Source organism: Hoplias malabaricus, chromosome 1, assembly GCF_029633855.1.
Source record: "Hoplias malabaricus isolate fHopMal1 chromosome 1, fHopMal1.hap1, whole genome shotgun sequence".
Lineage (NCBI taxonomy): Eukaryota > Metazoa > Chordata > Actinopteri > Characiformes > Erythrinidae > Hoplias > Hoplias malabaricus.
Window position 1 is genome coordinate 43,948,709 of NC_089800.1, and position 71,877 is coordinate 44,020,585.

Here is a 71,877-nt window from a genome sequence, read left to right on the forward strand (position 1 = left end):
GGATTTTCTCTTTCTCCTTAAACGCTGCACTAGTTGCATTCTGTCGCCGCTAGGTGGCGAAATACGAACACAACCTTCACACCGTGGAAAAACTACATGTTTAGCTTCATTCCGCGGATATTATCTCTTTATTTTCAAAGTGTCTCAAATCTGAAAGACTCACTAAAGACACAATATAACAGACTATTGATATCCTGAAGATGAAGATATTTTACTTTGGAATTTTTTTGTAATGGCCCTTTGAGACAAGTCTGATGAGACAGATTTGCTTCCATTATTTACTAATCTTATTTACAAGGGATAAGAAAAGAACCTAATGAAGGAAAAAATGTAAATTGAACTGTGAATGGAAAAGTACTAAAATGTGGTATTTTGTCTAAAAATCTGTTTAATCACCAGCAGCCCGCCCAGAAAATGCTGTGCAAAACACTAGTGGACCTCCAACTTTGCTCTCAGTGGGCAAATCAAATAACTGACATTTTCTTAAGTAAGCAGTGAATTTGAACAGAGCTAAAGAATGGTTATGTGTGTCAATGTTCGTGATTGAAGACATTTAAAAAACATATGACAAAAACAAATCCCTGAGCATAAGAGGTTTATAAACAGAAAAACAGAAAACAAAATTCAAAATGCAGGATGAACTCTGATCTTTATAAGAAAGTGATAATATAAATCATCTTGCAGTGACTACTGTAGGAACATTAATAGCATGTGAACAGCTGTTCAATAGCACTCAAAAACATTTTGCAAATAAACATAGTTCTATGTGTTTAAATGTTCCACTGCAGGCCTGGGATTTTCTTCACAAAAAACAAGCCCTGTGTGGTTTGTGTCAGAAGATTACGTACAGTTGTAGATCATGTACAGAGGTTGGCATGCTGAAGCATATTCTATCAGTTTGTAAAGTTAGTTTGTCTCAGGCTCGATACATGGAGACATAATAAGATCCTTAGGGTAATAGCATGTTTATTGGACAGCAAAACCCTAGTGGTTAATTCATTGCAGGGCAGCTGTGAAGGCGTTATCAGAAACAGTTGAAAGGTCTAGTCAGTGGTTGTGGATAAGGAGAGCACAGACTAGTTGAGGAAATACACTGTAGAGGTGCTGTTGGGGTTGTTGGTTTTGTAGCACATAAAGATCACATAGAACTGGTGGCACTGAGCATGCATTAACGGTGCCGGTGGGGCTAGATAAGTTCTTTTATATTTTATCAAACAGAAGTAAAATACTGGATAAAGAAACAAAACTTTAACCAGGCATTTATACACAAATATTTACATTTCTGTGTAAAAATCTGATCAATCAACAGTGTTCACAGGCTTGGTTAATGAACACATTGAGCAACTCGTTCTCTGTTTTTGTGGCTTGAATAATCTAGTTATTTTGTGTAAAGTTTTACAGAAAAGCTGTAGAATTGGGACATGGGTTTGTCTGTCATTTGTGGTTTGTGATTTTCTCACATTTATCTGTTTGTTTTCTAGTTCTTTCTGGTGTTTTCTAATGTTAGTTTATGTCTTGGTTTAATGTCTATTCTATCTTCTTTATTGTTCTTTGGATTATTAGTATATTTCCATGTTTCTATCAGTGTAAATCTATGTTGTACAATAAGATTTTGTAGCCACTTTCTAGTTATTTGTTTGTTATTAGAATTTTGTCTCCTTGTATCTCTGAATACTATCATTATTGTTATTGTGTTATTATCATCCTTTGTTTTTGGGTAATCTTTTTTTTTTTCTAGTGCTGATTGTCTTTTCTTGGAGTTATTACTTTTAGCTTTTTTATGTAGTGTCTAGGTTTGGTCCTGGTGTTTCTTGTCTTTTATCTACTTGTGTTTAAATAAATGTAGCCTGTGTTTACTTTTGCCTTCCTAGTTTCTCCCGGTGTTTTTCTTAACATTTGTAATGTTAATGAAGGGAATAGGAAATGCATTCATTTAATCATATAGACTGGAATATTATGTTTTTTCACTTAAAAATTCATCTCGGTCAGGGTGGCACAGTGGTGCAGCAGTCACTGCTCTGGGTGACTGTCTGTGAGGAGTTTGGTGTGTTCTCCCCATGTCCGCGTGGGTTTCCTCCAGGTGCTACAGGTTCCTCTCACTGTCCAAAATCACACTTTGCAGGTGGATTGGCGATTCAAAAGCGTCCATAGGTGTGAGTATCTGAGTGAATGTGTGAGTGTCTGTCGGCCTGTGAAGGACTGGTGCCCCCTCCTGGGTGTGTTCCTGCCTTGTGTCCAGTGATTCCAGGTAGGCTCCGGACCCACCGCGACACTAAACAGGATAAACGGTTACAGATAAACTGGATAAATGGTTCATTCATTCATCAATCTAAGTGCAAGTTGTGCACAAAATGTATAAAAGTTTGAACTGTATATTTAACAAGCAAAACTACCACTAATAAACCCTAAAATTAGATTTTAGCAGAGTAGAATTGCATATGGTCCATACCAGCAGCCGTTATTATTTGTTATTAAAATGCCCCCATCTTAGAAGTTATGGCCTCATGGAAAAATCAGTTGACCACTAATAAATACGACATCATGATCAGTGGTGCCAGATGCATCTCATTCTCAAGCAAACTATAAAATAAAATCCCACTGATGTGCAACCTCACTATTTTATTTTTAAGAAACCATACAAATTTCGCAGGTTTCATACAGGTAAATACGATATTTCCGACACGATTTGAAGGCAGCATTATCGCTACTAGCCCCTCCCTATCTGAGGCCCTTAATCGGAGGCACTAGGACCTGCGACTCGCGCGCCCTGGTGATGTCTGAGCTCCTCGTGCTCGCGCAGCGCCCTGCTCAAAACACACACCGCGCGCTCTGACGGGTCCAGTGTGGGACCGAGACCCTCTCCTCAGCGGGACATGGCTGCGAACCGCGTCGGGAGACGCTACAACAGCAAAGTGCACTCCCCGAACAGAGAGACGGGACTCAGCGCTCAGAAGAGACAGGCCCGAGTCACCGTCAAATACAACAGGAGGGAGCTCCAGAGGCGCCTGGACGTGGAGAAGTGGATAGACGCCGGGCTCGACCAGCTCTATGTGGGAAGGGTGAGTAATGCACCGGGGCACAGCACGAGCGCCAGGATGTTTATTAAAAATATGGTTGTTCATATAGAAATAACACCCTACCGATACATGTAACATTTTTAAGTTCGAGTATTAATATTGTTTATTGGCTATTGTGACCCATGAGCGTCAGAAGGTTAAATTAATTTTATTGAATGGAGTTAAATGTATAATGAATCACCCTATGGTGAGTGTAAGAGGTTTCTGATGATTTAAGGTTAAGGTGTCTGCACGAAATCGATGTTAGCGTAATGTCCCCACAATGCGTGATCCACGTGAAACTGCGTGTGCCCAGTGTTAAGCAGGTGCATCACACAATAAACACATACAGAAAGTTCCCTGAAGATTTTGAGGTGTTTATTTAACACGGAATTTATTCGTTTCACTTGCTTTATTAGGAGGTTTAATGAAAAGACTGGTGTGATTGTATTTATCAACTGTATAAATATAACCCCGTTTACCCAGGAAGGGCGTGTGTTCTCTCCTTACTGATAGTGGCAAATCAGGCTACCGTGTCCATAGGACAGATCTGAATACACTGGAAAATGTTGTATTTAATTAGTCCTGCAACCCCAAGCAAAGGGTGTATCTTTTTATTTGCTCTTTTTCTTTCTTACTTTGAAGGGGGGCAGTTATCAGGTAATAGACACTGGTTTATTTCCGTTAGAAATGATACTGATGCAATCTGAATTAAGACATTATTGCACCAGGAGTATCATTTGAAACTGAAATAAACAAAAGTGTCTAATACCTGATAGCCGCCCACTTATATATATATATATATATATACACACACACACACATATTGCCTTGACATTGATGAGGACTAATGTGCTTTACAAATTTAGGCTGGCATGACTAGGCAACGATAGAATATTTCAATTCATAATATTCAAGGACTCTCCATCCTTTATGGTCTGTAGTTTTGATTCCAGTGGCTTTTGTACACATTGCATAATATCTGTAATGAACATGTGAAATTAAAAAAATATTTGTTTGTAAGATCTGAGTCTGATATTTTAATTATTATTATTATTGGTATTATATTTTTATTTATTTATGTAACTGGTGGGGTGGTGTCTGATTGAGGTGATCATATTAGACTAGTCATAAGTCATAAGTGCTTTTTAGATTCATTAAAAACAAACGCTTAAGGCTAAATATTACCAGACAAGTCATTACTAGAATGTAAAAATATTTTTTTAAATATTTATCAGTTCAGGGGGTTCAGTGCGGGAGAATTTTTAGTATTTTTCAAAGGAACGAGTGGCCTGTTCCCAAGAAGAATAGGGGGGGGACAAGGGCTGTAACTGGAATATTTACTTCCTTACATGGACAGAAATCTGAGCAATATTAATGCCAGCAGGCACCTAGAAAACAGTAAATATACATAGTGTCTAGTGAAGCAGGACACTGTGCAAGTGTCTGTGTGGCCTTTCATGGACACAAATGGTAGTGTGTACATATTAAATCCTAGGGATTCACCAATCCCCCTTTTTTCTTTGTGCATATTGAATCTGTTCCAGACTGATATAGAGTGGGTAATAACACAAAACTCCTAAATACCACTTCATTTCTCCAGATTTATTAATTGATTTTCCAAACTGTCTTCATTAATTGAATAGTCAAACTCATCCCTAATATGTATATGTACATAACATGCTTATACCTGTGTGTAATGTATTCATATGTAGTGTGAATATGCATTGGTTTCTGTGGTGTCACAAGAACAATTCATTCAATTGGGCTGAGTTTCCATATATGGACTGTGTGGACTGGAAAGAGTGCTATGTTTTTGAACATTCCTTACTACAATGTTTACTTAATACATTTTGTTTTATTTAAAGAAAATGACATGCTTTTAATGACCACAAGGTTCATATCTGGAGTTTGGATCAAATGCAGGAAAGTGGGATAACAGCGGTTGTTTAGTCAAGGGTTCATGCCTTCATAATAATAATTATAATAATTTTTTAAGTATACTGGAAAAAAGGTACCAAATTTGTGCAGTGTAGAAAGGGATGATTAGAGAAATTCTGTGATGGCTGCTACTGTGCCACAGGGTCCGATCACCCACTAAGCTGTAAATATGCCCACCAGAATGTTTCATCATCCAACCATGTGGATCACAGGTAGCTGGACATGGCACTGTTTCATGTGCGTGTCTCACTAATGCAGCACCTGAATGTGTCTCTCTGGTTCGTTCAGTTTTCTTAGTTATTTCTGAGAAACATTATTCCATATTATGACATATGTAAATCATATCAGTATTATACATTTTTATTCTTGCCCCATATCATCTGCACATTAAAAATAAAAAATAAAAAACTCCTGTGAAAGCATATGTGCACTCCCTGCAAGCAAAGCGTTTATTACAGTCTGATGAAAGAGTCCTGATTGGGAGGACTGGTCACAAGTTGAAAGATAAAATCTAATCACTGGAGAACAATACCAGCCATAGAACCACACCTGCTCTAAAGGCAGAGCCTATGGCTGCGAATACATGTTAATATATGGCTACAGAAACACAAAGCCAATTCATACACATCATGCTGTCTTCAACATATCTAGTGATCAGAAGCTTTGCAGTGAGCTCAAATTTCCTTGTGTAGTAAATCTTTTCTTTGTTCTCAAAACAAGGGGTCCATATTTTATACCTTTTGTATTTTAAAGTTTTTACAAATTTCTTCCACTTTAAAACATGTATTGAGCTGGCTTATTTTTTTACAGTGCCTTTAAATCTGACATCACATTGAGGAGCTCTGTTTTCACTGCTTGCCCTGTATCATGCCTTGTTCTAAAAGGCATCCAGACTGAAGCATCTTTATAAGTTAAACTTGAATTACCTGTGCTTAAAGGGAAATGTGTGCTGATTATTTTTCTTTCACACATCTCATTAACAAGGAACAATCCAAGGTCTTTGAGGGAACGCTTGGAGAAAGTTTGGGGCATCACTCCAACAAACTATGTCACACCTTTAATCTTCAGACTAATCTGCAGTATCTGATGCTGAAGAAAGAACAGATCGCAGTAAGGATGTAATCAGATCCTTCCCACATCCCCCTTCATTTCCTGGCAAAGCAAAAGGCCTGACCACAGTGAAGCAGGATGGCCAGGTCTCACTGTTAACGATCCTGGGATTGATTGATGCAATCTCTGCCTCCTGGGGTGTTCTTCATGACTAACGGCAATGGGGGCTGGGGATTTAAAGACCCCATATGTCAGTGGAACACACAAAGAAAAGCCCACATGCATCAACAACCCCCTTTCACCCTGCAACATCACTTCCCCTCAGCCTAAACAACCAGCTACACATGCCCCGTTAAGCAGAACCATTAGGCTTCTGCTGTTCTATCAGACTCATCAGAGGCCCAGATTAACAGCACCAATTGCTCTGCTGCAGGTTTTTTTGGAGTGCAACCCTGGGTTAACTTTAATCCAGCATCTGCCAGCAAGCACAGTACACTTAGGATGATGAATCTGCTTTATAGTCCTCCTCTGGCCATTGATCAAAAACTCAAGTAATATATGTCTATGAGAATTGCATTGTTAAGATATTTGCAAGAAAATATGCCATAATGCCTTAACAGTGGCTTAGATTAAACTACATTTTGCCTTCATTAAGTAGTATAGACCCCATGTCTATCATTTGAGACAGTATTTGGAACGTTACAGTTTTAAAATGGAAAGGCTCAGCCATGGTGCTGGCTGCTTATTTCATTTTTAACATATAAAAACGTCTGTTGGACAGCTTAATGTTTATAAAAATATTATTTTCACTGGAGGGGGTCTTTAGAGCAATAATCCAGCATATTATACTGTCATCTATACTGACTTTCTGCCATAGTTTTTATTGCAACTTCCTTATTTTAATGCCCTTTTCTTTATTTAATTAATAAACACATCACTGACTTAGGGCTGAACAATAATTCAATATTAATATATATTTTGCGATATATAAAATGTTTTAATAACAGTGACATTTTTAAAACAAATTTTCAATATACATTATTTACAGAATCAGAGTCACTGACGTTTATTACAGTTCAGCACACAATTTTAAAAATGGTGATGTCATGTTTCTTGTTTGTTTTTGGACATTTTTTGTACTGTTCATATCGATATCGGAATTATATCTTATCAAACAAAATTAAGAAATATATTGCGATATACATTTTGGCCATATTGTCCAACCCTGCACTGACCCAACAGACATTTATAAAGAAGTGAACAGTTTGATGAAGCCCCTTCCCACTGGCTTATATCCTTCACCGTGAGCTGTGTTTTTTTTCTCTTTTCTAGGTACATATTATTGTCCCTGTAGCCAAGCGCATGCGGCAACTATTATGTAACTAATATGTATTTGATTAATTAGTGTTGGCTGAACCATTGTGGGCAAAACAGCAATTCAATCTTCACAAATTATGCAAAGGTTTTACTGCAGACCATAATCTGTTGACATATACTTGATTGAGGATTACAGCTTTCAACCACAGACCAATCACATGTATTCGGCAGTGAGCTGCAATTGTCATTCCTATAGATGTGTGTGTGTGTGTGTGTGTGTGTGTGTGTGTGTGTGTGTGTGTGTGTGTGTGTGTGTGTGAGCCTGTAGAAATGTTTTGTGGTTTTTGCTGTTTAGATTATTGAGAAGCCAGTGAGCTGGTCAGCTGAATATAGGTTTAGTCTGAATATTGGACTAATTTTTTCTATACCATGCTGGCAGGAAGCATATTGCAGCATCTATTGTCCTGGTGAGTAATGACATCTGTCTGTCTGGCTGTCTGACTGACCAAATGTCTCTGACTGCCTCCCAAAGTCCCCTGAGATTAGACATTGAAAATGGCTGCTTAAAAGCACACTGGCCCTCCTGTAGAGCCCTTCTAATAAAGTGCTGTGTATGCACAATCAGGGCAAGCAAGGAAATGCAGGCAAGTGGAAAGAGCAAGTGATGTAGCAGTAAATGGACAGGAAGTGTGTGTGTGTGTGTGTGTGTGTGTGAGAGAGAGAGAGAGAGAGAGAGAGAAGGACGGGGCATAATTGCTAAATGCTCATTGCTAAAACTTTCACGCATTATGTTTCATCAAAGAGAGTTTATAACAAGCTATAACACTGAGAGACAGGATATTTTTCAGGAGATAACATCTGACTGGACTCAGTCGACTAATCATTGAAGCAGAAGACTCAGAGACACAGACGAACGTTTTTTATAATATAATTAAGGTTTACACTAAGGACCCTATTTCTCAAGATTTTTTTTTTTTTTAAACAAAATGTCCCTAGTAGCCCCCTCTGATTGTGACAACTCAATCCTATGGGATGATTTTTCCTTTTCATATAAAATGGTTGAGTCACAGTTCACAGGAATCTGAAAACAGACGATGCTCCTAAGGACTTGACATTTCTCTCTGATTGGACAGAGCTTGTGTGAACGTCTTTGAAGTGCTTAAGCAATTCTGTATCCTAGATTATGGGCAGCGGGAAGTCTGCTAAGATACTGTACAGTCAGAATGGACATTTATTCAGTCAGGAACATTAGATGTGTTTGTGTAAATACGTTATGGATGCACTATTTGGCTAAAAATGTTTGTAGATGACCATAGACCATCATAGACCATTTTTCTGGAATCAAGTGTATTAATTCAAGTGATACTACAGTAATACTATGAGTATAGTAGTATTTGTTAATAAACCTGTGCATTGTTTATGGAGTATGATGTTTATTTTGTGTAGGTTTGTGTCGATGCTCAACAGGCTGCTCAACAGTCCGTGGCCACCTGTGTCTGACTGTTCCCTTTACTATGTGCCATATGAGGAAGATCTGGGCTGAAAGTAGGCCAGTCACACACACATTCTGTGCATATGAAGCCATGATGTTATAGCATGTACAGAAGGAGTCCTGGCTTGTTGGAAAAAAACAAGGATTCCCAGGAAAATATGTTGAATTGTTGACAGCATATCTCTCTCTAAAATACATTGTGTGCCTCCACAGCAGTAATAACTTCTCACATATGCTATGGTCACCGATGCACCCCCAATTCCATTAGAGATGTTGGCTTTTGCACCTATTGCTGTTAACTGGATAGTATCTCTTTTATTGTTATTTAGTTATTTATTTTATTGTATTATTTTTTAAAATATTCCCAAGCCCATGTGGCAATATTTATCACTGTAGCAGGGCTCATGATCATACTCAATCAATATTGGTGTCTGGCCTTACACTACATGTTTTTATGCAGCAGAATATATAATATTTGTGTAAAGAAACTATTACTGTACTATTATTGTTTCAAAAGCAGAGTGTTCCATTTGTGTAAACATCTGCCCTCTAAGGAAGATAACTAGACAAAATCTGAGCAAATTAAACAACAACAGCAACAACAAAAAATGCACATAAATCCTAAGCCACTGGCCTGGAATTAATGAGTAATAAATTGCAGCCCTGTAGGGTCCCCTGATGCTAAACTGGATGGAGTGATTCACTCAATGCTCGTGTGTACAACACAAAATGAGAGTGTGCACTCTGCACTCCTTTCACCAGCAACCAAGGGCAGCCAGGCATGCTGCATGTTCTAATATACAGGGTTTAATATCCTTGAAAGTTAATACTTGCACAGATTCAGCCTTTTGTCTTCAGTTACCATTCCTATATCAGCATTCGCTGACCTCAATCAAAAAAGAAGTCACAAGCCATACACTCAGACTCATTGTTCAAAACAGCCTCATACTGATTGTATTGATTGATGTATGTACTGCATTACAACTTGTATATATCAGATGCCAGAGGAGTTATGACTTGTGCATATCATGTTTAAGTATGTAGAACTGTATTTCTGTGTGCTATGTTTTCCAGTTGTGTAGTCCACAGTGCTGCTGTATTGCTGCACTATACGCACTATTCACCAAAGTTCAGTGAGCTGATCCAGTTGAGAACACCAAAGGAATATAATGAATTTGTGATTTAATTTTAAGATATAACACTCTTATAAGCATTTCTGAAAAGACATGACATATTTATAGCACTTTGAAAGGGTGTAATTTATAGATGTTGATATAATGGTTGATTTTGCATTTGTAGCTGTAGAAGAAATGTTATATTTCTCTCCAATGCCAGGAGCATATAGCTCCAGTTTATATATTTTTGACACCTTGTATCAGCATTGGCATCAGGAGATATGTACAAGAAAAATGTATGCTATTGGCATGGGCTCACATTACCCATATTGATGCCAGCACATTCATATGCACAATTTAGTATATTGAGAATGCTGGATATTTACATTGCTGTCTAAAATAATTGCATCGAAATAGAGATTTAATTTCTGTTGAACCAATATTCATATCATGAACACAAACCACTAGAGTCCTCCAAACCTAAAAAGTCAGTGCTCAGATTAATTAAGATCCAGGTTCAAATTCTCTAATGTGAATTGTGTCTTGATCTTGTGTGAGTGCTCTGTAAGAGGATGTGCTCATCATGCACATGTGAGCACCTATTCGCTATGGAGTGTTTCACTAGCATTTGAGTTGAAAGAAAGGTCACAGACTGCCCAGTAGGGAATACTGCTTGGATCTTGCTCTGACTGACCTTTCCACAGTGACATTAGTTTCAGAATTTTTAAAATAGTCCCTCTGCATATAGTTCCCCTTGGCTTCCTATACCTTTGTCATATAGCCTTAGAGGCAGCCTACTTAAGACTACTTCTATATGATTGTTTCATTTTCCGTTCTTACTGTTGATAACAGTTTAAAAAAAAGCCAGAATATTATAACAACGTTCAGAGGTTAGTTAAACTAAAACTGCATTAAAAAAAAATCAATACTTGTGCACCTGTAGCTGAATGTAACCCCATCATCTGCATGTAGTTTTCCTTAAAGAGTAAAAGCTCATGCTGCACAAAAGGGGACAAACTCCAGATTAACCCTTTTCATTTCAGGATGAATTTTGGATGAACAGTTGTTCAAAAACATATAGTTCATGTAGTAACTATAAACCTGTTTTACAAACCGGATTCCAAAAAAGTTGGGACACTAAACAAATTGTGAATAAAAACTGAATGCAATGATGTGGATTTGCCAACATCTAACATTTTATTCAGAATAAAACACAAATCACAGATCAAAAGTGAAACTGAGAGAATGTATCATTTTAAGGGAAAAATATGTTGTTTCAAAATTTCATGGCATCAACAAATTCCAAAAAAGTTGGGACAAGGCCATTTTTTACCACTGTGTGGCATCCCCCTTCTTCTTACAACACTCAACAGACGTCTGGGGACAGAGGAGACCAGTTTCTCAAGTTTAGAAATAGGAATGCTCTCCCATTCGTGTCTAATACAGGCCTCTAACTGTTCAATCGTCTTGGGCCTTCTTTGTCGCACTTTCCTCTTTAGGATGCGCCAAATGTTCTCTATAGGTGAAAGATCTGGACTGCAGGCTGGCCATTTCAGTACCCGGATCCTTCTCCTACATAGCCATGATGTTGTGATTGCTGCAGAATGTGGTCTGGCAATATCTTGTTGAAAAATGCAGGGTCTTCCCTGAAAGAGATGACGTCTAGATGGGAGCATATGTTGTTCTAGAACCTGAACATAGTTTAGCATTAATGGTGCCTTTTCAGACATGCAAGCTGTCCATGCCACAAGCACTCATACAACCCCATACCATCAGTGATGCAGGCTTCTGAACGGAGCGCTGATAACAACTTGGGTTATCCTTGTCCTCTCTGGTCCGGATGACATGGCGTCCCAGTGTTCCATAAAGAACTTCAAATTGTGACTCATCTGACCACAGAACAGCCTTCCATTTTGCCACACTCCATTTTAAAAGACCCCTGGCCCAGTGCAAACGTCTGAGCTTGTGGAGCTTGCTTAGAAATGGCTTCCTCTTTGCACTGTAGAGTTTCAGCTGGCAACGGCAGATGGCACGGTGGATTGTGTTCACTGACAATGCTTTCTGGAAGTATACCTGAGCCCATTCTGTTATTTCCTTGACAGTGGCATTCCTGTTTGAGGTGCAGTGACGTTTAAGGGCCCGGAGATCACGAGCATCCAGTAGAGTTTTACGGCCTTGACCCTTATGCACAGCAATTGTTCCAGATTCTCTGAATCTTTTGATGATGTTATGCACGGTTGATGATGATAACTTAAAAGTCTTTGCTATTTTACGCTGGGTAACACCATTCTGGTATTGCTGCACTTTCTGTGCACTTTCTTTCTGTGCAACAATGGTGGAATTGGTGATCCTCTTACCATCTTGGCTTCAGAGAGACACTGACACTCCGAGAAGCTCTTTTTACACCCAATCATGTTGTCAATTGACCTAATTAGTGTTAATTGGTCTTCCAGCTGTTCGTTATATGCTCAATTTCCTTTTTCCAGCCACTTATTGCTACTTGTCCCAACCTTTTTGGGATTTGTTGACACTGAAATTTTGAATCAACATATTTTTCCTTTAAAATGTTACATTTACTCAGATTAAACTTTTGATCTGTCATCTATGTTCTATTACGAATAAAATATTGACATTTGCCATCTCCACGTCATTGCATTCAGTTTTTATTCACAATTTGTTTAGTGTCCAAACTTTTTTGGAATCCGGTTTGTAGAAAGTTGGCCTACATAAGTCTTTTTCAGTAAGGCATGTAAATGCAAAGGATATGGTACATAGTGAACCTGCCAAATATGTGCATTTACTATTTATTTAAAACATATATTTAAACTCAAAATACAGGAGGTCCTCGACTTACGACTTTGATTCGTTCCTACGTCGCGTCGTAAACCGATTTTTTGTGTAAGTCGGAACATACGTACATACTGTATGTAAATAACATACTGTAAGCACTTATCCTATCCTAACACCCATCCTCCTCAGTCCCGAGCCGCGTAACCGTGTATTTTTCCGCTGCGCACACCAAACACGAAGTTCACGTTATGATGTTTACGGCACAAAACCACTTAAGTCGAAACAAGGCTTTATACAGTAAATGGGAGATGTGTCGTAACCACGAAACATCGTAACTCGGGACTGACGTAACCCGAGGACCTCCTGTATATCTGGCTGGCAAACAGAGTAAACTTGTCTATTATTATAAGCACTGGTTAAATGAAAAATTAAACAGCAGCATGTTTAAATATTTAAATTTGTAAAATGCATTCAGACGTTACCTTTAATCTTGCGAATAATACATTAGGAAGGACTGACGATTTTTAATATATTCTAATGAGCAGAATGTGTTTTTCATTCTTTTGTGCATTTCAGCAGGTTTATTTGCTTAACAAGTTTTTTTCTTTTTGAGATCATACACTACTGCTAATCCAATTTAATTGTTGGTAAAACCTTATTTATTTAGTCTCTATATTTTGGTAACATTTTACACACAGTGTTGGAAAACTTTTAAGGAACTACTGACCATCAGCTACAAGAACACTAGTGAGGTCAGTTACTAATGTTGGATAATCGGTTTTAAATGTACATCACTATTACCTACATTCACTCTAATAGTGAAGATGTTACATTATTCCTGTTATGCCTTTTATATTTATAAACTGCTGAGACCAGTTTCTTGCACAGCCATTCTTTTTTACAGACCATAACATCTTTGTTTTGGCATCAAATGCTTCTGGCGTCCAGCTGATACCGTGTCATCATGGCTGATTCATGTTATGTAAATAGTATGGCACACTTACTTCTGATTGGCTGGGTGCCACCTGATCTTGCCCTGTTGCTGGAAGGGAGCTTATAGAGATGGTGAAAGATTTGATAAAAAGCTTCCAACAGAAACTGCACATGGCCTACTTTTTAATGGAGTAGTCCTGGGGCAGTGAGGCATTATAGTAATATAAACTAAACAGAGGGGTGTACACAGTCCATCACATGTTTGGCCATGAAACTGAAATGCAAGAAAACTGTTTATCTATATTAAAAGCAACCAGATATCCAACCTTAGAAAAGTTTATCCTCACAGTTTATCCTTGCTTCAGCAAGTTTACAATCAGTTCAGTGCAACCTCTTACACTAAACAAAATAGTACAGCAGAGCAAAGGAAACTGTAATTTAAGCAGTGGAAGTAAAACATATTTTCTGTTTGATGCACTGTTAAAATATAGCTACACAACATTCAGTTACATTTACAATTAGACATTGCATTGCAAGCACACGGCCTGTGATGTCATGCAAAAATATAAAGAAAAAAATAATATAATAAAAATATTTCATATTCTACTTATAAATAACAATTGTATTATTATATTTATTCATTCATTCATTCATTCTCTGTAAGCGTTTATCCAGTTCAGTGTTGCGGTGGGTCCAGAGCCTACCTGGAATCATTGGGCGCAAGGCAGGAATACACCCTGGAGGGGGCGCCAGTCCTTCACAGGGCAACACACTCACACCTACTCACGTACTCACACCTGCTCACGTAGCACATGGCTCTGTTTGTTATTGTTCGTGTCTCCGCCCTTGTCCTCATCAGTCTCATTTGTAATCCGTCCCCCTCGTTATCTGTTCCAGGTGTCCGTTGTCTGTGTTAGGTATTTAAGTCCTCTTGTGTCACTTCCTGGTTGTAGATCATTTGTTTCGTTTCCAGTTGTTTCGTGTCGTTTCCCGGTGTAGTCTCTCTCTATTGTTTCGTTTCATTTCTCAGTCGTTGTGTTGCCTGGTCTGTCTCATCTGTTACTCGTTTCCTACCGTTGTTTTGCCTCATCTGTTCCTCGCTTCATGTTTGCTCTCAAGTCTGTTTGTTATTTTGTTTAAATAAAGTTTACTGTGTTTCAGCGTGTGCGTCCGCCTCTTGTCAGTCCTCCCCGCGAGCCTGACAAACGTTTTTTTTTTTTTTGTCTCAACAGATAATTGCAATTTCAAAAATATGACCATTTGAATTAAACTCATGTAATAAAATATTATTTAATATCTGCTATAAAACTAACAACTACACAGTTCAGAGTACCATCTTTGTTTTGTATATTTTTTCTTTGCCAACTTTTTCCTTTTCCGTTGTCTTTTTTCTAAAATCTTCCTGATGACTAAACATTCTTTCAGACCCATAACTTTGAGTTACATTTTTTAGTTGGAGAAGAAAGGATAAGAACATCTGTGCATATAACCACATTTGAAATAAGAATTAAGCTTGATTTTCTCCTGTCTTTCACAGATCTCATGAAGAGTTTAATGACTATTACATTAATTTAGGGATTATGAGCTCCTACAAACTCACAAACTGTAAAATAGAATAACCTAGTCGGTTTTGTGTGATCTGCTGAAGTTTGGAAACATGGGAAAATGAGATTGGAGAAGAAAGAAAACAAAGCCAAATTTAGTAAAATAAATAAATAAATAAAGTTTAAAAAAGCTCTTCTGCTTCTCACACCTCCATGCTTAGCTCTGGTGTTTGGAGTAAACATAGGCTTATTCTTGACAGTAGCTGAAACTGGTTGTTTACACAGGGTGGACTGTTTAGACAGCATAAGAAAAATGCTATGCTGGTTTTTCCTTCTGGTATTTTGACCAAAGCATGTCATAGAAATGTTATTAATGCTCCAGGCAACTGGGTTAACTTGTGAAATTGTTCTTGTTCTGTTTGGACAATTAGGACTGAAATTAAGTAAATGAAGAAGTGATTGTTTTGCATAATACTGTGTAAAATAATAAAACAATTTGTATAATTAATCCTTAGGGTTTGGAGGGTAAGTTGTGATAATTGCTTGAAGGTAAAAAATCATTTGCAGCCATTTTATGCTTATTAAGACTACAATAAATTAGATAGAGGGTTGGTGAGTGGAAGCTGAAAGGCCAGAATAGACAACTGTAAAGCTGAATAAGAGGATAATGGGTCAAACCCTTTAAGGCTCAGCCACTGTGTGTGTGTTTGTGTGTAGAACAGTGCCCTGCTTATGTAACACACTGCTTGGAACATGATTGCTAACCTTAACACACAGTTTTGCAAGGCTTATACAACTATACTGTAATAGCCAGTGTAGTGAAGATATAATGTGTATTTTCATTTCAGGTGGCCCATGAATCAGTGTGCAGAGTTATGTTTGGATAAGCCCTCATAACCGAAATGTATAAATAGCAACTGGGAGTTAAGCACCACGGTGTATTATAAAACAACACGGTAAACATATATTATACATAGATTATGTATGTTTTACACACTAGACATTTACACACAAACGTTTCATTTATCCCAAAACAGACTGGAGACCATTAGTGTGTCCCATTGTTTTGACAGTGCACCTGTTTCAGCAATCTAGCTGAAATATGAAGCTAGATTCTCTGACAAATATTACGTCTAGTCCTGAACTCTAAATCATTTTATTCAGTGTTTAAAGCATTTCCAGATTGACTGCATTGGCCCCAATTTTTCAGTTTTCAGTTTGTGTTCATTATGCAGTACCAGGGTTGATTTAATGCAGTTTATTCACATTCTTATTTTGCAGTATTTTTAAAATGAAACTGCTTTATAGTCACACAGGCAGGATGGAGAGTAGTGACACTCATACACTCACTTTTGTGAGGATTACTAGGCAGTGTTAGGTTGTCACTGTGAATCTATGTCTCTCGCTGCAGGAGGAGCACATGCCGGAGGAAGTGAATATTGATGAGCTTCTGGATCTACAGAGCGATGAGGAGAGGACGAAAAGGCTCCAGGTACAGTTCACCCCACTGTCTGCTAATAAAAACAACATAATTTTAATTTTTGAAGGTTTCATGTTAATATTTTTTTCCATATACATCTTGCAGGATATTCTTCAAACCTGTAACAGGAACACAGAAGTAAGTAAAAGCTTTCAATCTGGCAGATGTTTTCTTTTTCTCAGTGATAGTAACAGAGACCTTTCATTAAAATGACCCACACTGGATAACAATGCTGCCCCATCCTCTACTGCACAAAACCACTGTAACACAACATTCCTTACTGTACTTTGCAGCACAGAGAGACCGAAGACCAGGCAAGATCAGTAATGTAGACTGCTTGGACAAGTAAAATGATTCAGCATAATTATCATATTAAGTTTAGTGTATTACATAATTATTTGCTCTTTTTGGGTGTATAACTGATTTGGCATTAAAAGCCCAAGGGCTTGGTTTCAGATATAATTTAGAGAACAGATTTATTAGTGGCTTCACTAGCATTCAGGATTTTATTACTATTTGTAATTGGTAGAGCCCCAAATGTTGTATGATATATTTGCACACTTCAGTGGCTGACAAGCTGACATATATCGGTTTTAAAGATATGGTTCAGACAACTGTCTGTAGCTCATTTAGCAAAAGTATTGTAGTTAGGTAGAAGTCACAAACTTGTGAATATGATTAGTGATTCATAATGATTAACCTTGTTAAATCTACCTGCCTAGATCATCACACACTTGCATCAAGCTGCATTAAGATTTATAGGTGGATAAAGTGAATAAAAATAGAACATTTAATTAAAAACATTAGTAGCAGCCATTTTGAAGAGTGAATTTTGTCTATTTTTAAAACATCAATTGAAATTCTCCTTTGCTGCCCTCTGCTGACAGACAGTACAAGAGCAAGGAATCAGAAAGTTATTTTAACCCAACATATTTGTTTTCTTATATTTTCCTTTTTAAATGACTTTTTTTAAGCTTCATTTTTATAGTTTTTTTATTTATTGTCTGTGTATCAAAAAACAAAACCTACTTGTGTAAAAACTAATGTGCGAATATTTCTTCTGAGAAGTTACAATTTTGAAGACAAGATTTTCTTTTGACACAGCATATCATTTTATATTTTAATTGCACTGTGCTGCTCTTCTCTGTGACCTACCTAGGTGTTCATTAAGGATCTGGTCCTGAAGCTTCATGGGCTGCAGAAACAGGAGGATCTTCACAATGACGGCATTGAGCACACACAGCTACATATCTACCCCAACCGCCAGAGCTCACCCGACACTGAGATACACTGAGAGACGTCCTGCGGACCACTGTATTCCTGCTTAAAGTCACTGCCTACATTCTTCAGTATTTTAACACAGATTTTAACTGAAATGCATGAAGAACATCCAGAGTGAACTGTTCCAGGACTCAACATATACAAACACGCACACACACACACACACACAGAGCTCTTAGAGCCTAGTTGTAAGTATAAAGTCATTTCAGATCCATAAATATACACCACCATCACTCCACGATAAAGCTGTCACAATACATTAATTTATGTTTTAAATTTCTGATTTAAATTATAGAGCTAGGTCTGTCCATTTGATCTGATTACATTTATTTCTATAGTTGTCAGTTTTAACAATTCTATGTCCATATCACAGCCGAAGGTGAACTGGGTTCATTTTTCGAAAAATTTCTGTGTCCTACAAAAATAATAACTTTTCTAATTTGACTGTAGATATAAAACCTATAGATGGAAGATTTGTTTTTAATAATATTTGTTTACTTTAAGTTACTTTGGGTGTGTGTCACAAGTTGGAGGCTAGGAAGAATCAGACAATTTTGCTTAAAAATGCTTAAATTTAACAGGTGCACACAAAGAACAAAGCCCAAGAAAAAACAATTAAATGCTTAATCATAATTAAGGCAATTCATTTGCAAACTTTCATGACTGTGATGGCCTTAACCTTTCAGCCACTACCCTCAAAATGAAATTGTAGGATCCAGTTCAGTTAAGGTCATTTCAATGTACAGGACCAAAGATCATTTTTACATTTAGTGATATAGCCTACTTTTGTTCAAAAATGTATTTGCGTCTATATACAGTCTTTTTCAGTTTGTCAGTTGATGTTTTTTGATTTTGTCTTGTGCAAAGTGTAATGTTAGCTTAAGTGTGGAAGATCTTTTTTTATTATTATTAATATATGCCATTTGTGTATTTCAAGGTTGTTGTGAATGCATTTTCAGCCCTACATCAATGTTAAAATTTACAACGAAGTAGCTGTAAAGTGTATCCTGTTCTCTTTCTCTCCTTTTATCCCCTTGGTTTTGTTTTTCATGAGCTATTGAATTATTGGCTGCTGCTGTTATTGCTGCTTGAGTTCACGCTCAAACGTACATGTATTATTATCAGTTTTTCAAAATGATTATGTAGCTGAAGGGACAGAAGTGTGGTTAACCTGATGCGACTGTACAACAGATCAGTTCTTGGTCTTTGGAGTGAGAAGCAGCAAATCCAAAAAATATTTTAAAAGAATACCACAGAATTTAAACATATTCTGGTACATTTTCAAATAGAGCTGTCATGTCTAGCTAGGCCAGAGTTCCTGTGTTTGATGTAAAATCCTCAGGGTTTTTTCTACCCATTTTATTGAAAAGATTTTAAAATTGACTTTTTTTAAGGAACTACATTGGTACGTTTGGATTTGTTTGTTTATATAGTTGGATGTTCCTGTTTCAATAAAGAGATGGATTTGAGCTTACTGTTTGTGAATCATCTGTGGAAAATGAAAAATGTATATACACATTATTAATTATACTTTTATTTTCTGTAACCACTTCATCCTGTTGAGGTTCGCGGTGATTCTAGAGCCTACCCAGAATCACTGGGCAAAAGGCAGAAACACACCGTGGATGGGGGACCAGTACATCACGGCAGCACACACACTAATTCACTCACAACTCTGGACACTTTTGCACAGCCAAACCAGCATATGTTAATTTAGATGGTGGAAGGATACCTGAGAACGTGGAGGAAGCCCACAAAGACAAAGGTAGAACACAAAAATGTCCTCACAGATAGTGACCTAAGAACAAGATATGATTACACATTTTCATGTGCATAGAACATGCATTTCTACATGAATTATGTTTTATGGCACTCTATAGGTGGATTAACACTTGCAGGTTGTTTGTTCAGGGATTTTTTTATCTGCTGGTTTTAAAGAAATGAATTTTTATAAAGTCAGATTTGCCCAATGTTCTCTATAGTAGATTCATAAAATTATGATTCACTGTTTTGTACTGAAAGTAGCAGAGCTCTCTGAATAAGTGATTTAAAAGGCAGCAGTCGGGCAAAATAATATTCATACAGCTAGTTCCTTAGAGCTACAGCAGAGGGCACAATACATGAATTATTTAAGATGTCTCAGCACAAGGTCAGTGAAGAATAAAGGTGTAAACAATGCTTTTTTTTTAGCGGGTGTGGTCTGGAGTTGTTGCTTTACAAGTTTCCTAGTGCCTGGTCAATTATCAAAACAGACCTTGTGTGTCCTTGTCACCTCTTAGGTCTATATTTTACCAGTATTTTGACATTAGCACAGTATCCTCTTTCGGCCAGTGTTTATTCTGAGGAGTTTGCAATTTTACTAAAGTTGTACTGATACATAGTCTACGCTGGTATTTGTGTAACTGTAATATCAGTTTTTAGTTGTGGGGTACAGATAGACTACAAAATTATGTTTCTCTTATGAAATATGGGTTTTGCTCATATATACAGCGTATGGTCCTGCTTGATATTTGATATTGTGTAAGGGTTTCTTTGGAAGCATTATGCAATTATGCAAACTATATCACCTGATACTGTAATGTATATGAAAAATGTGTTGATATTAAAATGTAACAGTTCCATCCAACACTAGTTGAGTCATTAGGAAAATTTAAACCATAGTAAACCATATTCATTTTGACCAAAACACAGACACATTTTTATCTAGTGTCGTAAAAGACCCAAAAATAAGTGATACAATCCAAACTACCTGGATTTTTGTCTATATAAATACTGGATAAAAATGGTAAATCTTTGAAGTTATGCTCATTCCTAAGACCCTGTGAATAAAAATAGCTCCCTGACATTCATTGCCACAGTGGTGATCAAAGCCCTGGGCCCATAGATCTAATACACTACTGTGTCTTACTGTGGAAAAACAAACAAAGGCCTCCTGTAAAGACAGTGCAGGTGCACCCAGTGACCCTGGCCCTAGCCTACCACACAATTCTGCTGTAGTCGGAGGGATCATGGCAGGCCGGTGTTGCCATTACAGTGGGAGACCACCTCCAGTTGCAGGAGGCTTATGTTGAACGCAAGCGTCAACAAACACTCGGACAGACAAAAAGGGGGCCAAAGTAGGACAGAGCTCAGAAACAATCTCCAGCTTTGCCTCCATTCAACTTCACTTCCCTCACACCACTGTACAACACTTGGGTCATGCAAAGGGCTTTGGCATGGAACCCATTATCGATCAGGGGCGTTGGCAAAAGACAGTAAATAAACAGATGAAGAAGAAAGTGATCTACAAAGGGTAACCCACTACCATACTTTTTCCCAGGCTAATTAGTATTATCTGAAAGCCTGTGCTTCCCAGCGTCCCAAGGGGTGTAGGGAGTGGGGGGTGTTGTTGGTTGGTAAGAAGGAAAGGGGATGGCCGGCTTCCTGAGGAAAAAGCATCAGCTCTGGGCTGCAAAACAGCTCAGGAAGCAACTACAGGCGGCCCAAGGGTCCAGACGCGCCTTCAGCCGGGACAGACACACTTGTGTAGTTAGTCTCTCTGATTTTTACCATCAAGTACGGCATACTTACCAACACTCTGAATCCACCTCAGAGGCACAGGCATGTCACAGCTATAAGACGATTGGGGACTTACCATTGTAGAGCTGATAAACACGGTAAGAGCAAAACAGTTGAGAACTTTTATGAGAACTGGTTTGTCTACATTATCGCTGCTGATTAAAGAGAACCAAACTCCTACTTATATAGGATACTCCAGCTTTGTAGACCCTTGATGGGAATGCTCTGTATTATTTTCTGTATTAAATTAATTACGTTTTCTAGCATCGGGAATGTCACTGCCAGGAAAGAATGTTCTGCCATGCTGATGTATCTATAGATATAATGGTGCTAACTGGTGTTTAACCCTGACTGGATTTTATGACAATATAATACAAATGTTTAAAGACAAGTATTATACATTATATTTTTTATTTTAATACTTGAATTTGTTAACGATGTGTATGATGGTTTGTATGAATCCGACTGCTTGCCCTGATGATTCACTGGTCCTTATCCGTTCTTCGTAACCATGGAATCTCCACTCAGATATTAGATGTGTTGTTTATTTGAGTGTGTTTATGACGCACACACATGAGTCAAGTGCCCAGTGCCGCTTTTGTAAAAGGCAATGTCCTGGATGCTGTGCCATATATAGTACTTATAAACAATAACTGTTCCCAGTAAATAGCAAAAGACATTAATCTTCTTTGCAGCTGATTGTTATTTAAACTCTGTCACGTGTTCTTGGACACAGTCAGAAAGTATTTCAAATCTTTAAAAATAAATAAATAAAAACATAGATTGCTCAATTGTTGGTGGTTTTGGATTTGGTTTTAGAAAATAATTTGAACTGTTAGAGAATTCACAAATCCAGCTAATATAACCATTCACAAAAAAAAAAAAAAACAGAATAATCAAATTATAAATAGCCTTTAAATTATTCTCTAGCCTGTAAAATGTTAGTTTTACAATAGTATGTGTATTATTGTACAAATAATATTTTATTCATTAGAATCGAAAAGCTCACTGAAACAGTAAAAAAGAAAGCAAGAAAAAAAAAACATTAATCTGCTGAATCAGGAGTGGTTGTCCCAGAACAGAGAGACCACCACTGAGCAAAAGTTGTGCCAGTGTTTTATATGACATAAAAATGTAGGAAATACAGGAACACAATATCTCCTTCCTAAAACCACAAATTGAGTTTTACATTGAGAGAAAATTTCCGCCATGACTCCCTCAAAATAGGTTTAACTGAGCAAAGGGCCGCTGTATGACGTCTAAGCATTGCTCATCCTTTCGGAGATGACAGACATTATTTATTTGGCCAAACTGCACCAGGATGCTACCAACTCCAGTCAGCGTGAATAAAGGATAACCTCTCTGTACCTTTTTGCCTGGTCACGGCTCTGGGCTGAGGTAACAGGGCACAGGCAGATTGGTCAGTGCGGGTGGGACTCGTTCTCTGAGGGCCTTCAATAGGGCCCTTTTGTCAGCAAGGGGTGATGGCAGGAATAGGGGGCACTTCCTCTGGCCCTGTGGAGGGCCATCCAAAGCAGGATGCAGGCGGGCTATGATTGGAGCATCCCCTGCTGTCCCTCACACACAGGTGCAAAGCGCTGCTTGCATAATCCTGATGACAAACAGGGATATGGTTTCAGCTCCATCGCTCTGGGAGGGAAGCAGAGAATAGTGCATTTCATTGTGTATAAACAAGGGAATTGTGCAACAACTACCACAAATAGTATTCAGAATCAAGGATCTGCCCCTCAAGATAGACCCTTCAACACCTAAATTACTTTCAAAGAATAACAACAGGACAGTGTAATTGGTTGGTTAGTCACTAGCGGTGTCCTAACCAATCCAAAGGTCTACTTTTATCATCTCCTCTGAAGTCATGCATGTATTGCACAAGTAGTAATAATTGGTGGGGGGGATTGGGGGGGGTCTAATACAGATATCAAGGACCCCATCTGCACTGCCAGGAACTAAATTGCTCAAAAAAGGACCAAATCAGGATGTACTGATGTCCTGTCATGATATAAAATTAATGTACTCTAAGTGCATACCCATTTCCTCCTTTACATTTTATCTTTTTTGGCATAGCCTATAAAAACACTGGAACAGAGCCTATCACTAATGGTTTTACAATAAATGTTTTCGTCCCACAGTTATTCAGTTCTTTAATTCACAGCTTTAATTCCAGTTCTGCAACTGAGAGCATAGAATAAAACTCAGGATCAAATCAATAAACATAAACAAATAAGCTGGCTATGTAAACCAAACAAGGACAAGCATGATTTCTCACTCTGATTTGGCAAGGTGTAAGGAAATATTCTTAGGCCGTGCCAAGGTGACCTTTGCTGGCAGCAACAAGGACCCATAACAATGAAAATCTTTAATGTTATGCAGTGTTATTTCCTGCTTCCAAAGCCAGGAATATACTCCAGTTCGGAGCTTGCCTTACAAACTATCCTCTATTTATTCGCCGCTGGCCTTAGATGTGGCGCCAGTTGTAATTCCCTGACGCTTCCCTTGCCCCATGACAATCAACAGGAACAAGCGTGCAATGTCCTCGCTCTGTTTCCACTCAGATAGAGGCTGTCCGAGAGCTGTAATTGATTATCAAGGAAAAGACGTAGGGAAGGAGCAGTGCCTGCTGTTATCTTAGGCTCTTAACCCTGAATTTAAGTCAGAAATGATGTAGGAATGCAAAGGTTCTTGACTCCTCACACATGTAAATGCAAAAGATTGAGAGAACGTTGATTAGGGAAATCTAAAGTATATGGGTTCCAACACAGATCATTCCACACCATTTTCCTCCTGTGAGGTATTTGCCAGATCCAAGTTAATGAGTAAATGAGCAGATCGTTTAGGTTGTCCTCTTTAAAAGAAGGTTAAAGATTCTCGTATCTCATGATGACAGACTAAAATGTGTTTGCAAAATACGCAGACGCAAGTCTGACTTAAATTGAGCGAGCAACATTTGAGTAACCTTTTGTGTTTTTTGGATAATTTCACCACTAACTCTCCACTATCAGACCAGAGAGGCATCCATGTGCATTCATTGTTTACAGTCTAAATCATCAAGTAAGTCTTTCTCAAGTGTTTACCTTCTTCATAATTTCTTCATGCTCATACCCTCTGCCAGGATTTGAAGGGAAACAAGTGTTTGGAGAGGCACAAACTCCGCCAGCGCAGTCACAAAACAATGTTGTTCTTTTTTTTAGGCTGATGTGATTGCAATGTAGCTGTTATGACGCACTCCACTGCCATTTCTCTATTGTGTTTCAGAACAGACTGATAGGTGTTTGGACGGCTTCCTTTGGCCACGTGTCCAGCCAGACAGTACTGTAAAAAAATAAAAATAAAAAAGACGAAAAATCCACAAATATTAAATGATAGTAAGATTTGTGTGGTCCATGGCTATTTTAATGATAACCTATGACAGTAGCAGAATAAGGCATGAATGGTGCCCACATTTTTTTTTGTTGTTGTCTTTTTTCTTTCTTTTTTTATTTGATGGGTGTTTCATTGTCACTTACTAAGTCATTTTTCCACAGCAGGTTTACTGTTACACACAGTATAAAGGTTACTGCAACAACTCATTCTTGTAACAAAAAATATAACAAAAGCCTGTAGTCTAGACTGGGTATATTCAGGTCAATGCTTAAAAATATGTTAGCACCCTGATAGACAGGTGCAGTATAAAGCAAAAAGCTGCTCATCCAGCATTGTGAAAATTAACTAAGTTAATTAAGTTGCTTTCCTTTGTGAGAGCAAAATCCCTATTTCACCACACAGATTTTAAACCAGCCCTTCAGAAAATACATTTCCACTGCCCCAAAGCCTAATGCTGATGGGGTTTTATGTCCCTCTAATTCACGCTCATGGGTGTAGTGACTCACAAACAGCTGGTTGGTTGGTCAGTATCTTTCTATGAAGAGTATGCAAGCTGAGTGGGCACAATTGAACATCTCTACAGTGGATGCACTTTCGCTGAACTCATGAATTATAGGTGGTGTCTACTAGACAGTGAAAGTGTGAAATTGTGAGTCAGAAATGCAGCAGTGATAAAAGACACAGTTCCAATTATTTCCTAGAGTTTCTGCAGAATTCAGATGTAATTCAGTAATTGGAAGTGGGGTTTGTTAAAAATCAGAACACTGGAATCAGTAGGCTACAGTGTTTACAACATATGTAATTGTTTTTTTTTTGTTCACTGTCCAAATCAGGGAACTTTTGCGATCTTACATTTTTCATGTTTTTGATGATAGAATTGGCTTAAAACATGAATAAAATACACTGTAGAATTTTCTATGGTGAAAAGATACTTTTAACGTAGACATTTTCTAAAAAGCTTTAACTACATAAATAAATGACAAGTTAGAATATTTAAAGTATTCCATATAGCTGCATTTTGCAGTTAGCTCCTTTTGTCTGTATCTTCAAATGGTCCGGGCCCCACAAGACCACCACAGGGACATTGGGAGGAGGAACATTCTCAGCACTGACGTGTTGGTGGTGTGTTAGTGGGTGTTGTGCTGGTACAAGTGGGTCAGACACAGCAATGCTGCTGGATTTTTAAACACTGAGCCCTCTTACGTCCATTCTGTCAGACACACCTCCCACTGGTACATTATTTAGATGTAAAGTCAGAGACGGTAGCTCATCTGCTGTTGAATTTTGTGTTGGTCATCCTCAAACCCATCATCATTGGTGTGAGGTTTTGGTTTAGTGGACAATTCACAGTCCAGCAGTGACACTGGAGTATACTTCTGTATCTGATAAACTCGTACTAAAGCAATACACAAACACACACCAACCACGTTACCAATGAAGAACAGGGTCAATGGAGTACAAGAGTCTATAATTGCAGAGCAAAATATGCAAATATGGAGCAGATAAAATGGACGAGTGTAGTAACATTTGTAGTATTTGGTTTATTGACGTATCATCTTAAGACATATCACCGCCGTGTTATTATTATTATTATTTTTATTATTATAACGGAGCCTTTTACGTCAAACCGGTCTGAATTAATGTTTACCTCTTATCCATTTAATTATGCCCAAACTGAAAGTTGAGGTTTTACTACGTTGGAAGTCAGCTTACTTTGTCAATTCCGTTTACTCTATCGGAAAAATCTGAGAAGAAACAAAATAGTTCTTCTTTACGCAGAAGAAGAGCTGTAAACGACTGAAATATCCCCCCAAAAAGGCACCGAAACCGCTCAACAGCGAGTAATGTTAATCCAGAGTTAAGAAGAGTAAATGCAGCTCTTTGCTCATCTTGAGAAGCTGTGAACGTTGGCCCAACCCTCCAAAATAAAAGCACGGAGCGAGCGAGAGCGCGCAGAGCAGTGAGAGGCTCATCTGCGCTACAGATCCATTCAGGAGTTTAATACAGGAGTTTTAATTAAAGGGGTTAATACAGGAATGCTACAGAAGAGCTCCGAACGCATCGAATTCGTGTACCGAAGTCTTTTCCTGGTTTCATTCTCATTTGCAGAACCAGCAGGATGGACTGTGAGTTTTTCTGCTATTTTCTTTGAGTTAAATGTCAGACTGCTGTATTCAGCGCTTTTTCTCCCATAGAGATATTGGAACATGCTGAATGTAAAACAGTAGACATAAACATGTCTCAGTCAGCATTTACAGAAGCCTAATGGAGCAAGAAAGTGTCAGTGTCAGTCATGAGCACCTCTAAAATTATAGAATGTTTTCTAAAACGTTAAAGTAATTGTACCAGCTTTCTCAGTTTTCAGGTCTTCAGAGATTCAGTCAAGAGTTCACTTGACTACACTTTTCTTTCAATATACAAATTTGAATTACTTTTGCAAAGATATGTAGCTGTTCTCAAGTACAACCAAGGTCATAATTTCTGACATTCTCCCAGTGTCCTATTCAGACACCAGTGTTGATGATGGTTAATCTAGAAAACAGACAAATTAAATTAAGTCTGAGAAACTATTTCTCCAATGTGATGATGACCTTCTGAAAACCTACTGAGCTGGTTTGCTTGTCACAAAGCCTCTTAGTTTGACTGTAGATCAGATTTGTGTGACAACAAGCAATAGAAGCATTGAACAATCTGGTTCCAGATCAGCTGTACTTGTGTTAAGTTTTATGAGGGCAGTGGTCTGGATAATATTTTTGGGAATTGAAATCTAAAGGAGCTGACTGAGACATTTTTGTTCCTGTGCTAGAGAAAAGAAACCTTTACCCTTCGTTGCACTTTCTAGTGATATGTCTATTCTACTAGTGAAGGGTTAAAGATTTACCCCTACAATAGCCTTGCGAAATGTAATGTGTCATGGAAAATAACTGGTTTATGGCAGGGCATATTCCAGCGTTCAGACTATTGGCAAACCAAACATGAACTAATTGAATTTTTAAAGATTTTTTTTTCTTTGCTTAATCTAAGTTCCTCCAGTGGCAACAGGAGTAAAATTGCCGAATTCAGCGCAAGAAGAGGAGATTGAAACTAACTGTCATTCTATTGTGTCAGGGATTCAGCAGGTTTGATTACAGGCTAAGAAAACAATATGGCATAGTATATTAGATTTCAAGACATTTGTTCTATTTTTCATTTAGGAATCGAGACACGTAGCTGGCATATTTGTTTAAACTTGTTGCCACATATTTAACCTTGAAAGTACTGAAGAGGCATTTCCTTGCAACAATGAACTGCATATGTGCCTGGTCATATGCCTCTATGGCTTGGATGCATTTAAACCATCCCTCGGGGAAAGTCGTGCAGGAGCTTTTCTTGGGACTACTCCAACATTCCTGGATTTTTCCTCCAGCCAGTGCCTGTGGTCCAGTGCCAGAGCCCTGACCAGAACACACTTTCTCTGGCACATCTTGAGACCAGGCCTTCTTCCCTTTCAGTGTAATACTGCCTTCATTCCTCCTTACCTCTGCTTGTTCCCACCCTTCCTTGCATCACAATGACTCCACCTTAAGAACTCCACCTTAGGATGGAGAACAGACTTGGATTATTGGTTAGGAAGGATGAAAAACAAGATTTAAATGATTGAAACAATATTGCATTTCTCTGACTGCACGTCTAAACTATGGCCTAAAAAGAACATTTCACAATACTTGTCAATAGTTATTCGTTGTACTGTGTTTTTTCTTTGAAAGAAGGTACTAAACTAACGTAACTTTTTAAGGTGCCAAATGGACCAATGCCACAGCACAGTAGTTCGTAACTGGTCCACAGGGCACTGAAGGTGGTTTATAATTTTGCTGTACCCCAGCTCCCAGTATGTAAAGATGGAGCACATCTATTTATTATGTATGGGCCCTTTTTCAGTTTATCAGATACAAGTGATTCTTGGCCCATTAGAGTAGCTCTGTTTTGTAAGTCACAAATGAGCTTGAACCGTCTCAGTCCAGAATCTACAAATGAGGGGATGGCTGTTACAGAACAGATCAGAGGAAGGGAGCTCTCTCAGGTTGAGAAGCTTGCAGGATATATTGTTAGCTAGAAAAATTTAGTGTATATTAAAATTAAGATGGCATTGCATTTATATTCCATATTTAAATAAACTGTTCCAAACTGTGCCAGAGTGTTCCTTTTGCACTTGAGGTGGAATGGACGATGCAAATAATGGGCCAGTTCATGTTAAAGTTGAAATGATTCCCCTTAATAACTAATTTTTAGTCAGATATATGAAGCTGATGTTCATGTTTGTGTGAGATGGAATAAAAAAAAATCCCTAGTTAAATGCTGGACCATTTAAGGTGGAATGGAAGTTTGATTTAAAGACAAAACTTAAATATCTCTTATTTTGGAATGTAAAGAAAATATTAATTCTGAAGAAAACTTTCTTATAAATTTGATCATTGGCGCAATTAATATGGATAAGGAAATTTAAAAAATGCTTTATTTTAAGCCCTAATCTCACATGGAGCTCTAAGCTCTGTCGTCCTCCTCAGATTCCACCTCATGGAGGCTTGTAGGAAAAAAGATCTCAAGTGCTTTGTTTAAACACATGCTTTTCTGACAGACTTGTGCTATCACACAGCCACTGAGCCCAAGGTTGTACTTTATTGTGTCCTTAACAGAGGAATAAGGAAACAGAGCAGGGATTGGCATGGTGTGCAGCAAGAGTGTGGAGCCACTGGCTCACACCCTTCAAAGATGGTGAATAAGCACATCAAATCAGCTCAACTCAACACAAAGCCCCAGTTACAAACACAACATGCCAAAATAACCCCAAACCAACCCCAAAACAATCCAGCACAGTAAAAGAGGTGAACAGATGCAAATATTGTGGCTTCTCTGAGCTTGATACATTCCCAGGCATCCCCTCTACCTCCAACACACACACACAGACACACACACACACACACATGCACACATTCAAGAATAAGTTGCCATGGGGTGTGCTGTACACCCTGAGACTTGGCTGTGAACTTTAAAATTGGCTGCCCCCAACAGGAACCACATAGAGGGGAACATACCCTGGCCCCAAAACCATCCCATAGTGTTCTGGGCTTGTGAAATCATAGCTGAGCATCACTCAAGCCCCTGGTGCTTTTTATCCTGCTGGTGTTAGTGTCGTCTTGTTATAATTCTTATTACTTTTATAAACAGCCTGAATGTGGGCAGGCATCTTGTAAGTAGCTTTACCAACAATGACACTGTACAGCGTTGCCCTATGTATAAATTATCTTACTGTACTGTCCTAAATGTTTAGATGTTGCATTTTAATCCATATCATAGTTTAAATAAAAATATGTGCAAAGATTCTAAGCTACTAAATCATTGAAAGACATATTTTTTTCATAAGGTAGAGTTGCCTGACTATGGTATGGTCTAGTCAACCTCCCTTTCGGTCAACATCCTATTTCAAAGAACATAATTAAATGGCAATACATAAATATATCGCACAGAGCACTGTCTGTGTCAAGTTTAGAAAAATGCAACCACACTTGGGACTGCTTGCAGCTCACCACTGACCTGAATTTGTGTTACACTTGAACCAAAAATTTGGCACAAATTGATTTAATGTGTGTCTGTACTCAGTAGTACAGACATGATTTGGCCGGTACCATTAAAAGTACAGGCATAGAGAGCAAGGGAGCTGAGCAGGGATTGGCAAAGTGTACAGCAAGAGTAAGGGAGACTTAGCTACTAGCTCACACCCCTCGAATATAGTGAATAGGCCTACACACATCTCTGGCCACACACCAGTCACTCATTCACACAGGTACACCAACACATCATCATCTCAATCTTTGTAACCCACAGAGGCATGCCTGTCAAACAGTAATAAATGTTTGGAAGATTACTTGTTCTATTGGCTGATTGTAATTATGGAGCCACAAAGGAGCAGAGAAGTATCTCTCGTGTATTTAATTGTCACAACACAAATATGAATTAATGATCTATTATTAATAAAAAATTTGCATTGTGTTTCAGCTTGTGTGCTGACTGCACTGTCTAACGTGCACAGAAACAGCCTGTGTGCCCCATTTGACTTATCTTAAAAAAACCAAATAGAAATAACATCTCAATAAAACCACGGCCTATTTTAGGGTTTCCATACAGACATTCGTGGATATTACACAAACAATATGTGGCCTGTGTATTTTAGCATGTGCAAACTCACTTGTACATAGAACATCAATATCCCTTCTGAATGGATCCCTTCTCCAATGAATCTCACGTAAGCCTTTCATGATGGGAAAATCTAGACCAAGGTCAACTACATTGACATGCCAGCACTGGTACGTGTTTTTTGATCTTCATTTTCAGTCAGATGTTAGGTGACAGGCAAGTGTCAAATTTTCTTTAATTTTAAAAGTTGTAAAAAAGCAATCATTAGGACTTACAATGATTAGATTAGCCTTTTTTTAATTAATTGTATGACCTTTATCTTATTGGTATAGTTAGCTCTCCTGGTAGTATTGGAATGCGTTGAGTATTAGTCCAAGAAACTAAATGGACAATCCTACTATTCTGTGCCTGTTTTATTTGCTACCTGTGTCGGACAAAGGTGCAGTTAGCCTTGGAAAATGACAGAGTGATCTTTATATCTCACCTACAGATCCAACCCCGAGTTCCATAACAGATCCACTGTAGCAATATATTTAGAGTTATGGAAAGTGATTTAAGTAATTACAAGAAAATACATGTGTGGACAAGCTGTCCACAACTTGATCTGCACAAGGGTTCAATCAGGTTTTGGGTTCAGGCCACACAAAATGCTTCAGCGACAGCATTTAGCATCCTCGCTGAATTCCTTGAGTCGGCTGTTTTTATTTTTCTTTTTTTTTTTTGCCCCCCTCTTCATTCTCTTGGGCTTTTGGTGGTGTGGAATAAATATTTCCCTATTTTCGCAACAACAGCTGCTCTGACTTCCTGCTAAACCCATTGCAAAAGATTTTGAATAAATGTAATCCATCACTCTAAAGAATTTGCAATTCTGAACTAAGCAAGGTAATGGAGGTTTCATATCTAGATATCATATGGACTTAAGCTATTACAGAGCTTCATCTTCTCTTGGCTTTCATGTGTAGTATTAATTTCCACCCTGTTAGCACCCAAATAATTACATGACAGAAGGGTCCATCGAATTTGTCATGTATATTCTGCTGTCTGATTTTATCTTAAGTGCTCAAGTTCAGTGACCCCTGTGGAAAACATACAAATACATTAAAACTTCAAAACATTTAGTAAGCTGCAGATAATAGGTCCTCTTGGGGAATTCAAAATGTACTCATTGTTTCACACTGAATTTGGCTTGTTATTTTGAGCCACTCAAAAGTACTGAATATAATGCTATAATGCTAAATAAATAATGACTCTTATCTAATATAAATGTACAAAATATTTATTACAGATGCAATGATATTAGATACAGATTGATATAGATAATATCTGATTTAAAGAAATATCTAAACAATTTAAAGAATATTGAGGCAAAGCTTTGAAGCCACACTTTCACGCACAAACATGCAAATTAGCCAAAAGGAAGTGATTCAGCACTCTTCCTTTCACATTTGTCACCAGCAGTAATTGTCCAAGTCCACCCCTATTAGACAGGAAGTCTGCAGAGAGAATATAATAGACTGTGAGTTTTATCTCTAAAATAGGCATATACATTAATTAATTATTTAATTTGATCATTCACTTTCAGTAACCAAGTAAGTAAGGGCAACATTAATTTGCCTTGTAACTTACACACTCACACACTCTTTAAACCATGTGAATCAAATTTTCAACCACCAGGTTACACGAGCTAATCTGTAACTGCTTAGACGGAACTGGTTAATATATGAGAGTCATAAAAGAGAGAGACATCTGTCAAAGCAAATAAATGGATGCGAAACAAATTCTGAGTATCGCACCATAAAATAATGAATGATCAGGGATGGCTTATCTCTTCCTGTTTATGGACAAATGTGGCTTAAGAACAGACAGACTTTGGGCTGTTGTTAATTGCAATTGGCTGAAAATGGCTACACTGAGATAGAGTTAAATTAAACTCCTAAAATTCATCATCTTGCTGAAACAACAGATAGATTGTCCCTCCCCTTCCAGTCCTATGTCTCATAAATTTCCCTTTTTCCCCCATAAAAATCTTTCCATTTCCTGTGACAAAATTTGGTCCCCAGCACCACTCAGATTCCTCCCTATTCTTCCTTCCAGTCTTTCAGTCCTGCCTCTGATCTGGTCTTCCAGCTCAAATAGAAACTGCCCAGAACTCCATCACAGCTTCATGCCTCTTTGTACGATCAAGCAATCTCAGGCCCAGCGCTGGAGATACTCTTATGAAAGAGTGGTACAGTGGTACATCAGAAATGGAGCAATCTCAGAATGTTTAGTTTAATTCTGTGTTTTCTAACTTAGGCAGCCCACATAACAACAGAGTGGGATGTCTAATTTCAGTTTTTGTATTGATAGACGATCAATACAAATCCACATATTAATATGTAAATGCAAATAGAAATAGGGTGGCACAGTGGTGTAGCAGGTAGTGTCGCAGTCACACAGGGACCTGGGGGTTGTGGGTTCGAGTCCCGCTCCGGGTGACTGTCTGTGAGGAGTTGGTGTGTTCTCCCTGTGTCTGTATGGGTTTCTTCCGGGTGCTCCGGTTTCCTCCCACAGTCCAAAAACACACGTTGGTGGGTGTATTGGTGACTCAAAGGTGTCTGTAGGTGTGAGTGAATGTGCGAGTGTGTGTGTGTTGCCCTGTGAAGGATTGGCACCCCCTCCAGGGTGTATTCCTGCCTTGCGCCCAGTGATTACGGGTAGACTCTGGACCCACCCTGACCCTGAACTGGATAAGCGGTTACAGATAATGAATGAATGAATTAGGAATAGATTTGTTTCATAATATATCCAAGTCTACATGGTACATTAAAAACACTGATGCTAGTCATTAAGTGTCTCTCTCTAATGCTTGTTTACCTTTGTTTCTTAGTGTTTATCTTCCAGGCAGAAACATGCCCATCCTTAAGAACCTCCCAGCTCGGCTGAAGGGTGGCAGGGTGAACGTGGATTTAGAAAGCACTTGCGGTGAGCTGATTCTCCGAAAAATGAGCCTTAACCACAACCCATTTGGGCAGAATTGCGCGGATGAAGAATGGCCCAGGGACACCGGGGGCTCACTGCTGGATGGGAGAGCCCCCCGGGACCGCAACCCATTTGAGGACGAGGAGGATGAAAACGAAGCCAATGAGGAGAGGCGTGGTGGCTCCGGAAAAGGGGGCTCCATCAAAGGGACACTTGACCGCATTCGAGGCGTGTCTCCACTCAAGACCCTAGGCAAATTGGGCAAGGGTCTGCGCATGTCAGGGAGGAGTAAAGGCAGTGCCACACCTTCTCCACAAGGTTCCATTGGTATGCCCTCACCCATGGAGAGAAAGAAGAAAGGCCGACGGAGTTCAGAGGGAAGCCTTTTAAGGTACAAACATGTGGATCAGAGCTGCATTATATGAAGATAACACTGGTATTCCAATTGTTTTTATGTACACACACTGTAATTGTGGTAGGCCTTGCAGTGTGTTAAACCCATTATTATTAGTTTCACATATCTTAAGAATGGCCAGCGTTTTCACCCCAAATATATAAATAATTAACTTTATTTATATGGAAATACATCTAATTTTTTCCATAATGTGACATAATTCTAAGTGAAACTCAGGAATCTCGGCTTGATTACATAATGGAGCTGAAAGGGGAAGAGAAATATAATTTCATAAGTTAATATATTGCTGGCATTTTGTCATGTAAACAGATGTCATTAACAAGGGTGCATTGCAACACTAATGTGCATTGAGGCAATGCATTATGAAGATGTATAGTGCAATCTAATTTAATTTGATTACTTGAATATCCGTCGGTTACAACTAATCCAAATCAGCAATGTACCCACGTCATATGCTACACGTCTCCCACATCCCTCTAATCTCATTAGTAAGCTGTGCAACATCATGAATGAAGTCATCAGTTTGGTTTGTTCCTTTGCATTTTTAAGGAAGATCACAAAAAAATGTGTTGTCTTTTAAGTGATTTTAGTTTATTACTCTTCTGTTGTGATGTCTTTGTCTCTGATCGGTTTCCTTCTACGTGCAGGATGGCCGGCAGATGCAGAGAAAACAACCGTAAAGAGAGCTTGCCAAATGGAGACTTGTGCTCAGAGAGTGATGCTGACTCAACCAGTCGCAGACTTTCCTTTCTCAAGATTGTAGGCAGAGGCAAACAGAAGAGGGAGTCTATGGTGGACCGCTCAGCATCACCTGGGCCTGAGGAAGAAGCAGAAGAGGAAGTTCCAGAGGTCAAACCCAGGGAGCCTCTCTCAGGTAAGACTGGACATACACTATTTTGACTTTTGAAATCCTGAAGGTTTTAAAAAACCAACACAGGGTTTCCTCCGGGTGCTCCGGTTTCCTCCCACGGTCCAAAAACACACGTTGGTAGGTGGATTGGCGACTCAAAAGTGTCCATATTTGTGAGTGTGTGAGTGGGTGTCTCCCTGTTAAGGACTGGTACCCTCTCCAGAGTGTGTTGCCGCCTTGCATCCAGTGATTCCAGGTAGGCTCTGGCCCCTCTGCAACCCTGAACTGGAGAAGTGGTTACAGACAACAAATGAATGAATGAGTTAATTGGGTTAAACATGTTTGTGTATGCACACACGAGAAGCAAAAATATGCAGTGCTGATGAATGTGTAATTTAAAAACTTAAATCGTTAGTAAGAACTGGATAAATATTTCACTAGATACTGACAAACTGTCTGAATTCCATGTATACAGTATACAGCATATATTGTCTAAATTTCTTTTACACAACATACATTACGATTTACAAAGTGCTATTGTAAATGGCTCGTAAATGTCTTGGCTGTGGTTCAGCTGGACCTGCATGCCCATCATGCATAGCAGGCAGGCATTTTTGCATGTTAGCTTGCTCAGGTCAGATTACAGACTGTCAGAAGACTTGTTAGGGCAAGATCAGAAATTTTACAGACCATTTCCTAAAACCTTTTTCTGATAAATAAATAATGGGTATTTCAGTAACATGTAGACCAAGGATACAGATGGCCACAGATACAAATAAAACATTTACAACCGACAAGTCATATTTAAATATCACTCAATAAATTGTATCTCTTAAGTATAGCTACTTGTTTTATCTGTTGAAAGGGCTGTTTGAATAGCATGTGACACAATGACATGGGTGCCATGCATTCCAACTCTTAATCCAAGCATTTTCCATCTTGCCCTAAAACTCCAATCACTTGTATTTTGTAAGTGAGCAAAGAGGTTAAGGCCATATCACCTTACCATCACTTGGCCTTATCTCTGAAGCATGATATGGGCTGTCAAATCTGAAAGCTTTAAAGTATCATACTTTACTTACAGGTACAGTAGGATCAAAGTGAGGCAAATAAAAAAAGAAAAATAATTTAAATGGGAGCAATTTATTTATCTCACTGTGTCATGTTTGGCCATGTCTCTGCTTCTATGAGTGGGGGTGGAGTGGGTGACAAGCTGCTTCTCTACATGGCCCAGCTGACACAGCACAAAAAGCCCTTCTATTTGTATGTTTAACCACATTATGTTGACGAGAAACTTTCTGGTGACCTCCCCATTACGGTCATGCTGGTTTAAAAACTCTTATGTTCAAGAGTTTTCTGTAACTCTCAACTTTTTGCACAACAGACAGCTTGACCCTTTAGCTTTTCACACGCTTTTGATTGTTTCACATACTTTCATTTATATTTTCATGTGGTTAGCCATTTATATGCTGTCTTAACTACATTGATCATTTTATAGGTTTACTTTTACATATTTTCAGCAGGAATATTGGATGAGCAGGTATCCATATAGTTTTGGTCACATAGTTTATACAGCTATTGGTTGACTTTTTAAATGGCTTCTTGACAGAGTGCCCAATACAGGGAAATAATGCTTGTTTTGTAGACATAAGTTGTGTGTCAAAGGAAAACATTGTTCTGTTCTCAGGTGGCTGCAGATTCATTGGTGACGTTGGGGGAGCAATTTTCATACCATTGTGGGTGTTTTAATGTGTTTTATTAATAGTGTATATTTTACTCTGGTTTTGTAATCAGCACAGGAGTAAAATTTTCTTTTGAAGTTTTCCTGTTTGAAACATTTTCTCTGTATACAATTATATACTCTGAATAGACTTAAAGATGCCTATGGTTTCAATGTCACCCATCAAAATAAAATATAGTGTTAAATGTTGTTGGTATGTGGAATAGGATCTGGTTAGATTTGGTGAAATCCAGTTGATAAGGAGGCCATTTATCGAGGTGGTTGCACCGCAGAGAAGTAAATGATTTCCAGACTTCACTGAATTACAACACATATCCTTCAACCATAAAACTATAACTGTGCTTTGAGCCACACAGCATTGGACTCTATGGGAACAGGGTCAAAGCCTGACCTTGATCACCAGCACATTCATATATGTGCAATAGAACGAACTAGCGACTACACCAACTGCCAGTGTCACCTACCTCATCTAAGTGTTCACACATGTTTAATCTAATAACTTCTTTCTTCGCAAAGCCAACGATTGGTGAGTGTAATAAGGTCCAAGGAGCCCCGTAGTGTAAGGTGGGGCAGATTTTCCAAATGACCTGCTTTAGACTAGTTATGTTGACACTGTACATGTTCACATTAATTAAGACTGGGAGCAAGACCAGCATGTCCTCATACATTGGGTTCATGTCATCAGGCTGCACCCAGCCCGGCGGTCTCCAGTGACACAAGTGGCTGAGGAGGGGCAGCAGTTTTTCTAATAGCAATTCCATGTTCATATGAATCTCCACTGTATGATTTTATGTACCAAAAGCAGTCAATATTCACATATTGACATAGCCAGTTTCCAACTCTTCCTTTACGACTTGAAATTGAAAAAAAAAAAAGAAATTGTTTTTGTTACTGTTACTTGTTCTTCTAAACTGCAGAAAACGTGTTAGTCAAGAAATGTGAGGAATAAATTTCCCATATTTAAAATGTCCCATGATATGAGCCCTTTATTACTCCAGTGTGTTTTATTTGTTTGGTTGGTTGTTAGTTTTGTCTGTGGTAATCATCTGTGTGTTACAGATAGAGATCAGATGAAAATAATAGGATTATTTCTTTGCCATTTCAATGCTATTGGGACGGGTTTAGTCTTGCCTAGGGACACTGGACACCACAGCCAAGTAAATTTGACCATGCTGTGACTATGGGGGCTTTGAGGATTTCTGGGGGGAGCGCAGAAAAAACAACAAGCACTTCTCTGCTCCCTTTTGAAGAAAAATATTTATCTACCCCCACACACATTTCGTATGAAAGGGGATATTGGGACATATAAAAGAATAAGAAGGGTGTCAAATTTCTGTTTTGTAAAGCCCCTTTGAGACCTTCTGTACTTCACCTCAGCAGGGAGTTAAGCAGAGATACTGCAGAGCATTGATTTGAAGGTGAATATTTTGTGCCACAAGGGGTTAATAGGGAAAAAGCCCATGTCCTGGTCCAGAGTGTAAGTGGATCTTATACAACTCCTGCCCAGGAACTCTGGCTAATCTCTGTACTGATAGAATGGCAGCTGACAGTGATGTTGGATCGTGCAGGTGCTTAAGCTATGTTAGAGGATATCTTGCTTAGTCATTACTTCACTGTGGAGTTGGTTGGTGTACCCCACCCCTGCAATGCTAACGCCAAAAACATTGAATGTTTCCCACAGTTTAATGGACTCACAAAAGTGATATGATTTGTGCATAATTTTCACATGAATAACCCTAAGAAGTAATAAAAACTGAAAGATGTTGTTTCTGTGCAGTACTTTGCAAACTCAGGGACCACTTTCCATTTATATCCTTTCCAATCAAAATGGTAATTAGGTACTAATTATTTATTTTGCAACATCAGGAAAATGTAAAAGCATATGTAATAAACATTAATAGCTGCCAAAGCATCTAAATGTTTTATTCCATTTTCATTTTTAGTGTCCACTCCTTGCAACTTTTGCCCTTTCCAGGCTTTTAAGGAGATTTAATTTCAGTTTTTCAAAGAAACCTGAATGTGTATGATTCCACAGCTTCAGAATACAGTCTGATGCCTGTCTTTCTAGATCCATTGGTTTGAGCTATGTTCTCACAGTGGGATCACCTGTTGATTTTTTCACATCTAAAGCAATATTGGAGTTTTGCTGTTTATATACTGGTGAAAAGTTTGGCCAGGTTTTGCATAGCTGTTAGTGGTCCATTTAATTTATGGTTTTTAATATTTTTTTTACTTTGTTTTCAGAGACTTTTTCCATTTTCCATTGACATTCTTTTTCCAAATGAAAATGGACATTAAATAAAGGAAGCATGGCTTTACTTATTACTGTAATACCATTAACATTATATTGATGCAGAAATATTGTACATTTTTAATCACATATATAACATATTTAACGCATCATTGTTTTTTTTAATGTATTGAATATGATGTGGCTGAAGTATGTTTTACATTATGGATTTAGTTAAGGAAGGGTGGTATACCTATACATAAATGGAGCACAGAGTTCACAGGGCAACTGCGTTTGGAAACAAAGCTCCAGTGTTCCACTCCTATGTGTAACTCAGCTTCCCTCTCCATTCTTGGCAGTCATCCCCAGTTTAATGACTATGGGATAAGCCATAAGAACTTTGCACAGCTCTCAACATCTGGCAATTAAGATTCAATGTGGCTTCAAGGGCATACTTTACAGGTTTCTGCTTAGTGGCGATCAGATCAGGATCAAGCAGTCAGGGAGAGAATCAATTTCAAATTGGTGTCCATTCCAAACCTTTCCCACATCTTCAGCAACGTTCTGTCTTTGGGTGGGGAGGACTTGAGCCAGAGGAAGTGCCTCTTAGATTTTGACACAAGAACAGTGAGGACGGTCATTTTCCCAAGTCCTCTGTGATAGCAGCGACCGGTATTATATATTTAGATGTCCTTCCGATGGGCTGGCACCATGGCTCCAGCCATTTCAATGTGACACAAAGGCGAAGGAGAGGACCAGTGTGATCTGGCATACCAGCACACATTTCTCCATGAATTTGACAGGGTGAGTATTAGCTGAACTCTCACATACACTCTGCTGGAAAAGAGGTTGTATGCGGAGCACTGTTTGTGTGAGCGAAAAAATCTACAGAATTTCTCCTTTGCTCACCTCATCTGTTATGCACCTTCACATAAAAACACAAGACTCATACGTTCATGAACAAGAATATGACACCAGGAACACACCAATCTGGAATAGATTTAGCTGAAAATGACTTGATTAGTCTGACAGAGAGAGCAAAACAAGCTGTGTTTTCAAACACCTCTTACCTCCTGTCTCAGTCACATGTAAGACAACACCTAACATTATTGCAATGGACATAGAGTTGGTTGCATATATTCATTCATTATCTGTAACTGCTTATCCAGTTCAGGGTCGCGGTGGGTCCAGAGACTACCTGGAATCATTGGGCGCAAGGCGGGAATACACCCTGGAGGGGGCGCCAGTCCCTCACAGGGCAACACAGACACACATTCACTCACACACACTTTTAAGTCGCCAATCCACCTACCAACGTGTGTTTTTGGACTGTGGGAGGAAACCGGAGCACCCGGAGGAAACCCATGCGGACACAGGGAGAACACACCAACTCCTCACAGACAGTCACCCGGAGCGGGAATCGAACCCACAACCTCCAGGTCCCTGGAGCTGTGTGACTGCGACACTACCTGATGCGCCAATTCATTGTTTTATATCTTTTCAATCTTCATTCATTTTTGTCTAGTGTAGACATTCACAGGTGAACATTGACATGATACATTTTACATTGTTAATTTCCAATTATATATCTATACATTTATTCTATTTCCTACGTCTCTTGCCTTCTTTAACAAGTATGAGGCAAATAAATATTTACATTGGGATATGGAAGAGTGCCAAAAAACCCTGTAATTTTTTATCAAACAAATATTAATACAACATGTGATTCCAAATGTTTGAATAGCAGTGTTTGTCATGGTCCCCTTAGAAAACTCGTCACCCAAGCCCTGCTGCCCTCCTAAAGGGATTTTTTAGTTCTTACTTATTTAGAAACAAGAAAGGAAGTGACATCGTTTCCATGCTCCCCAAGGTACAGTGGGAATGCTATATAATCAACCATCCCTGTGTGTTTCTGAACAAAGACATTACATAAGAGTTACAGCAGGAGTTTTTGGAATCTTGTGCATTATGTTAAGCGTACCACAGGTCAGATATAATCACACAACACATAACCATGTGATAAGTCATAAGCTCTCTAGCTTGCCTGATAACCTGCATCTCGCCTGGGATTAGGAGAGCATGAAGAACATTTTGCGATGAGGCCAAGCATAATGACCACTTGTCTAACACAAGTTAGACAATATACTTAGGAAGATGTTCTATTGAAAAACACTGGCTCCAGGGATTCTTGTAGCCATCAGTTTGACAGGTCTCACCTAAACCGCATAGCATCCTTCTCTTTATGGCTATGGGGTTGCCTGACTGCAGTGTCTTTTATCTTTTTCACTTCACACATTGTTCAGGAATGGTTTGAGGAACCTAAAATAGATATAAAGATGTTACACTGTCCTTTAAATTCCTCAGACCTCAGTTCCATGAAGCATATGCCAGATATGCTAAAGGTAGTCTGTTCCAGGGCTGCTGAATCTCACAACTAACTTCAAGAATCCACTGCTTGTAGTCAAATACCAAAGGGCACATTCAGGACTCATGAAGAGTTCAAGATGATGTAGTGGGTCAGATTTGTTTGGGTGCCATATGTTCAAACCAGCTGTGTATACTGTGTGAAAATGTAATAACGAGTGGATTTTAAACTTAAAAAGCTTTATTAGAACAGCAGCAACATTTTTCTTTGATTTATAAAAAGGTCTAGGAGGAGCTGAAAGTTTTCCTCATTAATCATATTAATGTCATGGCTGTACCATGTTACAATTTGAATTTAATATGTCCTGCAGGGATTTAGGGAGAGGTGCTTTTTTTTGGCAAAAATAGACATAGCTACTTCTTATTTTTATTTGCAAATACACTGGTAAAACATTTAACTGGGTCAAGTTCTGTCATCACCAATCAGAACAAATTGCTTGTTATAGGAAATTTGCTCATCCCATATGAGAAGTCACGCGTGATGTAATGGGTGTGAGCACTGATCTCAGTCAGAACTGGACTACTACAACAATAATTTTAAGTCCTTGTTTAACCACGTCAGAAGCACTGGTGGGATCACTGGGATTCATGGCCTTTTGAGAACATATGGGTTCTGCTTAACAAACTGAAACATCCTGTGTCGTGTAGAACTAAGTAGAAGTATTAATTTTGTTAAGTTAGAAGAAAATACCAAAATGTTGCTGCCATCTTGACTGGCTGAGGTGTTTGTTCCCTCTAGTTGATTTTTAATAAAACTGAGTGTGTCATGCTACACCTACATGATGTATCTTCTTGGATGCTATTAGATGCATGCTTCATTAAAAAAGTCTTTGACCTTCTTCCATGTAAGAATAATCAGAAATGATTTTTCTGGTATTGTATGATCCCTGATGAGAGCTGACAAAATGCAGTACTAAGAAGTGTATGAAAGCAACAGTCCTCCTAGTCCAACTAGATATCATATTTTGATTACACAACCTGTGTTACAACCTATAAACTACTAATTTTTGACAAAAAAAATTAGGGCGCAAGGCAGGAACAACCCTGGATGGGGCAGCAGTCCTTCACAGGGCGACAAACACTCACAAATTCACTCACACCTTCACACCTACGGATATTTTTGAGTACCCAATCCACCAATATGTGTTTTTGAGCCATGGAAGGAAACCCATGCAGACACGGGGAGAACACACTCAGGTCCTCACAGACAGTCACCAGAGCAGGGCTCAAATCCACAACCACAACCACAATGGAGCTGTGTGACTGCAACACTACCTGCTGGCCACAGTGCCACCTCATCATCTAATTAACAAGTTAAAATGAAATTCCTCAATTACTGCTTTAAAGAAACCTTTCTGTCACAAATGATTTCAGAATAAATATTTTGATATATTCATAATCACCCAGGCCATTATTGATCATTTGATATCACCTGTTCTATATAGTTAAAGCTTCTTTTGCTTTTCTTGACTTTTCAGTGTTGGAGATCCTGCAGCTGGTTACCAAACGAGACTTGTTCCTTGCGGACACCCACATCCTGGAGCTGGAACAGGAGTGTATGGAGGTGTCCTCTTCTCCAGCAGGAGGAAACCCCCCCGAGGATCTGACCAGCCCCAGCAAAGACAGCAGCCGGCGCAAGGCCAAGGATGTAGAGCTGTTGTACGAGGCCCTACAGAAAGAGCTTTGGGATGTGGTTAGGGAATCCCTGCGCTCCCCCACTGCAGGACCCAACCTGGGGCTGGTGGTGCAGGTCCTGCAGCAGGAGGAGCAGGCCGACAAGGATTGGGCAATGAACAAGGGGGCTCTCCAAGGAGGGTCCCGACCCAGGGAACTGAAGAAGCGCTGGAAGGAGGCAGTGGCAGAGATTGCTGATGGGAACCTGCCCCAGCATGCGGATATACAGGCCGGTGAGTTGGCAGCTTACCTGGACAAATTGAGGAGCCACATGGTGGAGGACCTAGGGGCAGCCCGGAGGAACGTGGCGTCTGTGTACCCCGAGGATTTTGATGCCTTCCAGGTGTATGTACAGAGCTACCACCAGGCTGTAACCCGCCGTCTTCAGGCCATCACAAAAGGAGAACTGCAAATTACTGACATCTACTCCCTTCTAGACTGGCTCTACAACATCTACAACAGGTGAAGCCACATTTGTTACTGCTTTAATTATAATAAGTCAATCTTTTAAAGGACTGCTTTGGCACATTTTGGCAAAAAAAACTTTATTTACAAAGTGTATTTCATCAGCTTTGGCGTTTTGAGGCTAACGTGACTAACTAGTAGCTCAATTTGCAGTTAGCATTGTGCATGTCTAAATCATCCCATACCATTTTAGGTTTTTGAGTCATTTTAAACTGATTTATGCTAATGTGGTTTAGGATTTTTTTTATAAATGAAATATATGGAAGAGGGTACGTGAAACTTAAAATAGTAGCAGCAGCAGCAGTTGCAGTTTGGCTTATGTTCATTTTTTTTTTACAGTTTATCATAGTGTCAGAAAACATATCAAAAAAGTCTGAGATCACTTAACAGTCTAGCAACTTAGCAAAATGAGGCCAGTTTCTGAAGATGTAGAAACACAATTTGTATGATGCTATTTGATGAACTGTAACTTTAAGCTTTCACTGCTTCTTAGCCTTAAGACTATGAGACAGAACTTCAGACACTGAATGTGAATTGGCTTATTGTCCTCGCGTGGTAAGCAGGAAACTGTAAATTATTTGGTTGTCATGATGATTAAGTTATCCCAGTAAACAAGGAACGTCCCTGGACGTTCAAAATAGGTCTAAAAGTAGTCTGTCCGTCAAGGACATATTTTAAACGTCAATGGACGTCCAAATTCCATCTTAATAAGTTAGTTAAATGATGACCAATCGATAACGTCAGTGGACGTCCAAAATGCGTTTTATGCAAGTAATTTATTTCGGGGCCAATTAATAACGTCAATGGACGTCCAAAATTCGTCTAATAGTCGTCTTTTCAATGTCTGGGTTTGGACGTCTTTTCAACTTTCATTTTCAACCTTAAGAGAACGTTGATTAGACGGCAGTCATTACGTTATTTCAACGTTGAATCAACGGCTAAATGTTTACTGGGATAGGTTGTAGACCATTTTCTGTCTATATTTCAACCTCATGTTGCAGTGGCAATTTTAGTAAATATGGCTATTGATAACCTCTCGTTGATAAAATTCTTAAAGTACACTCCCACGCCTATCCCGTCATAATTTAATGTTTCCTTGCATCTGAGGTCCAGACACACTGTTTGAGTGAGTCTTCCTGTTGTTGCTGCAGGGATGTCCTTGGAACAGTGAGCATAACATCACCCATCAACCGCTCTCAGCTCGGACCGCTGCTGCCCACAGAAACAGTGGAGAAGCTGGAGTTGGACTGCCTCAACTCAGTCAGGGTAAGGGCCCAAATCCCCAAACTTTGTCTCCTCAACTCCCTGGTGTGGCATTCCTCATTGCAGTTGGCGGAAAAGGGTGCACCTACAGCAATTCCTGTCCTGTCCAAAAGAGGACTGGTCGCTGCGACCCATACAGCCAATTAGACTGTGCCATTTCAATGTCAAAGCATGGTTTTCCTGTCTGGGTTGAGCACCACACAATAGGAGACGGCCTGAAAAAAGGCTTCTTTCCCCTTAGCTCATTATGCAACTTGAATGTCAGTTCATGCAGGTAAGAGACCCTATGTCCACAGTTCCATAAGGTAGACAAAATAATCCATAGGCATCCTAGAAAAAGAGGATTTAGTGAGGTTAACTTCCTGTATATTTAGTCATTGTGTTCCTTGATGATATTTTGACATCCAATATATTTTCCTAAAGTCTGAGAAAAATCTTTCTTTTTAACTTAGACATAAATTAGATTTGAAATTAATCTGCATATTAACTGCTGTAGCAATTAGATGCATACAAAGCAGGTGTGTGATTTCCCTCTCTGCTCAGGACATCTTCACTCCGTTATATATTTACACAGAAATTAGCTGCTTGTTGCTATATTCATTTTTTTAAAACATATATATGCTAGCACCTTGATCCAAATAATGGTATTAATATTTATCTTTACACACATCTTATCTTTAAGCACAAATATACGCATCCTGTTTGCTCCTTTTTAGCTTTTTTCTAACTAAACATCAACTTATTTATTAAATTTGTAACTTTGCATATGACCAGTGATTTTTAATATGTTATTGATTTTATCTGTCATTTTGCTACAGGGGAAAGTAACCACTGAACTGTCTCAGGTGTTGGATGAGGAAGAGAAAAGATGGATGGAGACGCTTCATATTGAGGAATATCAGCTCCCACTCGCCCGCACAGTTATTCAGGTTAGTATTGCAAACTCACTGAATGTTCTGGAACACCACATTGATCAAAATACTCTTCTTTTTCCAGAAATTCTATAAAAATATTAAAACATACACATTTGGGAGAGTACAAAACTGTTGAAATATTGACTAAAGTATGCCTTGACTTTTGAAGACAAACTTAAGTGTGGGGACATTTTTTTAATTAAAAAAAGAACATATATCTTGCTGAAACCAACATAAATTAAAACTTCCCATTGTGACCTTGTTGCTCTTTGCTACCATCTAGTGGTCATACAGGGTTAATGCAGACTCAATTTTCTAAGAATTATCTACCGCCACCTTTCCTGGCATAATTTGGACTGGTATTTGTGATTCAGAACTAATCATCCAACATCAGTACATGATCATACTAATGATCATATGGCTTAATGCAGTTAAAAGATTGAAATCAAAATCACAGAATCTCGTGTAAACTGATATTTGACCCCTGAAGTAGTACAAATCCAAATCCAAAAATATCACACACACATATACAGTGATTATAATCTGTATATGCTCAACGAGTCTTTGATCTCTCTCTTGTTACAGAGGCTGCAGGAGGATCTTGAAAGATCTGCGGCAGTTAACCGGAATCTGGGCTCACGGGTGGCTCAGTGCAGCCTTAACGGCCTTGCAGATTTCCTGTACAGGTAAATTGTTTCTTGGTAATATACAGTTACCATCCATTTTAAATAAAACACCTACACTGCACTTCATTAACAGCTTTCGGGGGTTTGCATAATTTTTTTTTAGAAGAGTTGTTCTCTTGACTGAGTTATTTTTTTGTATGAGGAATGTACAACCTTCAGTTTTGGCATACTATAGATCTTTACTGAAACCATTCTCCATTACCTTATTTGACGTTATGTCTTTTGCTTTAAAGTTTTCAAAGGAAAGTAGAAATGTTCCATGAAGAGCTTGTGAGTGTGTTTGGGGAACATGAAGATGGTTATATTGCCAAGACAATAGCTTTGGCCAATTGTTGTCCACCATTCAGGTAAGATTCTGCATTTCTCATATGAATTTCATTGTTTATTTATTTCTGCTCAGGTCTGGATATTTCAAAATGTGTTTGCAATTTGAACAGGGGGTTTGTGGAAAGGTGTGTACAGTGTGACCCTGCTGTCAGTGAAGACTCTGTTCGAAGAGCCAACACTGCACTGGATAGAATTGTAAACCTCAGTGTGAGAGTGCTGAATGACAGACTGTTTGAGCACATCAGGGTGAGTCTACCAGATGCAAACAGCACACACACGTAACATAGATGTGTTTTCCTCAGACAAAGACACTATATATACACTTAGCCGTGACATGCACACAGACACGCACCCACACACACACACGCACGCACACACACACACACGCACAAAAGCATATGCTGCAATAACAGATACCATTTTTATTGCCATTAAAGGAATATTTTTGCACAAATATAGTTATGTTACTATCTACACACTCTCACACACACATTCATTATGTACTTATACCCTTATTATGTACTGAGCCCCTGTCTAAGACATAAAGAATTTCTTATCAGTATTTCCTTCATGGTTTGTTCTCAGGGATGTTGGCTCACGCTCAGTCCAGGGACAAGGCACAAAAATAGCTTGTTGTGACAAACACATTTGAACAAGATGTTTTTGGCTAAATGCCATACATTACATTCAGTCAAGCTGGGCATTGCCAGGCCTCATGGGCTACGGTGTTTTTTGAGTATCCTCTTTGTCTAAGAATGGGTTTTCCTAAGGGTTGTTGTTTTTTTTTTTTTGACAGGAAGTCCATTTCAATCTCAGGAATTCTAGATATGAAAACTCACCCATCCTGAAAGTGAACAGAAAGTTTTGCTTGGTTATTTTACCAACACTGATACACATTTTCTCTCTTAACTGTTGCAGCCTTTCTTTGACAAACTGGTTAAGAGGAAATGGCTGAGTAACACAGAAGCCTTTGAGCAGATTGTGTCCCACATCAAGGAGCACTTCAAGAAGTTCCGGAGGATGGACAGTCCACCGTACCAGGTGCATAAACACCTCCAACACTTGAATTTAGTGAAGAAAATCACCTAAGCTGAAATATAGTAATACCTTTGCCACAACATATTCATCTTACATTAGAACTATTCTGATGATTTAGGAAAAATGAATCACATCAGTGATTTTCCCTTGTCAGCGAGGTGATGGGAAATTTGAAATGAATGGAAGTGAATAGCCACCAGCAGGCATCATGCAAACTGTTTGATTTAATCATCACACAAATTTAAAACTCTATCGGCATGTTAGGTGATCTCAGACAGATTTATGCCTTCTGTACTATGCAAAATACTCCTCTGATATCTGTAATAATGTCACAATAGCAGCAGCCATATTTGGAGTTTGAAATTGATCTTCATTTTTTTATACTTTTATACATATCTATATCATAAAATGTCAAAAAAAAACACTAAGCCTTTTTAAATGATCAAACTGCAGCAAGCAAAAGTTTGCAGCGAGTTTGCTCAATTTTAACAGATGACTATCAACTTGTATTACTGTCTGCATTAGTTCTGCAGCTCCAGTAACTAAATAAGAAAATATAAAGAAGAAAACTCCTGACACAAAACATTCCTTAGTTGTTCTACTAGGTTAGTTTTAAGGAGGCAGTATTGTATTGCTTATTGTGACAAATATTTATAAACCTCTTTGGTGTACTTTGTCATTGATTGCAGGTCTTGGTTGGAGACACCCATCGGCGGGTGATGACTGAATATGTTCGTGCCATTATGAGGGGCAGAATCATCTGTACATCACTCAAGATGAGGAAGAAGATGGCAGGCCGCCTCCGTGATGATGGCAACAACCTCAAAGCACTCTTCAAAGACTTAGTGAGTCTGTTTTTTTTTTTATGTGACTGCTGCAGGATATAGAGGCAGTGCCCACAAGCCAGGAGGACCTCCTATAATATCAGTAAAATTTTGGGACAGGTTTATAGACAAAGTATACCTCACTGTAAAGGTGTGATCAGTAAATGACAAAAGTCATTAGTATCTACAATTAGTGTTAATCTCATAACTCTTTGTGATTAAAAATATTGGCACTGGAATTGAAAACAAATAAATTGAAAATTGAAATTTGAATTAGTATTGAAAATAGTTTGTATATGTTTGTTTAAAAAAAAAATTGAAGTTCTTGAAGACGGAGTCTAAACGTTTCAATAATAGTACACCTCAGAGAATTCAAAATCTGTGGAGAATGAACGCTGTCAACGATGCATAGCCAAAAACAACTCCACTTAAAGGTCATCTCCCCTACCCTTCACTCTCCCCTCTTCTCTTGTGTTGCTCCCGCTCTTTGCTCCAGTTAAAACATCCATTTGTCACCTCTGTGGACAACAGGATGAGTTTGTTTACAGAGGAGCGTCCTGCCTTGGGACTTTGAAACCATGGCCGACCTCTAAGGTCAAGCGGGGAGCCAGGAAAAGAAACCTTTATGTAGTGGGTATAGATTTTATACCTTTATACCTTATTGTATATTTGGGGTAATGTGTTTTTCCAAACTATGAGTAAACAGACTGTTCTGATCAGGTTTTACATTCAGAGTTGTTTTGAGTGGACAGTAGAACATTTAGAAACATTGGTTGTACATTCTGGTCCTGTAAATCCTTAACTGGCAACCTCGTTCAGAAATGTCAACTAATTTTTAAGTAGCTGTAAATGAATAAAACAGAGTTGCATCCATAAAGATGACCTAAGCTGTAGGAAAAGCCATATAAAGATGATGACGTTTAACTGGAGGCAGATGACATATCAAGCAATTACTGTAAAAGATTTACAGTATATTTTTCTTTTTGCCATAAAATTTAAATATTAAATCATCAGCTATTTCTATAGCTGTCTTGCATGTAGCATTTGAACTTACGCTATAAGAAATTCTTAGGAGACAAAAACAGCATTAATAATATGTCAAGTGATGTTGAATGGTGGTTTAATCTGTGAAACACTACTATAATCACTCCAACATTTACAATCTCATATGTTACAGCCAAGCTCAAAACCTTTCCCCCAGTATTTTCACACACCATATCATTTTTGATCAAGTGAACATATTTGTTTATATTTTACTGATCTTTGTGTTTACGTAAGAATTATTATATAATGAAAAACAATATGCTTAAACTACTTCATTAAAATGTGTGCAAATTATTTTGAATCAATATATTTGTAATGTAAAATAATTTACTCACGTAGACGTGATTCAGGAATATTTTCATTGTAGTGAGAACTAATTTTATCCATGTTTGTAGCTTATTTAAAAAAAAGATATAGATAATATTCCACAGTGTATTGTCTTGCAAATGTGCAGTATTAAGTATAGAGGGTGTGTCCTCTACTGGTGGCAGTGATGTTATTCTTGTTCTTGTTTGTTTTCTTATTTTCCTATTTCTTTTGAACTTCAGGAGTCCTCTGCCTCATGGCTAGACAGTGCCATTCCGCACATATCAGAAATCATCCTTCTAGAAGACACACCCTCCATCCAAATGGAAGTTGGCGTCCTAGTTCGGGAATTCCCTGATGTACGGTAAGTTTCCAAAGTAGGCCTGCCACAGTAGCCTACATAACTTGTGACCCCTGGTTTGGTGGAGGTCAGTAAGCAGGGATCTCAGGTCATTTGGCAAGAACACGTTTACCTCCATCCATTCAGCCTGACGATGAAACAGGGGCTTGTGAAAGCAAACAAGGCCTCAGTAGCTTCCTGATTTTTATGAGACTCTGGTTATCCCAGATTCACATGAAAGCTTAGGAGTTGTTCATCTTCGAACCATGACAAAGACAAAGCAAAAATACAGGCATCCTGCCTGGGCTCAACATACTGACTACAGCTTAAACTAGAGAGAGCACTATATGCTTATTAGTCCCATAGGACTGCAGAAAACTGAGGAAGTAGTCTTTTGTGGAATGCAAGCTAAATAAAGCAGGAAACCTCCAAAGCTTTAACTATTATGGAGTGCAAACTTTCCATTTCACACATGTTAACTGTCAGCAAGTAGAGCTGCAGGGTATTCGCTGACATAGTAAAGTAGTTTCCACTGAGTTAAAGCAATTTTTGTAGTTTTTTAGTATTCATATAATACATGGAGTCAATCTATTGGAATGTAATACAGTAAAAGGGAGCAACAGGATGATGTAGATTCTGTAGCTTCAGCATAATTATGCAATTCATTAATTAGTTAATACCTAACTGAGCTATAGAATTAATTGTTTTCAACCCTGGTAAAGACACATCATTTACGCATTATAAAATTTTACATGTTCTATTATCATAAAAATATATAAATAACAGTGACACAGACAATAGTAAACTGCAATTTCACAGACACAAGAGTTGCCGATAAAACCAAAGTCATGTCTCTAGTGCTGGAATGACTGTTGTAATTCAACTAAACTCCCCTTTATAACCAATCATGACACTCACCTGTTTCCATTTAACCTGTGGAATGTTCCAAACAGGTGTTTTTTTTAGCATTCCTCAAATTTCCCAGTTTTTGTTGCCCCTGTCAGGGGCCTCAAATCGTGTTGCAGGCCTCAAATTAAAAATGAAATAAAAAATAAACAATAAAATTTATCTGTTTGAACATTAAATATCTTGTCTTTGTAGTGTATTCGATTGAATATACATTGAAAAGGATTTGCATGTTATTATTCTGTTTTAATTTGTGTTTTACACAACGTCCCAATTTCATTGGAATTGGGGTTGTAGTAAAGTTGCAGTGAGGCTAATAAACATGATGCCCATTGGTTTCTTACTAAAGGAAGAAACATGTATCTGCTATCCTGAATATCCGGGGGATGACCAGGCAGACAGAGAGGCAGGAGATCCTCAACATTGTGAAGGACATCGAGAACAGCGACAGTCTCTCACGGCTGTCAAGAGATCACACTCTATTTGCTGATGTGCCCGTGACGTCTGAAGTGCACTGCCTCAACATGGGCCTGAGCCGTATAGCCCTCACTATGTCCTCTGCCTTCTCCAGCCTCAGGAGAAACCGCAGGAGGACTCCAACCAGGGAGAACCACGATGACATGCTGTAATGGAGCAGTGATTTTACACATTGAGAATACTGGCTTAATGATGAACTTTAAGGACTGAGAAGAATCAAGGTGTATCATTGTCAGAACCATACAAAAATACTTTTTGCTGATTGATGCAGTTGATGTCTTAACATTGAAAAAAAGCATCATGTTAATTCTGAACGTGGAGAACATCCATTAAGTTTTAATTTCTGTTAGCATATATTTTTATTATAGGGATCAAAAAAGTAGTAAGACCTATTATAAAGAACTACTGGAATAAGCCATCATTTGGTTTAGAATGAAAAAAAAAACCCAAAAAAATAACTGGAAGCATCCAAATGACTGAGACCATCTCTTATGTTGGCCTCCATTCTTATACTGGTGGGACTGAATTTATGTTTGTTTTTAATTGTAAAGGGTGATTTAATACTTGATTGAAGGTACTATGCAATGATCAATGATCTTTTTTTCTCATATTTAAATGAATAATTTCATGCTGCAGGCATCGTTTAAAAGGAAAATGTCCTATGGGATTCATGACACTCTTCAAATCTAGAAAAGTCAAGGGTGACTATTTATGTGCTAGATGCTAGGTAAATTTTATTTATTGCACCAATATTTTCCATATCAATTAGCAGTGCAGCAGCAATGTTTCAACACACTTCATTCCACTGAAATATCTGTTCATATGAACACATGCTTGTAATGCCTTTTATGTTAATGGACCAAAATCTTATGGAACAAGATAGCACTTTTTTTGTCATAAAAGTCTTGTACTCATAATTTCTTTCATTTCATGATGCCTGTGGAAGCTGTGTTTAACACAATACTGTACTGCCTCAGTCAGCCTATCTGTGGTTTCTGATTGGTCTGTATATGTTGGTGGGAGAATGACGTTTTAAAAAGACATCAAAGATTTATTTGCTTTAGGGTACTCTGTATATGTAAAGATTTAAGAGAAGCTTTTACTTCAGAATTGACATTAAATCTGCTTTGGACATAGAAAACCCTCTATGCTATTCTTAAATTCTTAAATCATATAAAAATAAATAAATAAATAAGGATGCTAAAATAACTGTCTTGTTTTTTTTTCTTTGCATCACACTTATGCATATCCCTAAATTAATATTTATATCTTTGAGAAAGTCCACAAGGCTGTGTTTGATTGAATCTAGTTATCAGGGCAGGTGGGGGTGGCAGGGTGGATTATATTCAGAAGTGTGTTTGTGTTATAATTCTAAACTCATCAGACACCTCCACTCACCCTTTATGTTCTTTATGTTCTGTTACAAAAACAACAAGTGACCCACATATTACTGTCAGCTCCATAGGTTTTTATCTGAGGTGATCTAGTTAACTGATTAACAGTGTCGGTTAATGAGTTACACTTCAGTCATCTGATGAAAGTGTAATGTAGATAATGTTTCAATTTAGCAAAACTTTCCCCAACTGCAGTTTCATCTGATAAAACACTGAGTATTGATCCGGAGATATTTGTCTTCCAATTAACAGCTTCTGTGTTGAGTTTGTTAGGTTGTTAGGTCTCCAGTGCTCTAACAGCTCCAGTGACAGCATGATGATGATGAAGTTTTGGAGTTTACTACAGACAACAACACATTGTCTTGAACCTAGGACAAACATAAATAGAATCACTGTAAGAAAACACTTAAGAAAGAGCTGAGCGTCTTCCAGACAGGAGCCACACTGTTCATCTGGAACTGTGGAAGATGTCATCATTCCATTCCATTGTGATTTCATATGGACTCTATAACCCACCACAGTGACAACATTTCTGACAGTGTAGGAATGCAACCTCTTAAAAATATATACTGATGTTATAATTTTAGACTCAAGTCAAACAAAATTCATTAAGGTACAATAAAACAACCTGAGTAATTCAGGACTGGCGCCCCCTCCAGGGTGTATTCCTGCCTTGCACCCAATGATTCCAGGTAGGCTCTGGACCCAGCGCGACCCTAAATTGGATAAGTGGTTACAGATAATGAATGAATGAAAACTGTAAACCCAATTGCTACACGACAATGACATCTCTAGTTGCTGGACTCAGAAAGTATTTAAAGGAAATTATTCAGGCATCAGATGCCTGCCTCTGGACTGGCAGACAGGGGGATCGGAGGGTGTGTTCCAACTATAGGAGAATCACACTCCTCAGCCTCCAAGGTAAGGTTTATGATGGGGTACCGGAGAAGAGAGTCTGAGTGATCCAGTCTGAACCTTAGATCCAGGAGGAACAATGTGGATTCCGCCCCGGTTGTGGAACACAGGACCAGCTCTTTACCCTCGCTAGGATCCTGGAGGGTGCATGGGAGTTTGCATGTGTTTTGTGGATCTGGAGAAGGCATTCGACCGTGTCCCTCGGGATATTCCGTAGGGTGTGCTCTGGGAGTATGGGGTACTGGGCTCTTTGCTACGAGCCATCCAATCCCTATATAAACAGAGCAGGAGTCTCGTTCGTATGGCTTGCAGTAAGTCTGAGTGGTCTCCAGTCGGAGTTGGACTCCGTCAGGACTACCCATTGTCACCTGTTCTGTTCATAATCTTTATGGACAGAATTTCTTGTCATAGGCAAGTGGCAGAAGGTGTCCAGTTCGGTGGTCTCAGGATCCCATGTCTGCATTTTGCAGATGATGTGGTCTTGTTGGCTTCATCGAGCCAGGACCTCCAGCTCTTGCTGGGCCAGTTTGCAGCCGAGTGTGAAGCGGCTGGGATGAGAATCAGCACCTCCAAATCTGAGTCCATGGTCCTCAGTTGAAAAAGGGTGGAGTGCTCTCTCCGGGTTGGAAGTGAGAGCCTGCCTCAAGTGGAGGAGTTCAAATACCTCAGGGTCTTGTTCAAAAGTGAGGGAATCCTGTCCATTGTTGTGAAGAGAGAGCTGAGTAGAAAAGCAAAGCTACGTCCCAACCCTCACCTATGGTCATGAGCTTTGGGTAATGACTGAAAGAACGTGATTGCTGGTACAAGTGGCTGAAATGAGTTTTCTCCGCAGGGTGTCTGGACTCTCCTTTAGAGATAGGGTGAGGAGTTTGTACATCCAGGAGAGACTCTGAGAGAAGCCACTGCTCCTCCAGATCGAGAGGAGCCAGTTAAGGGTGGTTCAGGCATCTGGTCCGAATGCCTCCTGGACGCCTTCCTGGTGAGGTGTTGCGGGCATGTTCAATGGGGAGGAGGCCCCGGGGCAGACCAAGAACACGCTGGAGGGACTACATGTCTCGACTGGCTTGGGAACGCCTCAGTATACCCCCGGAGGAGCTGGAGGCAGTGGCTGGGGAGAGGGAGGTCTGGGTTTCTTTACTTGGACTGCTTCCCCTGCGACTCGGACCCGGATAAGCGGTGGATAATGGATGGATGGATGGATGGATATTCAGATTTTTATAAATTAATTAACTAAATGTTTAAGATGTAAATGCTTTGTTTGAAAGAAGGTTGGAGCATCAAAATTGTTCACAGTGGAGGTGATAGCACAATGAATCAATTCATACTGAACATCTCAATGAGTTATTGATTTTATGGAAGTATATCAGTCTCAAATGTCTCAAAAATCATAAAATACCAGTGTATGTCATTGTGACCCTGAGACTAAACAGAAAAACTGATGAATGACAAATTTAAGGTGACAAACTGATATTTAAATTGTGTACGCTAATTTCCATTTGCAGTTAGTTGAACTAGTGTTGAATTTTCAATTACACAGAGATCCAGATTCTTTATTAAAAACACTATTGAAATGAAAATGCATATCTCAAATGAACTAACATTTCCATGTTTATATTCAGTAATGATAGTAATGAAGAGAAAAGAGTGCTCCCTCTCTTTCTACTTTTTTCTGATTACTGATACTGAAGCTGCAGAAAGTTGGATTTGGACTGAATTGGTCCTTCTGATTCACTGAAAAAAAGCCCGTTTAAAATCATTTAGAGCAGTTTTCAAAATAAATTTCTAAAATAATGTGGAGCAGAGAATCCAGTCACAATGCCATAGAATGTTTGTAGAGGACATTCTTGTTTTTCCACCTGTTTTCATATACCAACAGTTTTCAGAAACAAAGCTAATGGGAAAAAGAGTGAAAACAAGTCAAGGAAAAAAAGAAAAAGGTTATTTTGATTTCATTTAAACAAATACAGCAAAAAAAGATTTAGATTTTTGTGAAGTTTCAGTGATTTCAAAGGGGCATCTACACTGTAAAAAATTGCAGTAAATTTTCAGCAAATTTTCAACAGTCATGTACTGTAATTCTCTTTATTACAGTATTTTACTCTTTTAAGCAATGCATTGTGGGACATGCCAAATGGTCAAACGAACTTACAGTATATTACTGCTTTTTATGGACAAATCAGCAGGAAGTACGATTTTATTGTCTGTTCCATAATTGCTTATTAGAGTGAGGTGTTTCTTGTTTACAAAAATACTTCCATAAGTACAGAAGTGTTGAATATGGTGTTTTATAAACCTGTCTGTTTTTATTTCTTTTCTTATTTATTTATTTATTTATTTATTTTAATATATTTTAGTCTAAAATCATTATATATATATATATATATATATATATATATATATATATATATAGATAGATAGATAGATAGATAGATAGATAGATAGATAGAGAGAGAGAGAGAGAGAGAGAGTTTTATATAATTGCTCTTCGTAGGCTGCGTAACACAGCACATCTTTACATTTGGACGTGAGAGCGTAGATAAACATTATCACCTCAGACCTGAAATAACCTCAGACTTCCAGCTCCACTGTACACAGTCATAAAGATGAGTAAAATTTATATTTCTTTCCAAATTGTGAAGTGTTCTCGGTGTAGATGCTTTCAGCACTTTTTTCCTTAATGGATCTCATAACAAAAATACAGTAATGAATATATTCTTCTCACTCGACATTTTCAAACTCTTTAATTTTAGGTTAATTTATGTTTAATAAATTCATTTTTAATAAAAACATAAACCCATTCTAAAAAGCTACTAAGGGCAGCTGTGAAGGAGTTTCAGAAACAGCTGAAAGGTGTAGTCAGTGGTTGTGAATAAGGAGAGCACAGATTACTTGGGGAAATGCACTGTAGAGGTGCTATTGTTGTTGTTGGTGATGGAGCATGTAAACTTCACATGGAACTGGTGGCACTGAGCATGCATTAACGGTGCCAGTGGGGCTAGGTACAGCCTTAGTCACCAGGGAGACCAGGGGATGACCCCTGTGAAGAGCTAGCGATACAGTGGGTGGTTTGGGTACTCATGGGCTGGACTATGATCAGATCATAAACGACCACAGCAACTTTAGTGTTGAGGTGTAGGATTCAACAGGAATTTTGTGGCTGCAGGTAGGAAGAGAGTGTGGTGGGCCCTATGTGAAGCTCTTATGGATTGGCATAGTATTTTTTAATCTTATCTTGTGTATGATTATAATTAATTAAATTCAGTTTTTTTCCACACTCCCTTAAAATGAGTGGAGCAACACACAGAGAAAGGTTAAAAATATTATATATATATATATATATATATATATATATATATATATATATATATATATATATATATATATATGCATACATTTTTAAAGTAATTTAATTACATATTGAATGCAGTAAGTACTAATTTTAAGCATTTATTCGTCTCAAAGACATCCACAGATGTGTTAGCTGGAATTCAAAATCATGAACACCAGCTCTGTCCAAAACCATTTTCGTACACTTAGAACTGTAGTTCATCTTTGGGCCATCAAAAGCCTCGAGTAATAAACTTTGTCTCGATACATTTTAAATAAAAGCTTCGGAAAGCTACATTTATTAGCATTAGTTGAAAGTTTCTGTGTATTTTCTGCATTGTATCAGATATAAAATTACAAAGCACAGACATGTTAAAAAAGATTAAAACTTCACGGAACTAATGAGCCACTTTTATTTTGTAATTCCGGCGGGAAAAATATGACGTCACGTGCTGAAGATCTTTTGCGCGCCCAGATGCTCAACTCGCTGCAGTAAACAGAGCTCGCCAACAATGAGTTTTACTGGTATTAAATACACACAAACCCTTTAACACAGCGAATCTTCAGCGGTACGAGTCAGTTCCGTGACCGTGTCTTTACCCGAGGCGCGATGTCTAAGCTCGCGGTGTTTGAGAGAGAGACGGAGTTGATATTGACGCTGTTGACTCGCACCGCTCACTCGGAGATCTGCAGACTGTTCGACTGGGGCCCCGAAGGAGAGGAAAACAACACACAAACAGCGAGTACACATGAGGAAAGAGAGATTAAAGCTGTAAGATTAAATACAAAAGGTTTCAAAAAGCTATCGACAGTTCCCTAGATAAATGACCCACTCATCTAAGCGTAGGCTCTCGTTCTGTAAACTTATAAACCCAGGCCGAGTACAGCCAAACACGGGCTGCGTCTCAAATCACTCCATGTACCCTACACATCTAAATAGGGCATATTATTACGAATTTATATTCAGCAATAGGCTGCAATGCATGTAGTGCATCTTATGTTTGCAGATGCCTTACTTTAATATCTGATCTAGTGGTCCATGTATGGAAGAGAGCTATCTGAGCCTCAACGCAAATTTCCTTTAGTTGCGGATTGTGAGGTTAAAGGATCTGCAACGCCTTCTTAAAGCCACAGTACAGCGTCAGAAATGTCCCATAGTAAAATCTCAGTAAAGGATATAGTTCTCTATAAACTGCAAAGTTGGACTGACTGTGAGATAGGAGAGAGTGTTTAGAATAGAGTCCAGTAAATGCCATTTTCATTCATTACTGTATTTCAGAAAAATAAGATTGGATCAAGATTTGAACAAAAGACAATTCATTGCTATAATACATTATACCACTGTCATAAGAGAAAAATTCATGTTTTTTTTGTCAGAAAGTAAAGAAATATATGTAGAGTCAGTCACATGCTTTACATTACAAAATTAATAATACATTTGATAAATACCAATATGATTTTTTCAAATCTGGGTCTGTTTTGAGTTTTACAATTTTTAAATTAAATAAAAAAAAATCAAATTTAAGTCTGATGTTCAGGAATGAGCGTCGGTGCAGCCGATAGAGTCGCTGTCTCACAGCTGCAGGGACCTGGAGGTTTTGGGTTCAACTCCCACTCCGGGTGACTGTGAGGAGTTAGGTATGTTCTAGCCATGTCAATTGTTGATTTTTAAATTGAAAACTTTGTGTCTTATTTGCAGACACATGTTAGAGTTGTCCTGGAGCTTCTGGCAAAGGAGGCCGTGCGGAAAATATGCCGCATATTCAAGTTCTGCACTGTAGTGAAGGTGTCTAAAGGAGCAAATGTGAGTGTGCATGAAGGAATGCCAAACACACAGAGTCTGCTGGTACAGCGCCCACAACACACAGCCATGCCGTCTGTGGATGCTCAGGCAGGAGTGACTGGTATGTAGTTAGTGAGATCATTTCAGCTTCATTTTTCAGAAGGGACTTACCACAAAAAAATGAAAAAAATCAGTACCTGACAAGTATATTTCTCAGTACCTATATATATATATAATTTTTTTAAGTCACTAAATGTGCCCTTGTGCTATTTTATGCTAATATATTTCTAGGATTGGATTAAGTTCATTCATTTTCCTGGTCTCGTATTTGGTCTTTCTGATGATAAATACCAATATCCATTGGTACAATATGGAATCTCTCTGGTCGAATGTTTAACTTTGCCCAGAGTTTGTCATTAAATGTGTCAAACATTGGACTTTTCAAAGAAGGCTGCAACATGGGGAGAATATTTGATACGTAAATATACAGAGAACCCGACTTAAACCATAAACCATATTTCTGCTATTTTGCTGAACATTCTTATGTATGTGCAACATCTTATATTTTTCAAAAGTATGTGACTGTACCCAGTTCATTTGCTCATCCTCCTTTTTATGGGTTTCCTAGGAGTTTCGTTCTCAGGGACTGTACAAATTGAGAAGATTACTTCTGCCTTTCCAGCATCATCTCCACCACAGCCGACTGCTATTCAGGAAGATCAGGTTGGCTCAAACAAGTGTTAATTAATATGGTTCTGATGGGCTCTTTATGAACAATGAGTATCGGATTACTATTTGTGTATGCTTTGTCTCTTTTAGAGTCTTGCCACCCAGGAGGTTGACTCCATCAACACTAATAATTCTGGTGAAAATCAGATTGAAACAATGTTATTAATGGGAGGTATGAACAGTTTTATTTCTAGGCATTTTCATTCATTCATTCATTCATTATATGTAACCGCTTATCCAATTCAGGGTCGCGGTGGGTCCAGAGCCTACCTGGAATCATTGGGCGCAAGGCAGGAATACACCATGGAGGGGGCGCCAGTCCTTTTCTAGGCATTTTGATGTTTTGAAATTATTGCAGTTTTTATGTTCTGTTCACATTTTGCCATTTAATTTCGATGCCACATGCTTTATGATTTCTGAATCATTTGTTTTCTGCAGATAAAGGGGCCTCTGCTGTTCAAGACGAGAATGAATCATTTCCACAATCTGAGGAAACCAGTGTCCAAATGGAAATGCCAAAGAAGTCATGCAAATGTGATGAGTGTGGAAAGACTTTTTCAAAGATGAGCTACCTGTTACAACACAAGCAAAGGCACACAAACACAGCCCTACACACTTGTGAGAAATGTGGGAAGAAGTACAAATTTCTAAAAGCATTGGAAAGACATGTCTTGTCTCACAATGAAAAGAAGAAGGAGCCACGTCCCTGCAAAACATGTGGGAAGAGCTTCATGGACCTGGAAACGCATGAACTCATCCACTTGCAAGTGAAGCCATATCTATGCGGTGTTTGTGGAAAAGGCTTTACGCTGGAGTACATTCTGCAAGCCCATCAGCGGCTCCACACGGGTGAAAAGCCGTACCAGTGTGAGACATGTGGTAAACGCTTTACTCAATCGAGCACCCTTCATATTCACAGGAGGAGTCATTCAGATGAGAAGCCATGGAAGTGCAGCCTTTGTGACAAGAGTTTCAAGTGTCGTCGCAGTCTGAGAAAGCACCAGATTGTTCACACTGGAGAGAAACCCTACACCTGTGAAACCTGTGGACAGAAGTTTGGCCACGGGGCCAATCTCAGAAGACACATGCGTAATCACTTGGGTGTGAAGCCGTATGAATGTGAGGTGTGTGGTAAGCGCTACAGTCAGATGGGCTCCCTTAAGGAACACATGCCAATTCATGGAACGGTAAAGCCTTTCATGTGTGAGAAATGTGGGAAGACATTTGTGTACAATTATGCCCTCAGAAACCACATGCTGACACACGTGGACGCTGGAGAAGAAGCTAGAGGTGAGAAGAACCCTCAGCACTGTGACATCTGTGGCAAGAGCTACAGCTCTATGTATGCGCTAAAAATGCACCAGAGGCTTCATTCTGAAAATGATCCTTTCACTTGCAAAATATGCGGAAAGACCTTCAGCAGCATGTCTGGCCTTTATGCTCATGAGCAGCGTCATACAGGACTCAAAGTATTCAGGTGTGATGTGTGCAAAAAGACTTTTGTCAACAAAGCTTACTTAAAAGTACACCAGTTCTTACACACCAATGAGAAGATCCACAAATGCTCCATTTGTGAAAAGGGATTCAGTTTACCTAATGGCCTTAAGATGCACATGCTTATTCATACAGGTGAAAAACCACACAAGTGTGAATTATGTTCAATGTCGTTTCGCACTGCTGGAAATTTACGCAGACACAAGCGTGTTCACACCGGAGAGAAGCCTTTTAGCTGTGAAATTTGTGGAAAATGCTTTAGCCAGCCTAACAATGTGAAGGCCCACATGCAGATTCATACGGGCATAAAACCGTACACCTGTGAGAAATGTGGGAAGAAGTATGCTTATCTCAGAAATTACAATGATCACAAATGTGTGTGAGAGCTCATATACTAGTGTTCAGAAATATGGTGTATCTATCCCAAATTAATTCTAATTGTGTTGCAGACAACTCTATACAACTATTGTTGTACTTATTAGGACACTACAGAGCTATAATTTATAAAGGAAATAAAGGCTGAAGTGTTTATTATGAATGCAGCAAAAAGAAATTCTCTAAAAAATGAAAAAGCTGTTTAGCTAAACAAAATCAGTTATAGTAAAATTATTACATACATCATGGAACAAATAAGAGAGAAAGTCACATGACTTGATCACAAAAATAATCTAATTATCTAAATACATAAATCATAAATTGAGTATTTTTTCATTCTTTATAGCATTCGTGAAATGTTATGTTATACATCTAAACTGTCTTTTGTTTATTAAAAATAAAAGAAAAATTGAAATGATTTTGAACTCTATGAAATACCTCGTAGAAGCAGTTTGAATGGTCTTGCTTTGTTTTCTGTAGTGTGTGTGTGTGTGTATGTGTGTGTGTGTGTGTGTGTGTGTATATATATATATATATATATATACATTTTATATATACATATATACACAGTTCCATTCCCGTTCCGGGTGACTGTCTGTGAGGAGTTGGTGTGTTCTCCCCGTGTCCGCATGGGTTTCCTCCCACAGTCCAAAACCACACGTTGGTAGGTGGATTGGCAACTCCAAAGGGTCCGTAGGTGTGTGTGCGTGTGTGTTGCCCTGTGAAGGACTGGCGCCCCCTCCAGGGTGTATTCCCCGCCTTGCGCCCAATGATTCCAGGTAGGCTCTGGACCCACCGTGACCCTGAATTGGATAAGCAGTTACAGATAATGAATGAATGAATATATATATATATATTTTGTACTTTGTGAGGACAATGGAAACCCTCTGTTTCTCATTTTATTTTGTATGTGTTCCATCTTGCATTTTATATCAATGTACATATTTATTGCTCTCAATGCAGGTTCATATTTTTATATGTATTCAGAATGCTTTAAGTAAACAGTAATTGTCAGAGACTGAATAACAACAATTTTTTATAAAATTTTCACAAGTATTATTTCAGCTGATAAAATTCAGTGGATTTCAAGGTGACCTTCAGGACTGCCCAGATAATAAACATTCATGCTGAACACCGAGAGGTCCTTAGGTTGGGACATATTATGAAATAATTACACTCCTGCCAGTGAACAAACTGAAAAAAAAAAACTTTTTTATGATCAGCCAGTTTGAAAACATGGGATTAAATGAGTCATTCCTATTTGGTGCTGCGTCCTTGTCGTGTAGAAGTGTTTGTTCCCTTCATGATTGCTTTTTTTTTGTGCACATGTTTAACACTCTTAAATGTTATAGATCATCAAACAAATTTAAACATTAGTCAAAGACAACACAAGTAAACACAAAATGCAGTTTTTAAAATAAGGTTTTCATTATTATGGGGGAAAAAAATCCAATCTTTCATGGCCCTGTATGAAAAAGTGTTTGCCCCAAGCATCAGAAATCAGAAATACCGCTGTAACTCAAATGCTTTTGCCATATGTTATGAAAATGCACAAGGTACTTTCCCATGGGCTTCAGAGAATATCTTTCTTGTCTATGCGAAGAATATACAGTGAAATATTACCAAAATCATACAGTTGATAGCCAAGAGGTCCCTCTGTTTAATGACAATAAACTGTAATCTGTTTTCTATGTCCACCAGTTTTACCATTCAAAGCCAATTAAGTGTTTATATAATAGTACAAAATGCGTGTTTTGCCTCTTTAAAGTGCTTTAAAAGAAAAATATTCATAATGACTTGTTAATTTTAGTCCATTTGCATGCATTTATTGATGTAGTAACAGAGACATCGCCGCTCAGACGTGGGATTCTCTAACTGTCCCAAAGCGGATGTGGTCTTCTCCTTAATTCGGATTTGAAGCGCGGGTGGTTTGACCTTCAATCTCCAAAGCTTGGCCCTCTTGGACGGCGGGGAACTTCTTTAAAAGTGCAATTTCTGGCAACTCTCGGTTCACAGCGACTCTTATTTTGAAAATTCCAGACCTAGCCGAAGACCATTGGTGATAATGATGCTGGGCAAGTAATTTTTACTCTCTAAAGATTTGTCTAAAAGAATCCCATTGGTTTTCGTCATGTCGGCGGTGTCACTGTGCTCTCGGGACCATGACTGACTGCGGTGTGTTTGTGAGGGAAACAGCGCTGGTCCTGTCTGTTCTGGCGGACACCGCTAAAGCTGAGATCAGGAATGTGTTCGTGAAAAGTTCTGAAAATGTGAACAGAACAGAAGCGATATTTCAGCCCACACTCACTCAGACCAACACGGTGAGCACAAACACACGTTTTCATGATGTACCCGTAGTATTTAAGTTTCCTCAAGAATCCATTAAATAAGCATGTATTTGTGTGTGTTTCTGTTAGTGGTTGCTTTTCAACATGTAGTGGTTTCAAAAGAGACATATAACTGGAAATAATTTTGGTTTGTTTTTAATGTTATATGTGTGCCTTTAAATCACAGATCCTGTTAAGTCCAGGGGATTTTTTATCTGTTACATTTTAGTTTTAAATTTGACATGTCACTTCACTTAATGGCCTGTTTCTGTTCAAACAGATTAACTACATTCTGGACTTGTTTGCCAGAGAAGCTGTGCGTAAAATATCCTCTATCTTTAAGCACTGCATGGCCGTTGATCCAGACCAGTCTCAGGACTCTGTAATTGATCGCACTGACATACACAAAGGAAAGAATCAGATCACTGAGCAAATGACTGACCCCCTCACTCTACCTGATGGTAAATGTCTACACATAGGCATATTTTCATGACTATTTATTTTAAAACATTTACTTTCAAGCACTAAATGCAAGCAATGTAGTGCCCATTTTTTGTTCAACAAAAGAAAATCTGGCTTCAGGAAATCATTGCATAGCTTTTGGTTTTTTGATGATTTTACAGCTGCAACTCTCCAGAATTCAAGCCAAAATATTATTCTGCTAATGAAGAAACAGGATGTTTCTCTCCAGTGGAAAGTCCCTGCTGCACCAGTCATATTTCTGCAGAGCAACATTACAGAAGACCAGGTATGTGAATATTGTGTTAATTACAATATTATTGCTGTGTACAGTTCTAAAATACAGTTTGTTTATTTTCTTGTTTGTTTGTGCTTGGTCACAGTCTAAGAAAGATAATATAACATTATTTTCAAAGGAGGAGAGAGAAGATGTATTCAGTGGTGAAGGTAAGTATCCAAAGAATATTAGTTTTCTGTCTCCAAATACATTTAATGTAAGTTAAACATTAAAATGACAAATCTAGTAAGATATTACATAGCCCAGTTAAATAAGGATGGAAAATTCAAACAAACAAATATTAAATCCCCCATCAATTAAGAGTACAACATTTTTTATTTTGGAACCCTACCCATGCTTCTAATATAAAACAAAATTGAAGGGTGTTTCTGCTCATATTTCCCACTCAATTCTATGGGATTTTCAGAATTTGTAGCTGCCAGGAACTGTAGCTATAAAAACAACAATGTACTTCTTCCATGAGGTGTATCATTTGTATCATGAATAATATAATGGATGTTTCAATATACAGGGTGGGCCATTTATATGGATACACCTTAATAAAATGGGAATGGTTGGTGAGATTAACTTCCTGTTTGTGGCACATTAGTGTATGGGAGGGGGGGAAACTTTTCAAGATGGGTGGTGACCATGGTGGCCATTTTGGATCCAACTATTATTGGGAATTACACAACAAAAACAATGGTGAGCTTGGTTTTAATGTAACGTTATTCGGGTATACGGGTACTGTCTGAAATAGTGGTGGAATCCTGTACTCATTTCTCCTGCGGTGTTGCTATCAGTGTTCGAAGAGTGGGAGAAGAGGGTTGCATTGACAATCCAACACAATGGACAGCACTTTGAACACCTTTTAAAAGTGGTCAGAAACTTGTAAATAACAAGCACAACATTGTTTTTCTTGTGAAATTCCCAAAAAGTGTGGTGTGTCACATGACCCTCTTCCCATTGAATAAACAAAAGTTGGATCCAAAATGGCCGGCATGGTCACTACCCATCTTGAAAAGTTTCCCCCCTCCCATACACTAATGTGCCACAAACAGGAAGTTAATCTCACCAACCATTCCCATTTTATTAAGGTGTATCCATATAAATGGCCCACCTTGTAAATAAAGAATGGTACTTGATGTTTGCCTGTTGTTTGTTTAAGTGTATCTAATAAAATTATCAGTGAGTGTCTGTTGATTTTAGTTTTTTAAACTTCATCTCTAATAAATAAAGTCTCTGTTTGCTGCTCCAGGTGAAAGCCAGGCTGTCAGGGATGAGAAGAGCAAAATCCCTGAGATTCCTGACAAAATTGGTCAGCCAGAGAAGCTAAGGGACAATGACTCGGATGAACAGTATGGAAAGACAGTTTCCAAGATGTTCTCACCTCTGGGACATGGAGATGATAAAACAAACAGTTGTGAAAAGTGTGGAAAGAAATTTCGATTGCTCAGAACCCTAAAAAGACACAGCTGTGAACCCAGTGAGAAACAGACTTTCCCTTGTCAAACATGTGGAAAGAGCTTTAGACATATTAAAAAACACAAACTCTCTCATGCAGATGTGAAGCCGTACCTTTGCACTACATGTGGACGTGGATTTGCTTTGAGATCCCGTCTGATATGTCATGAGAAGATACACACAAACGAAAGGCCTTTTTCTTGTCTAGAATGTGGGAAATCATTTTCTCTCCCAAGATACTTACATATGCACAGACTGACACATTTAAAAGTGAAGGAGGTGAAGTGCAATATGTGTAGCAAAAGTTTCAAGTCTTCCAACGAACTGAGCAAGCATCGTATTGTCCACAAATTAGAGAGGAAGCACAAGTGTGAAATCTGTGGTAAAATGTTTATGTTCACGAAAGATTTGAAAAGGCACACGTTCATTCACAGTGGTCTTAAACCGCATGTGTGTGAACTGTGTGGAAAACGATTCATTCAAAAAAGTAGCCTCAAAGGGCATATGGCAGTACATGGGATAGAGAAACCATTTATGTGTGAATTATGTGGGAAAACATTCTTGTACAATTACGCCCTGAGAAAACACACACTAACTCACATGGAGACTGGGAAGGAACAGAAGTCCCAGTGCTGTACCCTGTGTGGAAATATTTACAGATCCATTGCTTCACTGAAAATGCACCAAAGACTACATTCAAATCATAACCGTGTTAGACTTCGCAAGCAGATTAATTCAGAAGACACACATTACAAATGCAGCATATGTGGTAAGGCCTTTTCACAGAAAACGTCTTGCAAGATTCATGAGTTTCTGCACTCAGGAGAAAGACCTCACAAATGCACTGTGTGTGGCACAACATTCAAACTGTCCCAGAACCTGAGGAAGCATATGCTCATTCACACCAATGAAAGACCTTTCAAATGTGAAAGATGTGGTTTTGCTTTCCGCATTTCTAGTAACCTGAAGAGACACATGCTAGTTCACACTGGAGAGAAGCCATATTCTTGTGACATCTGCTTGAAAAGCTTTTCCCAACCCAACAATCTGAAAGCACACATGCAAACACATACTGGTAAAAAACCTTACACCTGTGAAAGATGTGGCCGAAGCTTTGCTTCTGTGAGAAGCTGCAAAGGACACAGATGCCAATAATAATGCTGAATATGTTGGAGACAAATGTGGAGGAGATGATGAGGCTAATTGATAAGGCTACAGACAATTTCACGTGTGCAGACAAGTTTCTCAACTTTTGTACAACATATTTAACCGTGATGCTGAAGTGTTATGTTAAAAAAAACAGTTTGAATGACAATCTGTTAATGATTACTAACTGTATACTGTTCAGGACCTTACACAGATTAAACAGTAAAACATTTTTTTACACTCCTTTTAAAAAGCATGAATAGGCTTGAACTTTTTTGACACTGTTCATCAAGTGATTTCCAAAAAGAGCATTAACACAGTTGCCTGGGGTTTTAATGTTTTTGTCATGCTTTGGTCAAAGTGCCACAAAGATGAAATAACACAGCACCATTCTTCTTCCTTCTAAACAGCCCTCTTCAGACAGAATGGTTTTAGTACGTTGTTTTATTTGACAATGAGCCAAACATAGGTCACCCACAAGCAAACTACAGGGTTAAGTGAGGCACACATATATACCAATTCTAACAATTCTACAATTCTAAAGTCATCAGAAGTGGGGCAAAATTAGAAGAGACTTATTTTATACCATGTTTTCTGACATGGCAGCCCACACTTTTGTAACAATAGTAAGTATTGCAGCAATAAAGATAATAGCTTTAATACATAACAATGCATAACTCTTTCAGTGCATTGATCAAAATTATAATCATGTCTAATGAGAAAGGGGAAAGAAATTAGATTTTTCTTCCTTGTCTGTAACCACTTATCTAATTCAGGATCGGAGTGGTTCTGGAGTCTACCAGGAATCACTGGGCTCAAGGCTTGAACACACCCTGGAGCCGGTCCATCACAGGGCACTACACACATAACAACCACTACGGACACATTTGCATGGTCAATCCATCCAAAGTGTGTGTGTTTTGCACTATGGGAGGAAACATAAACTCCTGACAGACAGTGCCCTAAGGCAGGGCTTGAACACACAACCCCAAAACCCTAGAGCTATATGACAGTGTCACTAGGGCTGTTGCGGTGAAGGAATTCCCAGTGCTGTTTATTATCGGGGCACAGCACTAAGATATCACTGTTCCAAATTACTGAATTCATCCTGATTTTAGTGCTACACTCCTCAGTCACCTGGAACTGGCATGAACTTGAGGCTGCTCCATGACTCTGTGCTGGTGCAGGCAGCTGGGCTTCGATAGTTGGGTTATAGGATGCTAGACAAGACTCAAATTCACATTTCTTTGTTTCCCAGCGACATTTTTGGCACACGTTTTGCATATTGCCTTATCTGAGTTGCCTGACTCTCCTTTTTCATTTGGTTGAAAGCTGAAATGCTCAAACTGTTTAAGTTGCCTTTGATTTTGTGACTAGGATTGCTGCCATTGTGCCCATTTTTTAAAACGAAGACTCACACTCAGCCATTCAACTGCAGTTCAGATGCCGACAGTTGCGAAAAATTTTAAAAGAAATTTATTTAGCAGTTATTACACACACACACACACACACACACCAAAGTCTAAAACAAGAAAGACCATGCAATGAAAGGGAAAACATGTATACATTGCAGTGGTGGCGGTTCCTGCGTTTGACTGGTCAACAGTGCGGTATTACCGTATTGCAGTTTTTGCAACAGTCTTAAGTGTCACTGTCTGTTGTGCCACTCACCACGCTGTGCTTTCGGCTAGAAAAAAATGTAATATATTTAATGACAATTAAAACACTAAAACGTCTAAGAAGTTTCACTATAGCTTGCACCTAGGCCTTGAGTCCTGGGTTCAGTCCTGATTTGGGAACTCATGGTGTCTGTGTGGGTTTCCATTAGGTACTCCAGTTTTCTCTCACAATAAAAAATACATGTTGGCAGGAGGACTGGCTGTGTGAAATTGTTCACAAGGTGTGAGTGACTGGGTGAATGTGTGATGATGTGTGATGGACAAGTGCCATGTCCAGTGTCTCTCCCTTCATTGTGCCCAGTGATTTTTATAAACTAGTAAACCTGATTAGGATGAAGCATTTAATGAATGAATGAAAGAACTATGCGGAAAAAAATGAAAAACTACTCGACACTGATTCAAAGCATGTTGTGGAGCTGTCCCTAAAATGAATGGCAGAATTACCTCCTTTTCTGTTGCAATCCATAATGTGAGTGTATTAAAAGTCAGTACTGTGAGAGGCTTCGCATGTACAAATGAAAAATAATAATAATAATAAAACATAAAATATTTACAAAACATTTTTAATGTATTTTTAAAAATACTAATATATTTTTTTAAAAATCGGATTACTGGACGGTTGCGACCTTGGCAACCAAAACCGCATGTTACTAAAGAACAAGTGAGTACAGTGCACTCAAATACGGTCGATATTCGAACCTCAAATGTTTGGAGAGAGATTTGCCTCAAAATACTTTACAAATGCCTAAATGTTAATCCACAAATTAAACACAAGTTACAAATGTTTTACTATTCACAAATGAATACATCCCAATCTGTATCTCACTGTCTGCAATTTGTACAAATAGTTTAGAAATACATGTTTTTGGTTTTCATAGATATAGAGACAGAAATTTTATGTGAAAATAAATATATTTGTTTAAATGTATGTATTTGTAAAGTCATTGTCTCGAATTAAAAATGTATTTGTAAATTGTTTAATCTGCATTTGTGGATCAAGTCACTCAAGTCTTTTCCGTGACGTGTATTTGTTCATTTTCTTTTGCAGGTTTTTGGATTTTGAGACTTTCCTTTTGCATCTCACCCGATCCAAACCGCAGTGTTATATTCCTGCAGTACCGGACCCTACCAGTTTCAGGACCATAATTCTCACAAAAGACCCTGTGTTTTCGTGACACTGTCCCCTAATGGTACAGGAGGCGAAAAAAAATAAACTGCAGTTTTAGAACCGCAAGTCTAGGTCCCTAACATTAGCGATATGGATCTAACTTCATAAAGTTTTGGGTTTATAAATGCTTATTCCGCCCAAAAATAAACCTATGGTTTATAAATGCTTATTCCGCCCAGATATGAGTTAATCTAAATTTCTAGCTGTTTTAAAAGCTTATTCCGCCCAAATATAAATTTATCTGCTTAGTTTAAAGGTGGCACTGTTGTTTACACCAGTATTACAGGACTAAGCTGTTGCTCTCATGGCGGCAGCAAAACGAACCCCTGTAGGTGGGACTGTGACTCCATTGGCTGCCGCAGTAAATGGTGGACACAAGGATATCTAACTCTGGCTGCGGATTGGCTAAATTAAAGTGAAGCACAGTTTATGTTTAGGAGCCGTGGGGTATCTGCCCCTCCCTCCAGCTTAGGGGGAACAGAAAAGTACGGAACCTCAAAAGTACGGAACACAACTTCCACATTAAATGTTGCGCAAATACGTCTCTGTTTAACTTGGCCCCGCACGTCCTAAAAACACAGTGCCACCCAGTGGTGGCAGTCTTGTATGTTTTGCTGCATTTGTATTTGGATCGGGTGAAATGCGAAAGAAAAGTCTCAAAATCCAAAAACCCGCGAGAGGAAATGAACAAATGCACGTCACAGAAAACACACGAGTGACTTGATCCACAAACGCAGATTATACATTTTACAAATAAGTTAGAGACAGTGAATTTACAAATATTTGCAATGTAAATTTAAACAAATATATTGTTTTTCGCATAAAATTATGATGTCTATTAAACCCAAACACATATTTATGAACGTAACTGAATTTGTACAAATTGCAGACTGTGAGACACAGATTGGGATGTATTTATTTGTGAATATTGAAAAATATTTGTAACTTGTGTTTAATTTGTGGATTAACATTTAGGCATTTGTAAAGATTTTTGAAGATTATTTAAATACGACTTCACTGCGTTCGGGAGCTTGGCTAAAGATCCACCCACTACCCACCTACAGATCCATCCCCAAAAAGTGATTTATCATTAAATAACAACTAAACGGTTTTTGAGTAATAACAAAACTGATCAAAATATTTGGCTTTTATTTATGAAAAACAAGCATAATAAAACTATTCAAATGCATTGCCATTTTCTCCTGGGAAAGAGGTGATCGCGATATACCTCACATCTCATAAACTTGTGTATCATCTAGAATCCCTTGTTTACCCAGTGGTATTTCCCAGTTTCCGACTATGGAACGCCATTGGTCTCTAAACGTATTGGATTCTCCTTGTTATTA

General features: G+C 38.5%; 4 protein-coding genes and 1 long non-coding RNA gene across 8 annotated transcripts; 4 read left to right on the top strand and 1 right to left on the bottom strand.

Annotated features, from left to right (window-relative positions):
• The first annotated feature begins 2,780 nt into the window (after positions 1-2,780).
• Positions 2,781-19,337, top strand: ppp1r14ab (protein phosphatase 1, regulatory (inhibitor) subunit 14Ab). The gene is made up of 4 exons (XM_066685175.1): positions 2,781-3,059; positions 16,650-16,730; positions 16,824-16,856; positions 17,878-19,337. Exons 1-4 carry the CDS (start codon positions 2,874-2,876, stop codon positions 18,010-18,012), a joined length of 435 nt encoding a protein of 144 aa, XP_066541272.1. The 5' UTR covers positions 2,781-2,873; the 3' UTR covers positions 18,013-19,337.
• A 2,179-nt stretch (positions 19,338-21,516) lies between these two features.
• Positions 21,517-53,187, top strand: exoc3l2b (exocyst complex component 3-like 2b). Of its 2 annotated transcripts, none has more exons than XM_066680222.1 (13): positions 21,517-21,655; positions 33,979-34,461; positions 35,133-35,359; positions 43,209-43,866; positions 45,021-45,135; positions 45,951-46,061; positions 46,632-46,732; positions 46,966-47,079; positions 47,170-47,305; positions 47,978-48,100; positions 48,787-48,942; positions 50,514-50,635; positions 51,867-53,187. In XM_066680222.1, the coding sequence occupies exons 2-13, from the start codon at positions 34,001-34,003 to the stop codon at positions 52,144-52,146; spliced, it is 2,604 nt and encodes an 867-aa protein (XP_066536319.1). In that variant the 5' UTR covers positions 21,517-21,655; positions 33,979-34,000; the 3' UTR covers positions 52,147-53,187. The 2 variants fall into 2 exon arrangements, with proteins under 2 accessions (XP_066536319.1, XP_066536313.1); XM_066680216.1 differs by lacking the exon at positions 21,517-21,655 and adding an exon at positions 26,929-27,064.
• On the bottom strand, positions 23,023-26,787 carry LOC136701364 (uncharacterized). Its single transcript, XR_010803795.1, has 3 exons — positions 26,652-26,787; positions 24,650-24,887; positions 23,023-23,207 (listed from the first exon to the last, which is right to left on the bottom strand). It is a non-coding gene; the product is annotated as an uncharacterized lncRNA (long non-coding RNA).
• A 4,712-nt stretch (positions 53,188-57,899) lies between the features above and the next one.
• On the top strand, positions 57,900-62,378 carry LOC136709453 (zinc finger protein 345-like). Its single transcript, XM_066684708.1, has 5 exons — positions 57,900-58,402; positions 59,330-59,534; positions 60,042-60,136; positions 60,233-60,314; positions 60,581-62,378. The coding sequence occupies exons 1-5, from the start codon at positions 58,241-58,243 to the stop codon at positions 62,017-62,019; spliced, it is 1,983 nt and encodes a 660-aa protein (XP_066540805.1). The 5' UTR covers positions 57,900-58,240; the 3' UTR covers positions 62,020-62,378.
• A 1,584-nt stretch (positions 62,379-63,962) lies between these two features.
• Positions 63,963-67,893, top strand: LOC136709561 (zinc finger protein 93-like). Of its 3 annotated transcripts, none has more exons than XM_066684895.1 (5): positions 63,963-64,332; positions 64,619-64,799; positions 64,962-65,086; positions 65,181-65,244; positions 66,333-67,893. In XM_066684895.1, the coding sequence occupies exons 1-5, from the start codon at positions 64,174-64,176 to the stop codon at positions 67,691-67,693; spliced, it is 1,890 nt and encodes a 629-aa protein (XP_066540992.1). In that variant the 5' UTR covers positions 63,963-64,173; the 3' UTR covers positions 67,694-67,893. The 3 variants fall into 3 exon arrangements, with proteins under 3 accessions (XP_066540992.1, XP_066541000.1, XP_066541008.1); XM_066684903.1 differs by having other exon boundaries at positions 63,965-64,332; positions 65,214-65,244; XM_066684911.1 differs by lacking the exon at positions 64,619-64,799 and having other exon boundaries at positions 64,229-64,332.
• Positions 67,894-71,877: the final 3,984 nt, after the last annotated feature.

Excerpts from the sequence above, each read along its gene's own strand:
- LOC136709453 (XM_066684708.1), top strand. The coding sequence starts at position 58,241 with ATGTCTAAGCTCGCGGTGTTTGAGAGAGAGACGGAGTTGATATTGACG. Across the intron at positions 59,535-60,041 it reads TGCTCAGGCAGGAGTGACTG|GAGTTTCGTTCTCAGGGACT; the intron begins GTATGTAGTTAG and ends TGGGTTTCCTAG. Across the intron at positions 60,137-60,232 it reads CTGCTATTCAGGAAGATCAG|AGTCTTGCCACCCAGGAGGT; the intron begins GTTGGCTCAAAC and ends TGTCTCTTTTAG.
- LOC136709561 (XM_066684895.1), top strand. The coding sequence starts at position 64,174 with ATGACTGACTGCGGTGTGTTTGTGAGGGAAACAGCGCTGGTCCTGTCT. Across the intron at positions 64,800-64,961 it reads CCCCCTCACTCTACCTGATG|CTGCAACTCTCCAGAATTCA; the intron begins GTAAATGTCTAC and ends ATGATTTTACAG. Across the intron at positions 65,245-66,332 it reads AGATGTATTCAGTGGTGAAG|GTGAAAGCCAGGCTGTCAGG; the intron begins GTAAGTATCCAA and ends TTGCTGCTCCAG.
- ppp1r14ab (XM_066685175.1), top strand. The coding sequence starts at position 2,874 with ATGGCTGCGAACCGCGTCGGGAGACGCTACAACAGCAAAGTGCACTCC. Across the intron at positions 16,731-16,823 it reads AGAGGACGAAAAGGCTCCAG|GATATTCTTCAAACCTGTAA; the intron begins GTACAGTTCACC and ends TACATCTTGCAG. Across the intron at positions 16,857-17,877 it reads CCTGTAACAGGAACACAGAA|GTGTTCATTAAGGATCTGGT; the intron begins GTAAGTAAAAGC and ends TGACCTACCTAG.
- exoc3l2b (XM_066680222.1), top strand. The coding sequence starts at position 34,001 with ATGCCCATCCTTAAGAACCTCCCAGCTCGGCTGAAGGGTGGCAGGGTG. Across the intron at positions 35,360-43,208 it reads ACCCAGGGAGCCTCTCTCAG|TGTTGGAGATCCTGCAGCTG; the intron begins GTAAGACTGGAC and ends TTGACTTTTCAG. Across the intron at positions 48,101-48,786 it reads TGGACAGTCCACCGTACCAG|GTCTTGGTTGGAGACACCCA; the intron begins GTGCATAAACAC and ends CATTGATTGCAG.